At 35.3% G+C, this 68,728-nt stretch overlaps 4 protein-coding genes across 8 annotated transcripts; 2 read left to right on the plus strand and 2 right to left on the minus strand.

The window, feature by feature from the left end:
- Window positions 1-11,508: 11,508 nt before the first annotated feature.
- LOC104238141 (uncharacterized) lies at window positions 11,509-21,957 on the plus strand. 2 transcript variants are annotated; one of them, XM_009792439.2, is made up of 5 exons: window positions 11,634-11,715; window positions 11,795-11,856; window positions 13,877-14,013; window positions 20,821-20,925; window positions 21,165-21,957. In XM_009792439.2, exons 3-5 carry the CDS (start codon window positions 13,883-13,885, stop codon window positions 21,589-21,591), a joined length of 663 nt encoding a protein of 220 aa, XP_009790741.1. In that variant the 5' UTR covers window positions 11,634-11,715; window positions 11,795-11,856; window positions 13,877-13,882; the 3' UTR covers window positions 21,592-21,957. The 2 variants fall into 2 exon arrangements, with proteins under 2 accessions (XP_009790732.1, XP_009790741.1); XM_009792430.2 differs by having other exon boundaries at window positions 11,509-11,856.
- A 7,283-nt stretch (window positions 21,958-29,240) lies between these two features.
- Window positions 29,241-40,142, plus strand: LOC104238122 (mitochondrial arginine transporter BAC2). Of its 4 annotated transcripts, none has more exons than XM_070156644.1 (11): window positions 29,241-29,793; window positions 31,672-31,971; window positions 32,054-32,217; window positions 32,300-32,638; window positions 32,779-32,910; window positions 34,376-34,573; window positions 34,691-34,766; window positions 36,246-36,341; window positions 37,071-37,587; window positions 38,182-38,317; window positions 39,425-40,142. In XM_070156644.1, exons 6-11 carry the CDS (start codon window positions 34,457-34,459, stop codon window positions 39,617-39,619), a joined length of 1,137 nt encoding a protein of 378 aa, XP_070012745.1. In that variant the 5' UTR covers window positions 29,241-29,793; window positions 31,672-31,971; window positions 32,054-32,217; window positions 32,300-32,638; window positions 32,779-32,910; window positions 34,376-34,456; the 3' UTR covers window positions 39,620-40,142. The 4 variants fall into 4 exon arrangements, with proteins under 4 accessions (XP_070012745.1, XP_070012746.1, XP_070012747.1 ...); XM_070156645.1 differs by having other exon boundaries at window positions 32,099-32,217; XM_070156646.1 differs by lacking the exon at window positions 32,779-32,910.
- Window positions 40,100-50,827, minus strand: LOC104238134 (non-specific phospholipase C2). Its single transcript, XM_009792421.2, has 5 exons — window positions 50,273-50,827; window positions 48,342-48,672; window positions 47,244-47,564; window positions 41,340-41,519; window positions 40,100-40,490 (listed from the first exon to the last, which is right to left on the minus strand). Exons 1-5 carry the CDS (start codon window positions 50,711-50,713, stop codon window positions 40,186-40,188), a joined length of 1,578 nt encoding a protein of 525 aa, XP_009790723.1. The 5' UTR covers window positions 50,714-50,827; the 3' UTR covers window positions 40,100-40,185.
- A 7,179-nt stretch (window positions 50,828-58,006) lies between these two features.
- LOC104238114 (uncharacterized) lies at window positions 58,007-63,532 on the minus strand. The gene is made up of 3 exons (XM_009792397.2): window positions 63,468-63,532; window positions 58,706-59,366; window positions 58,007-58,414 (listed from the first exon to the last, which is right to left on the minus strand). Exons 2-3 carry the CDS (start codon window positions 59,298-59,300, stop codon window positions 58,272-58,274), a joined length of 738 nt encoding a protein of 245 aa, XP_009790699.1. The 5' UTR covers window positions 59,301-59,366; window positions 63,468-63,532; the 3' UTR covers window positions 58,007-58,271.
- Between the last annotated feature and the right edge of the window lie 5,196 nt (window positions 63,533-68,728).

The following is a 68,728-nucleotide window of genomic DNA, read 5'->3' on the forward strand; positions in this document are numbered from 1 at the left end:
GACTGTTTACCTATTAATGACTAATTCACATAACTAAGTTCGTTCGGGATCCACCGTTGTGGACCGCGAGGGATGCCTAATACCTTTCCCTCAAGGTTATTTCGAGCCCTTACCCTAATCTCTGGTAATACAAACTAGTTACATGAGTTAATTGCTCTAGGTGCCCTAACGCACCTTAATCCGTTAGGTGGCGACTCTTCAAATACCCAATTTCCAAAAGGAAACAAGTTGTTCCCAATGAATGTCGAAACTCAGACTCCGCGAAAGGAAAAAAGGGGGCACGACAATCATTCATCATTTTATTTCATGGAATTGCTTCATGTTGTACTCTTTTTAGGGGCAAAGAAAGGTTTAGAATTTTTTTATTGAAGCATATACATCATTTTTCTTTTTAGAGGGGATACATGTTCGCGTTCTTTTACGAAAGAGCACTCTGTATTGTATTGCAGGAATAATCTATTTTTTCCTTCTTTGTTTTCTTCTCTTAATCACTAGATCCATCACTAATTCTAAAAGAACTAAAGTTTTCTTTATTAATCTTCATTCAGAATTCTAAAACATAGAAAGTTAGCTTTTATAATCTTCCTTCTAATCTTTTTCCTTTCCTCGTTGACTTCAAAAATGGCAGCAACCATTAGTAAGTAGTGAGACATAAACGATTACATTGGCTAACCCAATATACTAATCTAACCTTACCTATTTATAAAAATTGCAATTTTAAGTCTTCTGATTTCAAAAACTCAGTAAATTGAAATTTAACATACTTGAAAAACTCTAGTATTTATAAGTAATGTTTGCCTCTAAACAGATGGTACCACAACTCCAAGATCAAGATACTAGAAAGATAGTTAAAATTACTCAAGCAAAGATATACCATGCAACAAAGTTCATACAATATGACTTGAGCTTACGTAAAACTATTCACAACTCTTCTTTTTATGTTTTTAGAGTCATTTTTTGTTTAAGCATACAAATTTTAGGGATAAGCTAAAAATAATCGGAAAAAACAATATTGAAGAATGGGGAAAACATGAAGTTTTGTATAAGTGTTGTATTTTCTGGCATCTCAACATTCAATTCACAAGGGGCATTGACGTATTAATTAAATCACGAAGAATGTGTTATTATAGTAATATGAGAAGAACTTGAGAGTACCATATAAAGATAATAAACAGATGAACTAACCTAGGTGAACTAACTTATTATCACATCACGAAAAAATTGACTTCAACCCCATCCAGAATATGGTTGAAAAATTGTCTTCAATTATCCGGAAAAAAAAACAACGGCAAAAATGGCTTCAATCGCATCCAGAAACAACAACAAATGGCTCCAACCACATATCACAAAAACAACAAAGGTATGTCTAATAACATCAAAGCATCAAAATAAGTGTCTTCAACTGCATCCAGAAATATCAACAAAAAGTGCCTCCAACCACATCCTCAAACAATAACAAAACTATTTTCTATAGTAAAATATCTTCAACATCAGCAAATGCCACAAGAAACTTCATAAATAAGAGCAACTGGTGAAAAATGACACATTTAAAGTTTAAAAGGCAAGCATGCTTTAAACATGAATGATCAACGCACATTGCTTTTATAACTCAGTATTTTGCAAAAACTAATTGCATTACGAATAATCACAGTAAAATACATATGGTGTCGATATCTTGCTACTAGCTCTTTATGGATAATGCTATATGGAGTATTGTATACGGGTAAAACCGAGCCTATTAAATACCTCGGTTTTTTGGTAAGACAAATGGAGTAGGGACATGATTGTAAGGAATCGGTATCCGGTCGAGGAGCCCCTCGTATCGGGGTTCCAGCAAAGTACCTATGTTCGGAGGCATCGGGACTATGTCCTCTGGGTCCGGTTCAAGTCTCAATACTTCGGGGAACACCATCAAAATGGGTACACACGATTAGTGAAGGGCCATGATATTCGTGTCCAACCGGGTATCACGGCATGAATCTCGACCCATATCGGCAAAAAATTAGTGATTAGCGAAACAGAAGATTTTTACCTTTCTTAGAATTGTACTTTGGGTAAAACTCTCCTACTATATAAAGGGAAAACTAACTATTCATCAGGGACATTGTAACACACATACCAAGGCAATTTATCTCTATTCTCTCTGCTATTCAAAGTTCTTATTTTTGTTCATCAGTCTTCATAAGGGTAAGTTCGGGATCGAAAGCAGGTTCTTCATTGAGCAATTAACTAAACTCGGGATCACTCTTACCACTGTTTTGACTATTTATTACGTCTTTCATTACTTAATCTAACACCATTAATTATTTGTATTGAATTAATCTGTATATCCTTAAAACCACATATAAATTCAACTGTTATTCATTTTTAGGGTAAATAGTTTGGCACATACCATGGGGCTAAAGATAATAGTGGCAATTTGAAACAATCTATAATGCACCCTGCTTTACGCTTGTTTTTTGAGAATTTAATTTCAGGTAAGTTTAAGAATGTCATACTCTCAATCCGCTCACTTAAACATTGATGCTGAGCCTGGGCGCCATAGAGAGAACAACAATATAGTGCCCAGCAATGAGGTTCCCCCTGCTAACCCCAACGAAGTCCCGATCACAGACCCAATCAATGCCAACTCCCACGTGGCCATCGACGCTAAACTTGCCTACCGACCCAGAGAAAAACGTTCGTAGAGGAGCCAGGTCGGTAGCCCGGGGTACGCACGACGATGAAGGCGATGAGATCAATTTGCGCGCGATCTTCGAAATGTTACAAGCTCAACAGGTGGTGATAGCTCAATTATAAAACCAAAACCACGCCCCCAGCAGAGTTGAGCCCTAACTATCCCAGGAGAACACCCAAAGAAATGAACAAACCTCGGAAAGGCCGGTGAAGTTGAAGCCAGGGCCAGACCCAAAATAATAAAGATGTTTGAGGAACTGATGAAGCGGGTGGAATCGGGGGAAAAGAAGATCGAAGCCAAGATAAAAAAAGTGGAGATCTATAACTCCAGGGTTGATCAGATCCCATGAGCACCCCCGATATTGAAAGGCCTGGATTCCAATAAATTTTTCCAAAAATCTTTCCCTCCGAGTGCAGCTCCGAAACCAATTCCAAAGAAGTTTCGTATGCCCGAAATTTCGAAATACAATGGAACAACTAATCCAAATGAACATGTGAGCTCCTACACGTGTGCCATCAAGGGGGACGACTTAGAAGATGACGAAATTAAATCCGTTCTGCTAAAAAATTTCGGAAAAACCTTATCAAAAGAATCTATGATATGGTATCACAACTTGCCCCTAATTCTATTGATTCGTTTGTTATGCTTGCAGATGACTTTGTAAAGGCACACGCCGGGGCCATCAAGGTCAAGACCAGGAAGTCCGATCTTTTCAAAGTAAAGCACAAGAGATAACGAGATGCTCAGGGAATTTGTGTCGAGGTTTCAAATAGAACGGATGGATCTGCCACCAGTCGTAGATGATTGGGCCGTTCAGACATTCACCCAAAGGACTTAACCCCCAAAGCTCATTGGCTTCGCAGTAGTGGAAACAAAATTTGATAGAATACCCAACGGTAACTTGGGTTGACGTCCAAAACAGGTACCAATCAAAAATCAGAGTCGAAGATGATCAGCTCGGGGCCCCTTCCAGATCTGTGTATCCCGTCATAACAAGTGATAGATCCAAAAGAGTCGTCGATGATGAACCAAGACTGAATAGAGATCGGTATCAACCATATAGCGGAGATCAAAGGGGTAATGGGTCTCGACGTAACCCTGCGATAAGTGAAAAAAGGATTGATCGAGGCCACAATAGTCGGGGACTCATGATTAAATGCGGTTTCAACCGGTCACTCGGGGCCAGGAGGCACCGAGATTATTGGAAAACAACTTCAGTGTCGATGCTACCGACATCGTATCTATCATCGGACGCATCAAAGATACCAAATGGCCTCGGCCATTGCAATCCGATCCTGCCTAAAGGGACCCCAACCTAATGTGTAAGTATCCTGGCACTCATGGCCACAGGATCGAAAACTACCGACAATTAAGAGAAGAAGTAGCTCGGTTATTCAATAACGGACACATCTGAAAATTTTTGAGTGATCGAGCCAATAATTATTTCAGGAATAGGGAGCAGACCAAGCAAAAGGAACCCTATCACGTCATTAACATGATCATTGGTGGAGTCGACATCTCCTAGGGGCCGATGCTAAAGCTCACTAAGGTGTCCATTACAAGGGAAAAATATACTCAAGATTATATACCGAAGGGGACCGTATCTTTCAACGACGAGGACACTGAAAGCATCATGCAACCACATAATGATGCACTGGTAATATATTTGTACTCATAAATAAATCTCAAGTTAAGCGTGTGTTAATTGATCCAGGTAGCTCGCCCAATATCAATAGATCGAAGGTCGTTGAATAGTTGGGTCTACAAGACCAAATAGTGCCTGCAATCCATGTTTTAAACTGATTCAATATGGCATGCGAAACTACTAAAGATGAGATAACCCTGCCGGTGAACACCACCAAGACCATTCAGGAAACAAAGTTCTATGTGATTGAAGGGGATATGAGATATAATTCTCTATTAGGAAGGACATGGATTCACAATATGAGGGCAATACCCTCAACACTATACCAGGCATTAAAGTTCCTTACATTGGGAGGGATCAGGATAGTTAACGTAGAACAGCTGGCCGCAAAAGAAATGTTCGTGGACGATGAGGAGACCCGATGTCCGCACTCTCGACATCAAAGAACCCCGAGTCGATTAGGAAGAAGAAACTAAATAGCAACCACTGATACCGGCCTCGACCGAACTGGAGAAGCAAGATGTAGGTGATGATGATAATTACAGAGTTCTTAGGTCGTTCATAGCCCCTGATGATTCAGATGCCACTAAGTTGACAGTCGAGGAGCTGGAGCAAGTCGTATTGATCGAACACTTGCCCGATCGGAAGGTATACATGGGCACATGGTTGACTCCCGAACTCAGGAAAAAACTCATTAAATTGCTTATAGCTAACATGGATTATTTTGCTTGGTCCTATTTAGATATGACAGGGATCCTACTAGAAGTAACCATTCATAAGCTAAGCTTGGACCCGAATTTCCACCAGGTTAAACAGAAAAGGAGACCACAGTGTGAAGTCAAGCATGCATTCATCAAAGACGAGGTATCCAAACTCCTTAAAATAGGTTCCATTCAGGAAGTTAAGTACCCGGATTGGTTGGATAACGTAGTAGTAGTGCCTAAAAAGGGAAATAAATTAAAAAATGTGTGCAAATTACAAAGACTTGAACAAGGCGTGCCCCAAGGAATCTTTTCCTTTGCCTAACATCGATTGCATGATCGCTGCAATGACCATACATGAGATACTTAATTTTCTCGACGTCTATTCCGGGTACAACCAAATCTAGGTGGACCCGGGCAATCAAGGAAAAACTTCCTTTATCACTCAATTCGACACTTATTGTTATAACGTAATGCCATTCGGACTAAAAAAATGCTGGTGCCACTTATCAGTGCCTACTAAATCGGATGTTCGAAGAACAAATAGGAAAATCAATGGAGGTTTCATGTTAGTTAAGTCCCCGCGAGTAGAGGACCATTTGAAACATTTGCAGAAAACCTTCAACATACTGAAGAAATACAATATGAAGTTGAACCCGGAGAAATGCGCATTTGAGGTCAGGTCTAGAAAGTTCCTTGGATTCATGGTGTCTAACCGGGGAATCAAGCTCAATCCCGATAAAGTCAAAGCATAGAAGATATCATCGTGGTGGATAGTGTCAAGGCCGTTCAGAGGCTAACCGGACATATAGCCACCCTTGGTCGATTCATATCGAGGTCCTCCAATAAGAGCCATCAGTTCTTCTCGTTATTGAAGAAAAAGAATAATTTTTCGGGGACCCCAAAATGCTAGAAGTTTTTGAAAGAACTCAAGTGGTACCTTTCGAGTCCACCCGTGCTCCATACTCCGATGACAAATGAGTAGTTGTACCTGTACTTAGCCGTATCTAAGATAGATGTAAATGGAGTCTTAGTCCGGGAAGAGGAAGGTATGCAATTTCCTATCTATTATGTTATTACACTCTAGGTGAGGCCAAAACAAGGTACCCTCACCTAGAAAAATTGGCGTTAGCTTTGCGAAGTGCCTCCAAAAAGTTGAGCCATACTTCCAATGCCATTCCATATGCGTTGTAACTTCTTAACCACTAAGGAACATAATGCACAAACCCGAGCTCTCGGGAGGATTGGCCAAATAGGCCGTAGAAATTAGCGGGTACGATATCGAGTATTGCCCCCGAACTGCCATCAAATCTCAAATTTTAGCAGATTTCATGGCCGACTTCACGCCGGCCTTAATACCCGAAGTCAAAAAGGAATTGTTGATAACCTCGGGGACTTCCTCGGGAATCTGGACCTTCTTTACGGACGGTGCAGCAAACGCAAAGGGGTCCGAACTCGGCATCGTACTGAAGCCGCATACGGGTAATGTAGTTATCCATTAGAACTGTAAAATTGAATAACAATGAGGCTGAGTATGAGGCCATGATTGCAGGTCTCGAACTGGCTAAAATCCTAGGGACCGAAGTGGTCGAGGCGAAGTTCGACTCCCTCCTTATGGTAAATCAAGTCAATGGAACGTCCGAACTGAAAGAAGAACGAATGTGAAGGTACTTGGACAAATTACAAGTAACTCTACATCGATTCAAGGAATAGACCCTACAACACGTACCCCAGGATCAAAATAGCAAAGCCGATGCTCTGGCTAACTTGGGGCTATCGGCTGACGATGGTGCTTTTAGCTCAATGGTTGTTTAGCTCATGAAATCAATTGTGGAGGAAGGTCATGTTGAAAGAAACTCAACAAGTTTGACTTGGTACTGGAGAAATAAGTACATAGACTACTTGAAGGCTGATAAGTTGCCCTCAGATCCTAAAGAATCAAGGGCTCTACGCATGAAGGCGGCCAGGTTCAGCTTGTCAGAAGACACTTTATATAGAAGAACATTTGACGAACCACTCACCGTATGCTTAGGGCCGGGAGACACCGAATACGTCTTGAGAGAAGTTCACGAGGGCACCTGTGGAAACCATTCAGGGGCAGAATCTTTGGTTCAGAAAATAATCAGGGTCGGCTATTACTAGACCGACATGGAGAAAGATGCAAGGGACTTTGTACGAAGATGCGACAGCTATTAGAGGCATGCACCGATGATCCATTAGCCTGGAGAGCTACTACACTCGGTCTTGTCACCTTGGTCATTCATGAAATGCGGAATGGACATTGTCGGTTCCCTGCCATTGACACCTAGTAAGGCTCAATTTATACTATTTATGACTGACTATTTTTCTAAATGGATCAAAGCTCAGGCGTTCGAGAAAGTCCGAGAAAAAGAAGTTATCGATATTATTTGGGACCATATAATATGTCAGTTCGAAATACCAGCCGAGATCGTATGTGATAACGAGAAGCAGTTCATCGGTGGCAAGGTAAGCAATTTTTTCGAGGACCATAAGATCAAAAAGATCTTGTCAAAACCCTTTCACCCTAGTGGGAAAGGAATGGCGGAATCTACAAACAAGACCATACTCCAAAACATTAAGAAAAGGTTGACCGATGCCAAAGGAAAATGAAAGAAAATTTTGCCTGAAGTCTTATGGGCATACCATATGACCACAAAATCTAGTGAGGCAAAATGAGAAGGGACATGATCGTAAGGAGTTGCTATTCGAGTGAGGAGCCCCTCATATCGGGGTTCAAGTAAAGCACATGTGTTCGGAGGCATCGGGACCACGTCCTCCGGGTCCGGTTCAAATCTCAAGACTTCGGGGAACACCATCAAAATGGCTACACATGACTAACGAAAGGCCGTGATATCCGGGTCCAATCGGGTATCACGGCGTGAATCTTGGACCGTATCTTCAGAAAATTAGTGATTAGCGAAACAAATTTTTTTACCTTTCTTAGAATTGTACTTAGGGTAAAACTCCCTAATGTGTGGCTATAATTCATGATTTTTGCACATTATATGTTTTGCATTTTACATGCTTTAATGTTAAAATACACTTTGTTTGAGCGTAATGGAGGCTATTTATGTGTAGGTGCATCAGAAATGAAAGTAGAGCTAAAGAGATGTTTAATGTCAAAAGGACGCTCGAGAACGGTGAAAAAGAGAAGTCGGGCAAAAGCCAACTCGACCAGGCTTTATCCAGGTGAGGCTAGCTTAAAGCCAAGCCTAACCAAGGTTTATCCAGGTGAGGCCAGCTTAAAGCTAGGCCTAACCAGGCTTTATTCAGGTGAGGCCAACTTAAAGCCAGGCCTAGGCAGTCTTTATCTAGGCGAGGCCAGCTTAAAGACAAGCCTAGGCAGGCTATATCTAGGCGACGCCAGGCATAAGGCCAGGCCCTGCCCGAGTTTTGAAGGTTTTTATTGTTTTCCGATTTGACTAGGAGTTGACCTACACATTTAGGGCTTGTCCGAAACATATAAATAGACCCAAAATGCCACTTATGAGAGATTGGAGAGAGACGGGGAAAGGGAGATCGAGTTTGGACACACTTGAGACCTTCGGAGGCAAGAACACACTAGGAGCAAGACGGAGAATTCTTCTACGAGTTTTTCACTTCTTTCTTCGTGTTTCCATTATTGGTTATGAATTCTAGTATTGTAGTTATGCATACTATTATTAATAGCTAATTTGTTTTCTAGGGTTTTGATAGAACCTTTTGAAGGATGATTTTCCTGTTACGTTAATATAGATTTGTTGTAGTATTTTCTCTATTTGTTCAACTATGTTATTATTGTGGTTGGTTGAAGAGCCATCAATCGACTGCACCTATTTAGTGGGTATTACTCGGGAGAGAGTGTATACTTAGCTTTGTTGAACAACATCACTCCTAATGTATATGAGAGATCAATACGGAGGGTTTAAAAGTGGGATTAGGGATAACGAAACCTTGGGTGCGATCCGAGTGAGCCGTACTTAATGCTAACTAGCGTAATTCGGGAGAAAATGTCTAGTAAATTGTGGTAATTACTCAGGAGAGATTTACGATAGTCAAAGCGCTCATGATCGGTAGAGAATACTTACACAAATTTATAAAAAACGTAGCGGGAAGGATTTCGACAATTGGGGAAATCATAACTCTAGACCTCCTTAATCTTTTCTCCAACCCGTAGTATCTTTAGTTGTTAATTTAATATTTTAATTTGTTAGTTAATTAGTTAAACACAAAAATCTTAATATTTATAATATAGGAATTGTTCGAGCTTGTCTACTTAGCAATATTGAACAGTTGTGGCTAAGCCTTAGTTCTTTGTGGGATTTGACTCCGCACTTGTAAACCGGATTATATTTGCAACGACCGCTTAGTCCTTTTTATAAGGCATAGTTGGGCGTGATCAAATTTTGGCGCCATTGTCGGGGACCAAATTTGGCGCTGTTGCCGGGGAACTAACGGTGTAGCTGTAGGTGTACATATTGCTAGGTTTCAAGTTTGAACTTTTATTTTATTTTTATATTTGATTTTTTAATTTTTTTTGTTTAACTTGTTGATTAGAGAACATGGCATCTTGGAATTATGAGAGTTTTGATATTAGTAATTCTACTTTGGATCCTCTTTATGCATATTGTGAAAGAAACCACCCATTGCAAAATTGTCAAAATATTTCCGAGAGCTAATTATATACACCAACTCAATCTTATGTGTGGAATGTGTGTGATATGTGTGGCGATCAAGATGGTCACTTTCATGGTTGTGATTATTTGTCTTATCCTCCCCCACCCCCTTACTATGATGGTTCTACTTTTTTTGGTGAAGTTAATAGGATCAAAGAATCCTGGGAAGTTGACCTGAAGAAAATCGAAGATACGTTAAAGCTGACCATGAATATGTTAAAGTGTCATGTGGAACAATATGTTGAGAAACCACGGCAGATACAAAAGCAAGAAGTAACTATTCACAACTTGGAGGCACAAACAAATAAATTAATTGAACCTTGTAATGCGCAACAAGTTGACACTGTGGATAGTAGCCAATATGAGCATGAATTGGTTGCAGAAATTGCCATTATACTGGAGGATGTTAAAAAATACGGGGATGAACTAGAGGAGAAGGCCATAGTAGAACACCAACAATCAATCGAACTAGATTTTGAGGATGCCGATATCGTAGAAGAGATACTAGAGTCAACCAAGGATACTGAGGATACATATTTAGTTGACTCTAGTGTCATTAGAGTTGAGGATGTTGACAATCCCAATGTTTATGTAGTTGAGCGCATTGGTCCACACTCCAAGCATTTTTTCACATTGTGTTTCAATGATGATATAGAAATAGAGTCGTCCGAGCCACTTGAGGAGTCAAGGAGTAAGGAACAAGGTGCCTACATTCTGGAATTTTTCTTGCCAGAAATTTGGGAATACACAATTTATCTAAAGGCCAAGAAATGCAGAATACTACATTGTTTTATTGGGCCAGTCAGATTCGTTCCACCACCCTTGAAGCATAGCCGAAAACTTGATGCCAAATTGGGGGTCCAATTCATAAGTTCAAAGTGAAGGCAAAAAGTAATTCGCATCGTGCCCCGACATTAAATCAAGCTCTTGTTGGGAGGCAACCCAGCTTACTATTTTTTTTTAAAATTATTGTGTTATTTTTGTCTAGTAAATTGTGGTAATTACTCAGAAGAGAGTTACGACAGTCAAAGCGCTCATGATCGGTAGAGAATACTTAGGCGAATTTATAAAAAACGTAGCGGGGAGGATTCCGACAATTGGGGAAATCATAACTCTAGACCTCCTTAATCTTTTCTCCAACCCGTAGTATCTTTAGTTGTTAATTTATTAGTTAATTAGTTAAATACAAGAATCTTAATATTTATAACATAGGAATTGTTCGAGCTTGTCTACTTAGCAATATTAAACAGTTGTGGCTAAGCCTTAGTTCTCTGTGGGATTCGACTCCGGACTTGTAAACCGGATTATATTTGCAACAACCACTTAGTCTTTTTTATAAGGCATAGTTGGGCGTGATCACTCCCCTATTATATAAAAGGAAAACTAACTATTCATCAGGGATATTGTAACACGCATACCAAGACAATTTATCTCTATTTTCTCTGTTATTCAAAGTTCTTATTTTTGTTCATCAATTCTTCATAAGGGTAAGCTCGGGATCGAAAGCAGGTTCTTCATTGAGCAATTAACCGAGCTCGGGATTACTCTTATTACTGGTTTGGCTATTTATTACGTCTTTTATTTGCTTAATCTAACGCCATTATTCATTTGTATTGAATTAATCCGCATATCCTTAAAATCACATATAAATTCAATTATTATCCATTTTTTAGGGTAGACGAGTATTAATGCTGAACTTTAGCCACATGTTATAATACCCTGCATCAAACCAAAAGTGAACGGATTTTTCAAAAAAAAAAAAAAAAAAAAAAGAGAAAGAGAAAAAGAATAGATTTCTTGTTTTGTTCTATTTTTATTTTTGTTTTCCTTTTTAATTTATATTTATATCTTAAGGCGGCAAGGTAAGGGGGGTAGGTGGGGGTGGTGGTAGGTGGGGGGCATCTATAATAAGATTGTTGTACGTATTCCGCATCGGCTTCGTTCCCCGGTTCGTTTGAGGCCTCTCGCTGGAATCAGCATAATTCTCCAGAATATATTTACAGTATAGTATATTAGGTGAGAAACTAGCTAGTAGAGTATATTCTCCTTTTTCTTTCCCTTTTTTTGTGCTATCTTTATTAGGCGATGGCTGCAGTTGTGGAGTTTGAGGGTCAGCAACTCGTGAACGACATCTTAGATCTATCCATTCAAGACCAGGTAATTAGGGGTTTTTTAATATGTTCGATATGTTTATCTCTATGTTTTTACATTTTTACGTTTTTTTTTACATTATTGGTCTTATTTGATTATAAATTTATGATCCAAAATACATTTCAATTTGAAAATATTATGTGAGTACAATGTTTTGAAGTAATAGGTTCCTAAAATGTGTTGCTGAATAACATAGAACTTTATGTGTTGCTGAATTCGAAATTCTATCACGACCCATTTGATTTACTGGGTTCGAAATGTATTGTTTGTACTTGTTTAGTGAAATTTTTAACACATACAGAGTCAGGGCCAATAGGGGCACGAGTTCAATATTTAAGGTTCTTAGCATTACACCAGTTATATTTTTAAAGTTACGAGTTTGTATCTATTATTTGTTGTAATTTTAGTAGATGCACCCCTGTGAGTCAAAGTTACGAGGTGAAACCAATAACATGTATGCTATGTCCGCCCTTGTTAAATAAGCTAGATATTTGATTAATAGAATTTTACCATTATCTTATGATAGGGTGTTACTCATAGAAATATGGTCCTACTCCAAATCATTATTGAACGACAACGATGACAAACTTAGTATAATCCCATAAATGTGGTCGGGCAAGGTAGCGTATATATAGACCTTACCCCTACCTCTACCCGGTGAAGGTCTCTGAGTCATTGTTGAGGAGTTTTGCCAAATTTTGAAAATAGTTCATGCTTTAATTTTTAGTCAGTCGGAATTTCTTGGGTCTAGGTATAATTAGATATTCTTGATGTAACTTTCTTTTGGCGCCCATAAAATAGATTTATTGCTTGCACTCAAGGATGTGACTTAGTGGTCAATGAAGTGGGTTGAGAAACATGAGGTCTCAGGTTCAAATCCCATTGGAGACAAAATCACTAGGCGATTTCTTTTCATATGTCTAAGCCTTGGTTGGAGGTATCTCATGGAATTAGTCGAGTCGAGGTGCGTGTAAGTTGGCCTGGAAACCACGGTTATTAAAAAAAGGATTTATTGGTTAATCCTAGTAATGGGAGCTAAGGATTTGGTGGATATAATTGCTTGAAGCCTGTTAATGTGATTAAATCTTTCAACCTGTGTCTACATATAGAATAAATTCTATTACTTCTGGTTTAGTTTTATGTAGCGAGATGGCTTAAAGGAACATTTAGAAATGTCAAGAAGATAAAAACCAAATAAAGAAGAAGCAAAAGAAAATATGAAATTCAAAACTGAAATTGAGAAAAGAATGTTTGAGACAAGGCTTATAATTTCCAGTCACTACTTCGAAAGGGTACAAATGGATTTATTTATGAAAGCGGATGCATAGGGGCGTGCAATTCTGAAGCTGGAAAGAAATCCGAAATTCGAACCGATCCATTCAATTTTGGATTTCGGATTGGATCGGATTTCGGATTGTGTTTATTAAAATTTCGGATTTTGGATCGGATTCGGATTGGTATACTTTAATCCGATCCGATCCGAAACCCGAAATTATTAGGTAATGTATAAATACTACACTTTAATTTCGGATAGTCAGTACTTCCTTTACATCTTCTTCCAAGTTATTACCTTTACAATTGCTAAATTTAGCTATATTGATACCGTAGTTCTCTCATAATTGCATAAACATGAATTTTTCTTAATGTCTTGCCTCTTTTACAATGAAAATATACATATTAATTTGCAACTTTGAGGCATAATAATATCCGAAATCCGATCTGACCCAATCTTTAAAATCCGATTCGATATAATTCGGATCGGATTCGGATTGCATTTTCTAGAATCCGAAATCCGAATCCGAAATGTACTAAATCCGATCCATGCACAGCCCTAGTTACAAGCATACCTTGAACCTCATGGTACCACATTATATCATTCTGTGTTAGTTTCTGCATCGTGGAGTTGCAGTGGCTTGGAATTATTTAATTTGTTCTGTTTATCATATGGCTGGAGTTTCAGGCTTACAGCAGTGTTGTTCGAATACACGATACACGTAATCTGATTGATATGGATTTTGATTTTCAGACTAACATGAAGAGCATATCTGAGGAAAAGCACGAAGTTGATTTTGAGAGTAATCATCACGGGGTGTGTGCTATCTGTTTGAATAGGATAGTGCTTCAAGAAACTGCTCTTGTTAAAGGTTGCGAGCATGCCTACTGGTTTGTATATACAACCAATCTCTTCCATCTATTTACTGCCATTTTAATCACCAGATGCTCCTGATAGGATTCTTTACAATTTACTGTTTTAAATAAATTGATCATAAAATTGTCCACAGCTAATTGTTCTACACCTTTTGTTAAATCTACCGCAATTAATCGGCTAGTCTTTTTTTTTTTGATGAAGTAAGTTGTATATTAATTAAAAGGCATCCAGAAGATGCAATGATTACAAAAGAAAAGGAGATATCAGCTCCTAGGGAGGACAAAAACCTATTACAATACTATGGAGCTGATAAAGTCCAAGAAAAGGTCAGGGTTATACACTAACCCAGGGGTGTGGTTCACCCAGCAAAAAAGTAAAACTAAACATCTAGCCTTAAGTTTGTGTCTGGCAGTTGAGATGTCATCAAAGCATCTTTGCTTCCCCTCTGTCCATATGCACCACAAAATAACAGCAGGAACCATAGACCAGATTCTCTGATGGACTTCTCAACTTTCCAGGAGCTCCAGCTCACAAAGGCATCCCTGACATCCCTAGGCATAGTCCAATGTAGACCAAAAAGTGAAATAAACATTGACCAAATGTCTGCTGCAACTGTATAGTGGAGGAACAGGTGATTGATTGTTTCATGATTGCTAAGGCACATATGGCATCTGTTGGCTAGTTGAAAACCCCTTCTGAGAAGGTTATCCTGAGTTAGACAAGCACCCTGTAAAGTTATCCAACAGAATCCACTGACCTTAGGGGGAATTTTTGTCTTCCAGATCACTTTCCATGGCCACTGGTCAATCAAAGCTTTGTTAGAGCTCAAGTTGTAATAGCTTCCTTTGACTGAATAGGAACCCCCTCTACTGTTGGCCCATTTAAGTTTGTCTCTGTCTTGGTCGTTGATGGAGATGTTCTGGAGGCTGCCAAGAAGAGCTAGCAAATCCTCTATTTCCCAATCATTCAGGTTTCTCCTTAATCTTGGGCTCCAAGTGTTCTCCTCCTAGTTTTGGGCAACTGTAGAGTTTGGGTTAGTTGCAACTGAAAAAAGTGTTGGGTAAGAGTCCTTCAAAGTACTTTGACCATACCAAGGATCCTTCCAAAATAGGATGTGTTCCCCACTGCCAACCTGGAGAGTTGTATTAAGAGTGAAAGTGTTCCACGGCTTCCTGATACCCTTCCATAGACCACAACCATAAGGTGTGTTAACCATATTGGAGCACCATTGACTATCACTGCCATACTTAGCTTGTACTACATCCTTCCATAAACTTGTTCCTTCTTGATTGTACCTCCAAAGCCATTTCATCAACATGCTCTTACTGTGCAGTGACAGATCTTTAACTCCTAGGCCCCCAAGGGATTTGGGAAGTATTACCTTATCCCATTTCACAAGGTGGAATTTGTGGTCTTTGGAATTGTCCTTCCCAAAGAAAGGAGCACCTAAGTTTATCAAGCTGTTTTCGAACTTTAACTGGTAGGGGAAATAGAGACATCATATAGGTTGGTAAGCTATCCAGAACACTGTTGATAAGAGTTAGTCTGCCACCAAAGGAGAGATATTGTTGCTGCCAGGAAGCCAACCTTTTTTCAAATTTTTCAATAACCCCATTCCACACCTCAGTTGATCTATGTCCAGCCCCCAATGGAAAGCCTAGGTAAGTGGTTGGGAATGCGTGTATTGCAACTCATGATCTCAGCCAACACCTCCATGCTTGGCACACAATTAACAGGATACATGACACTTTTTGACATATTTATGTGTAGCCCAGACAAGGCTTCAAAGATCATCAAGGTGATGTTTAGATGTTGCACTTGGGACTCCTCTGCACCACAGAAAATGAGAGTGTCACCTGAAGGTGGGACACAGAGATTGAAAACTCTGGTCTACTGCCAATGTCAAATCCCTTCAACCAAAGTAGTTGTTTGGCCTTCTCCAACATAATGCTCAGACCCTTCGTTGCTGGGATAAAAAGAAAGGGGGATAAAAGATCCCCTGCCTTATTCCTCTCTTAGGAGAGAGAAAAACCAACCAGGCTTCTATTCACTAAGATAGAGTACTTGACAGTTGAGAAAGAGAATTTGATCCATTTGTCTCCAAATCCCATCTGTCTCAGGATTGAAATGAGATATTGCCAGTTGATTTTGTCAAATGCCTTCTCAATATCAAGCTTGAATATCAGTCCAGACTCTCCAGTTCTTTGTCTCCATTCTAAGGCTTCATTTGCAATAAGTGCAGCATCTGAAATCTGTCTCCCCTTTAAAAAGGCATTTTGAAATCCTGAGATCAGGTTTCCCATTATCCTTCTAAGTCTTTCTGACAGAACTTTGGCCACAATCTTGTAGACACTTCCAATGAGGCTGATGGGTCGGAAGTCTTTGAGTTGAATTGCTCCTTTCCTTTTAGGAATAAGTGCTATGAATGAGGCATTAAAAGACTTGACCATGTGACAGTGATTGTGAAAGTGATTAAGAGTCCCTATGACATCCTGCCTTATAGTATCCCAGCATTTTTTATATAAGGCCATAGTCATTCCATAAGGTCCAGGGCTTTTGTCAGGTGCACAGCTATTGATTGCATTTATTACTTCCTCTTCTTCAAAGGCAACTTCCAGAGTTTCCTTCTGTTCAGATGTCAATCTTTCCAGTCCTTCAAAAGTAGCACTAGGCCTCCAGCTTTCATTCTCAAGAGTAAAGTTCCTTGTAGAAATCCAGAATTCCACTTTTGATTTGTTCCTTGTCTTCAATTATATCATCTCCTATTTGCAACCTGTCAATACAATTGTATCTCCTGTTAGCTTTGGCCATTTTTTGAAAGTATTTGGTATTCCTGTCTCCCTCCTTCAACCATAAGCATCTAGACTTTTGTCTCCATGAAATCTCTTCAGCTTTTGCTAACTGTTGTAGCTCCATCTTCAACCGCAAGATGTTGGCAGATTCAGCTTGCGTTGGTAGCCTTCCTTCGGTTGCCTGCTCCATTTGTAGCAATTCTTCCAGGGCTTTATGAGTTCTTGTGCTAACTTTTCCAAATACTTCCTTGTTCCATGTAACTAAATCCTTCTTCACTAGCTTTAATTTTTGAGATAAAATAAAATCTGGAGAGCTGTTCACCGCATATCCCTGCCACCATTGTTTGATCAAATCGCCAAACCCTTCATGCTGGAGCCACATGTTTTCAAACTTGAAGTAGGAGGGTTCAGCAGTCCAATCACCACATTCCTGAACTAAAGGCCTGTGATCTGATATTACTTTGGGAAGAGCTCTCTGATGTACCAAGCCAAATGAGTCGTTCCACTCAGAAGAGATTAGGAACCTATCAATTCTAGAAGCCTGCAAAGAGTTTTCTCCCCTAGCCCAAGTGTAGAAGGCTCCTTGCAAAGGAAGGTCCACCAGCTCCATGTCTTGAATGAAATCAGAGAAAACCTTCATAGCCTTGATCTCCTGATGCAATTTAGTCCTTCATTTTCAAAGCAGCATACATTAAAATCTCCACCTATTACCCAGCTATCATTCCATAATCCTCTAACTGCTGCTAGTTCTTCCCATAATTCTACCATCTCCCAATTTGAGTGAGGGCCATATACCCCTGTAAAACAGAATCTGAAATCAACTTGTACCCCCTCCATCATTGTAGAAATAGAGTATTTCCCTTGTTGAGATTCAATGCAAAGACCATTGCCTTTTGTCCCATATAATAATAATTCCTCCACTTCTGCCACTAGCCTTCAATTCTGCCCACCCTACCCATCTTGAACCCCAAAGATCTCTAACTACAACTACAGTGCAATTTTCTGTTTTTGTTTCCTGTAGACACAACAAATCTGGTTTCCATTTTTTGATTAGAGACTTCATAGTGCTTCTCTTGCTCGTATCATTGAGCCCACAAATGTTCCAGCTGATTAGTTTTTCTTTCATTCTGAGAAAGCCTTGTGATACCTGCCCCTAACTGATCCTTCACCCTTTTCATATGTGACAGTGCATAACAGCTTCTTGGCTTCGTTTACCCCCTTCTTCTTGGATTTCTTCACCCCATTTTCCTCCACCCTTTGAAGTCGCTTTTGGGCTTGCCTTTTATGCTCCATTCTAATAATCATATCAAAAATTTCGTGCTCGAAGCCTGTAGAGTGGACTCCGAAAGCCTTACATGCTTTGGTCATAGCTACCTTGGTCCAGTGAGAAGTCTCAATAACCTGAGGTGTGTTGATTGAAAGCTGTCCTTGAGAATTCCCCTCAGACCATGGCAGGGGTAATAGCTCGCTACCCGAAAGAGAAGACACTCAGAGTCATTAAATCTGACCATGGAGAAATTTGGATAAGAAGAGAGAGATTTGGTGAGAGGAGGAGATTGCGTGGGTTCAGAGTCATTAAATCTGTCCATGGAGAAATTTGGATAAGAACAGATAAATTTGGTGAGAGAAGGAGATTGCATGGGTTCAGCTTGATCATCAGCATCTTCATCACCTTGTTCTGAGTCTTCAGAATTGCACCTTATGACGCGTAACTGCTGCTTTGAATCGTCCTTTTGAGAAGGCATAATTGGGGCTTTTGGGGGCTGTTGAGGTTGGGCCGGCCCAGTTGCTCTCCATGCCATCAGCTTCTTCTTATTAGTGAAAGAGTTGGGCCTCTTTCCCTTCTTTTCCTTTGAGTAGTAGTGGTGGCCCATTAAAAAAGGGAAACTGACCTGTTTTATGTCATTAGAGTGGGCCGGTTTGAGAGAAGGCCCAGCTTGGGCATTTGATTCAAAATTTAAATCCACAGGCGTGGGTTTCCAAGCGTATAATTCCTTGGACCTTTGGTCTCTCAAGTGAGACCTTCTGTCCTTTCCATCGCCGGCTATCTTAACGTGCCCGTCGGAAATAATGGAGATTTCAAACTTCATATCACCCATAGCCAAATCGATCTTGCAAGGAGGTTCTGAGTCTGAATCCTTGATGCATATGCGAGCCCAGAGTAGATTACTTTTTTTCTTCGTATCTTCATCGGCACCTATATAGCCACCACACTCATCTCCTATGAACCTTAGGGTTTTCTCAGACCACACATGCAATGGAATACCAAAAGCCCTTATCCATCTATGACCTGATATTTTCTCTGAAATTTTAAGATTCAAAGCCGGCGATCACCAATCTAAAGAGAGACGTCTGCCATTCCAGAACCACTCACCAAATTTGACCCTCTCTGCCTCCTTCGAAGAAGGAAGCTCAAAAAGAAAAAGGTTATGAGCAAGAGAAGAAACTCTCAAGCCAGACGTCACCGGCCACCTATTGGTGAACCATTTTTGCAGTATCTCCGTAGATGGGTTATGACAGAAGGAATCGTTGAATGACCCACTAGGCAGCAAGAGAGGTACTGCAGATTTGCTTCTTCTGTATTGATCTGGGCTTCCATTGCCGGCCATTTCTGTAATTTTGCAGCTTGGATGAAGGATTTCTCCGGCGAAGTGAATCTATGAAGGTCTGGGTTATAGTTCCCCAGAAATCTGGTGATTTATCAGCAACATCGCACCAGCCCAAGTTGTATTCTGCTTCCGGAATAATAACTGCTGATTTCCTATCACCAACCTATTTCTCGATTCGAATGTAACGCCCATAAATGTTGAAATTTTGGTAGACCCTATGTAATAAATTCTGTTGTTTTCGACCCCACCTTCTGTATAGATCTCCTGAACCTCTGGAAGCCTGTCTTAAATTGTCGCATATCCATCGTAGATTATCCTCATCGATCTTAATTTTGCTGACAAAACGAGCGCTCTTTTCTGTAAAAAGGAACCACCTGTAATGACCACGGCTAATATCTGTGAGTTCAAAAGATTTAATCCCTGCTTTAAATGAAACCTTTTCCCCCATATTAATCAAGAACTGTTAGGCCGGGACCGGAAAAGGAGTTGACATGTCAGAAAAGTCACTTTAGAGGAGTTAGAAAAGATGGATTCCGGTCATGTAGGACGCCGGAAGTGGGCTCTGCTAACCTAGAAAGTAGGAGAGAGAGGGTACTTTGGGAACTGTGCCTGAGCATTTTTTCGGAATGTTTGTGATGCATCTATAATTAATTGGCTAGTCTTTGATAGGATCATATTCAATTTACTCTTGCATTTACATTTCACCTAACTATATATCTTGAAAGATAAAATTGCTGTTTTCTGTTATTATGGTTATCAAATTGGCAGTTAATGGATGGTGAATGAACTGCGTAAGAAAGAAAGTTACGTGCAAGGGAGAAATTTGTTTGCATTTTTGGTCAGCTTCTGCGTGAAAAACTTTTGCCTTTTATATTTCTGAGGAAAGGAAGGAAAATGAGGATATATTTTCCATTCTCATTCATCCAAAATTTGAATTTTTTTTTTGGGAGGGGGGGGGGGGAGGGGCTAATGATTTTCTGGCACTTTTCTCTTACTCCTTGGTAGTCAGCAGAAAACTCTCCTACTCTGAACCACAATATATTCTGTTTCACTGGCGTATTAACAATCCTTTTGTTGATGTTGGTGGATTTGGTCTAACTTGTGATTATTTTTGTACATCAAATTGGATGGTTCTCTATTTTAGTCTGTGTTAAGTTCTTCTATAAGCTTGCTTGTTAAAAGAACAAAGGATTAAATCAGTTGGATTTTAGTGTGAATGTGACGAACTTCATTAGTGTCTCCTTATCTTGTTATGACCTGATCTGTTATTTTTATGACATAATAATGATCTTATAGGGTTTGAATTAGTCTCTAAGCTTTGGTATCTTTTGCAAGTCTTTTCTTTTTTCAGAGCAAGTCCATTCTTGTAATAGGGGAAATGTCTCGACATTAATATTTATCTCCTTACTTTGGTGTTCAGTGTGACATGCATCCTTCGGTGGGCAACCTACAAAAAGCAACCAACATGCCCTCAGTGTAAACATCCATTTGAGTTTCTCCACATTCATCGCTCACTTGATGGAAGGTAATTGATTAGTTTTGGCTAAAGTCCTTATGTAAAATATTTGTGTTACATGATAATGCTAATAATATGCTAGTGTGGTAGTTGATATACATTTTTCTTGAACTTGATTGTTTATCTCTGAGATGGTTTAGTCGCTCGTCAAATTCACGGGATTTATTTTTTTAATTTTGTTTTGGATGTCCCATAGTTGTGGTTGGTGATTTTTAACCTAAGAAAAGAATTTTTTTTTTTTTCAACAGCATTCAGGATTACATGTTTGAGGAGAGTGTGTGCCTTCTCCTCAGAGCATCATGGTTCAGGCCCTTGATTGTGGAGGAAAAACAAGAAGTCGATGATAACATGGATTATCTTTATGCATATGAAGATGAAGACGAAGAGCTAGCAGACTTCTATTTTAATAGTTCATCCCATCTCCGAATAGGCAACCGGAGATGGGGAGACAATGGATATGTCAGGGCAGGAAGGCAAGAAGCAATGCCTGTTCCTCGACCAAATTCCCAGGACGTAGGTGCTGGCTCGTCACGCCGGACTAAGAAGAAAGAGGCTGATGCTGCTCCTAAAGAAGCTGTAGGCCGGCGTGCAAAGAGGGCACTCAAGCGTGAAGCTGCTGATAAGGCGGCTGCTGAAAAGCACCAGCAGCATTTGGTGAGGTTGGGTCGGACGTGAGTTCTGCTCCATCTCTAACCTAAAGACCAGACCATGACTTAATGTATCGCCACTGTACAGTTTCTCTTTTCTCTCGATTGTAAGATAATGACACAGTTTAGATGCTGCATTAACTAAATGGGATGAACCATGTTCGTGCCATGTTATGTCCTTCAGAGATATAGATTTATGACAATAGGAAAGCAAGCTTCTTATTTCCTAGTGAGCAAGAGGGTACCTGTACCCGCAACCAACACAGGTGGGTAGGTAGAGAATACCTAGGGGCAGACTTACATCTCCAAGTTTAACTGAGACGTAGCTCCCATTAATGTACATTGTTCGGTGATTTTTTTTTTAAATAATTTTTTTAATGTTTTATCTCGCAAACTGATTGTTTTCAATCCAGTTGTTCTATGGTCCTAACATTGTGATAGCATACCTGGAGGATTTCACAAAGAGTTGTAATTTGCACTCTTTTGATTTTTCTGATCCAAAACGGTGTGCAAAGTTTATAGCCCGTTTGGCCAAGCTGCAAAAATTAGCTTATTTTGAGAAGTGTTTTTTTTCAAAAGTACTTTTGGTGGGAAGCAGTTTGTGTTTGACTAATTAGTTTGAAAAGCACTTCTGAGCAGCAATAAGTGTTTGGCCAAGCTTTAAAAAGCTGCTTCTAAGTGTATTTTTCTCAAAAGTGCTTATCAAAAAAGTGTTTTGGAGATAAACTACTTTTTTCTGCTTCTCCTCAAAAGCACTTTTTTTCCTTCCAAAAGCTTGGTCAAACACCTCAATTTTTGGCCCAAAAGTGCTTGGCCAAACAGGCTATTAGTCTGGTTGGAGGCTAAGGCCCAACCGTCCTGTCCCATTTGCCATCCCTAACTGACATAATAATATAGTACCAATTAAATTAGCTTTTTATGTCTTTGAATCATAAATCTTGAATTCATCCCTCAAAAACAACATATCTCCATCCTTCACAAATCCCAAAACCATATGTTGAATACAAAATCTGTCATCCGAAGTATGTGGAACTATAATTGCCAAAACTTTACTCCTTGAACAGTTACTCATTCCATTATTATTCATACATCAAACATCCAAATTGACCATCTTATTATAACGCAGAGGCGGACCTATTTATAGAGAAGAGGGATCATCGGATCCTGTTAACCTCGGTAATTTTTTTAAATATATATATATGTGCATATATGTTGAAAATGGTTTTACATTTTGCTTGGAACCCTTAAGATCAAAAGTTCAACTGGGTACTAGTTGAGTAGTCCGCTCATATGCCCTTGCCACCTTATATCCTGAGTCTGCCTCTGATTATCAGAGGTCGAAGATTTTGCCAAGAAAATGCATTCTCCTATAGTAAACAAAGTTGGATTGTCCATCATTAGAGTCTGATCATATAGCAGCAATATTTCCTTAAAAAATTGATTTTTTAAACACAGACAGAGAATAAAAATCTTTTGTCCGGTTGCCTTATAAATATAATCATATAAACAACTACATATGATACAACCATGCCCCAAACGCACAAGTGATTTCACGGGAATTTGTTTGAATATATGGATGATGATATCATGGGGAAAGTTATCAGACATTCTGATATCAATCTGGTTTTTTGGCTTGAGTTGCTGCTTTTGATGTGGATGATATATATTACATTAGGGTTTAATATTAATGAGGAAAATAATTTATGACTTTGATTTTGTTTTTGGAAATAGGATTTTAAAGACAGAATAGCCTAAATTACACCTATATTTGTGTCACTTTGTCATCCCCGTCCCTGTATTCAATGAAGTTTCATCCAGACACCCGAACTCAGTTAAAACATGTACTATTTTCAACATCTCTGACCGTTGACTGAGCTTATGTGTCATTCATTTTGCTTAGTTGGAAAAATGAGTGGTTACACGCTTTAAAAAGGAGAGTGGATATATTTATTTTGATTTAAAAATATTAAAAATAATAAAGAATAACCATAAAAAAGAAAAAGAGTAAATTAATTTCTCAACCCAAGTATCTCTACCCGTTTCCCAACCCTTCGGACTTATTTTACCCTGCTTCTCCCCGTCTTCTTCTCCCCCCCTCTTTCCTATCGTAACCCTCCACCCCATCCCACCCCCACCCCTCTGCCCTTTGTGGATAGTAAGCAACAAAATTAATAGTATAAAAAGGAGAAGAATTTTCTTTTAGGGAAGCTAAATAAACAGATATGTTATGTGGTTAACGTTTTTAAAGATATTAAGAAGCTATGACCAAGTAATTTTCGTGTTCATCAGTCCATTGTGATCATAGGTTTTCCAAAAGAGTCTGGTGAGTGGAGAAATAGGTGGTGGAGTCCGCTAGTGATTATTTTCCAACAAGGCGTGCGACGCTTCGCTAATTAATGGATGCTAAAACAGATGATAACTAATTACAATACCTAGCCGAACCTAATGATGAAAATCATTTTGGAGGCAATCAGGGACGACGATGGTCTTTAGATTTGGAGATTTGTTGTTGTAATTGGCACAAATTCACTAGAGTCGGAGTGACATGTGTAAACATATAATTCCCAGCAAAAAGATTCCTAAAATGCGACTGACTTTCCTTCAATCTCTTCAATGCAGGGCGGATCTATATAGAGCCGAGGGGGTGCACCTCCACCCGCAGCCCTCGGTCAAAACTCTGTGTATATATCTATATATGTAGATGAAATATCTTATCTATATATATATTAAAGCAAGAAAATTACCATATATAATTGACATTATGGTTAAGCCAAGTGGCAAGCTAATAAATGTTAATAGTATATGGTTACTTTATTCTATATTTGACTATTTTAGTTAAATACAAATATATATATATATATATATATATATATATATATAATTAAAAGATAATTTTGAATTTATAGATAAAGTTCTAAAATTCGAATTTAAATCTATATCTATATATATATATATATATATATATATATATATATATATATATATATATTAAAGCAAGAAAGTTACCATATATAATTGACATTATGGTTAAGCAAAGTGGCAAGCTAATAAATGTCAATAGTATATGGTAACTTTATTCTATATTTGACTTTTTTAGTTAAATACAAATATTATATTTATATATACGGAATTTAAATTAAAAGATAATTTTGAATTTATAGATAAAGTTCTAAAATTCCATTTAAATTAAAAATAAAATTTATCTTTTTTTTTATCATGTTATCATACTTAATTTGGTTAATGATCATATACAATTCTGTAGGAACTTTTGTTATTTTTTCTAATTATTTAAATACTACTTTGCCTCTAGCAAAAAAAAAAACTACTCCATATAGTTATACAACTCTTTCACATTTAAAATCCTATAAGTATAGTTCAAACAATGTAGCTAGATTTGAATAAAACGAAATTCTTTTAAAATAAATGTAATATATAGGTTAAACGTCTATGTTTATCTAAATAACAAAAAAGAGTTTACAAAACCAAATAAAAATTTACTTACATATATAATAAAGTAAACATACATGTTGGAGAAAGAAAAATCACAAAATCAGTCAATATTAAAAAAAAAGTTGTTTCTTTTTTCTTCTTGAAGCATATTTGTTTGAAAAGTCAATTTGCATAAATGAATTTCAAACAAATAATAAAACTTTAGCTATACAATTGTTATCATTAATTTCAATTTAGCACATTCAAGGAATTGAAGGGTATAAGCTGAAACCCCTTCATTTAGCTGTCGTCAAGCCAATATTGCAAGGGTATTAAAAAAAATTCGTCAAAGAATATTAGTTTTGAATTATTAGATTATGTGAAAGGTTTTTTTTCTTTTTCAAACTCAACAAGAGATAAATTGGTTTCTAATTGATAGTTTCTATAGTGACTTTTAAATTTAACAAAGAGTATATATAAAGAAAAAATTGGTATGACGTGGAATATTTTTTTTAAATATAAACAAATTATTTCGAAAAAACTCTTTACTTTTTTTAATTCAAGATAATAAAAAAAATAAGATATTTCTGAACATTAGTAGAGAGTTTTAAAATTATTATAATAGAAGTTATATAATGGATAAACTCAAAAATCAAAATCTTATGGAATATTTATATAATATATGGTAATATTTATTGTTTACTTTTTATAGCTAATATAAATAGATGATATACCAACAACACAAGATTATACACATATTATATATTGATTATATATAAATTATACATCATTCAATTTTTTAATTTAAGTGGTCGGGTGAGCACCTATTTAGGCTGATTAGATAAAGCCAAAAGAAAATATGAAATAATTTTAACCAAAGACTAAAAATATAATTAAAGTTTATTAAAACTCATCCTTTTATAGTGAAATAAATTAATTTTTTGTAACAAAAGAAATAATGACATAAAAATAAGATAAAAGAAAATATGTATTGAAAAAATTGTTAGAAAAATCTAAAAACGAGAAATAAAAGATGACAACAAATTTCTTCTTATGTTTCATCTTTGTTGAGTATAAAGATTTTGAAAGTTAATCTCATCGATTTCAAATATTTTTTTTTCAATTCAAATACTTAGATTATAATATAAGGATATCTTAGAATATTTTTTTAATTTACATTATGTGTCGTTTTAAAAAAATCTCTATTGCTAACAAACTGATATGATATTTGAATTTAAATTGGAATGCAATTTGAGTAGTTTGCATTGAGGTTCAGCCAAGTATGGTGTCGAAAAATAAACTACTTGACAATTTTAAGACAATATATGCAATATTTTATAATAATAATAATAATCAACTAATTTAACGTTTAATGATTCAAAGAACAAATTTTTTGTATATATAGGGTATTAAAAATTCAAATTCTGGGGCTAGAGATATCGATAACTTAAAGTGGAGTCATACTGAAACTAATCCGACCAAAGAATCATTTAAATTTTTAGATATCTGATTAAAGTGAATTTTAAATTAAGGATAATATCTTCACCTGCCTCATTATAAAGATAATCATTATTATAATATATAAAGTTTTATTAATTGAAATTTCAAAATAGTAATATTTTTTGAAAGATAAAATCATACCAAATAAGAGTTCAAGTCGTAGTATAAGAGTCACGTCATAATCAAAGAATCGTTTATATCGTGTCAACCTTTGTGCTTTACCATTAATATGAGTTATTATTTCACTTTGTATTTTTAGGTTCTAATGGCACCTATGAGAATATTGCAAAAATAAAATTATCACTACGAGAATTGAGAAAATATTAGTCTTTTTTCATGTAGTGTTTCTTAAATAATCTCTGACGATTATTTATAATTATTTAGAAGGTTTAAATGTTAAAGTTATTTACATATAATTCAAATAACTCAGATATTTAACATGGTTAATATCATATATCAAAATGGAGTAAAAAGAATTCACTAGCTAAAGAATTTTTTATATTTCTAGATAGCCAACTAAAATGAGTTTTGAATTAAGAATAATGTTTTCAATCATATTATTATAAAAATAATATTTTAGAAACTGAAATTTTAAGAAAGAAATATTTTTTAAGAGATATCAACACACCAATTAAGAGTTTAATTAGTAGTAAAAGAGTTAAGTCTTATCCAAAGAGTCATTCATTGTCTCAACATTTGATTATTTTGCCATAAATATGAGTTATTATTTTGTTTCCTCACTATTTTTAGGATCCAATGATACCGGCAAGAATGGTATCAAAAAAGAAAAATAGAAGAAATGATTAATTTTTTTCATGTAGTTAATATTCAATGATTATCTATATTTACTAAAAAAGTGTAGATTTTAAGATTATTTACATACAATCCAAATAGTTTAATATTTGACATGATTAGTATCCGCGCATCTGCGCGAGTACTACTACTAGTATATAATAAAATGACACCCTAAAGAACAAAACTGCCACTCAGTGCCAATGGTAAATGTTTGAAAAATTTTCCAAGGTGGTGGGACTCTGGCCTAACACTATGTATATGTTTTGGAACTTTGGTTAGTACTTCTGGACAATTAATGTGAGTTGTTTGATGTTTACTTATTTTGTTTTTCACTTATTCTTTGTTTACTTTATTAATTCTTTTTTACCTTTTTATTTATTTAATCTCGTTTGACTTATTTATTGTGCTTTCCTTTGAGTACATTAAAATAACAAAGCTCCCTTATTTCTCCAAAATCGTTTCCCACCAAAAACCCTCCCCAACTACAGTGTTGCTGTCCCAAACTAATTATGGTAGTATTTTGTTAATTGGAAGATATTTTCAAGTGCCAATAGCTGAAAGAAGTGGTTGCCTTTTATTTATTTTTTCATGTAGAAAAAACTTTATATTTATCTGTATAAACTGAAACGATGAATAACCTGAATCAAAACCTAAAGTTGATCAAACTGAACAGTTACCCTTTTTGGACCATATAAATAATAATACGTCTACGTACAAAATAATATGCACCCGCAACCTTCAAATCCTAGATCTGCCTTAATGTTTTAGCTAATGCAACAACAATGAACCTAGCTTTTCTTCTTAAGAATTTCTTCAAGCTCGGAACTTTTATCTTTAATCCTTTTTTCAGTTGCACTTTTCTGAACTTTATATTCCAGAAAGAAGAGGGTTTTTTCCTGATCTTCCAATTACTTTTTCCCTTAGGTGTACTAAGTGGATGATGTGGCATTGATTTATTCGATGTGGACATAATATTTCCTCCACGCCAGGTGAGTGACCAGCACGTAATGTCGAAGGGGTTTAAAATACATGTTTTGATTGAGTTCATGTGTCTGGATGGAACTTCATTGAATACAAGGACCGGGATAACAAAGTGGTACAATTATAGGTGCCATTTAGGCTATTCTGCCATATTAAACTTAAAATCTAAAATTAGTCGTTTGTGATTTGAGCCTAACATCGATATATTACTACTATAGAAAGGGCTAACAACTTGTTTGGATGATTGTTACGCATCGTTTCATAATGTATCGTATCGTACTGTATTGTATTGTACTGTATCGTTTGATAAATATAATGTTTGGATAGATTGTGTCATTTGTCATCGTTTCATGATATCACGCACCAGCAATATGAAGAATAAACTTGCAATATTATAAAGAAAAGCTATGATACAAGGTAAAATTACTATATAAAAAATTAGAATAAATGATAAAATAAAATAATTTAATAATAATAAAGGGTGGGATTCAGAGAAAAAGACAAGGTAACGACGCGACCACACCAAATCGGTCGTTACATATGTGAGCATGTGATTTTTGCCCTACATGAAAATAACTCCTAAAAATAGACCAAAAATAATTTTCATTAATTTTAGGATTTTTATTTCTTTATTTGCATTTCATGCAATTTTAACATTTTTAAATCATAGAAAAATCCTAAAAAAATTATCATTTTTACATATTTATTTTTAGTCTTTAAAATTAGCATTTTTTTTAGTTTTAAGTTAATTAGTTATTTTAATGTTAATAAATAAATAATTTTAATTTTTACAAAATAGATAATTTAGGATTTTAATTAGAAAAAAAGGAAAAGGAAAAGAAAATGAAAAGCCTGATCTTTGGGCCATTTTAATTTGATTTTACCCAAGCCCAAATCAATTTCACTCACTATTTGGCTGAACCCAACCCAACCAAGCCCAATACCATACGAGGAAAAGGGGGTTCAGATTTTGGAGACCCAAAAGAAAAACGGCGCATCTGAGTAGGGGTTTTTCTCCATTTTTTTTCTTCTTCTCCATTCTCACTTTGGTTCTCATACACACTCTTCCTTGACACACACACACACACACACACACACACGTTGAAGACTCTAGCAGCAAGTGGAAATTACAAAGTTTAGAGCTAAAATTCAAAGATTGCAAAGCTGATTTTCAGTTTCAAATCCTTGTCTTCTCTCACATTTTCTGGAGATTTCAGAGCTTGGTGGAGCTTTAGAACTTGTTTCGGAGCTGAGAGTTTGATTTAAATTCAAATCTCTGTTCGATTCCGCTGATTTTACTATTTCCGGAGCTGCTGAGTTTCAATCGCCTGCTGCGACTGCTGTTATTCCTGTCCAAATGGCTGCTGAGCTTTCTAACTTCTTTACTCTGCCTTGTTTGTAAAGAACTACTAAAGAAGTGGAGAAATCTGTTGTAGAGCTTATAAATTTGGTTGAGGAAAAGAAGAGGAAAGAAGGGCATGTTGCTCTCGGATTTGACATTGAATGAAAGCCCAGTTTTAGAAAGGTCAGTTTTGAAATCTTTGGAATTAATATATTGATGATTATCAACCTGTTTACCTGAAATGAATACTAAGTGGTGCCAGATTAAGCCACAATTTGCTCTATTTTGTTCTTTATTTTTCCCTTTCCTAGCAGATTAACTATCTTTATCTAAAATGCATTTTTTTAATTTGGTCAAAATACAGCATCAACTTTGTTCAATTCAACTCATAAGATATAAACGATGTGTTATCAAATCTTATGCCTGTAGCCGTATGTTATTACCGTATTATGGCTGCCATTTTTATTTAGTAGTTTAAAAATTGTTGAGAATGAAATATTCATATCTTAATGACATCAATTTGTCTAGAAGGGGAATATTAAATGTCAAGTTATAGTTGACTTAACAGAAGCTTGTGATGCATTTGCTTAAATTGAAAGTGTTTTGCTTTGTCAAGGTTAAATCAATTTATGTTGAATATTTACCTTCCACATGGAATGAAGAGAAAGTGCGTGACTACTTTGTCAAATTTGGTGAAATTGAGAGTATCGTTCTTGCAAAAGATATCTTTTCCAATGTTATATCTATAATTTATGGCCTCTCAATAATCTCAAATCAACTTAGAAAAATGAATAATCAATGAACCGCGCAGTTGCTTTAGGCGCGTTATTTTAATAATTTACCTTCTTAAACTCGGGTGCGCATTTATGTGACCCAAATCCAAATCTCAACAACGTTATATAAAATGTGTTGCGGACTACGGGTGCATTTATGTGACATGGTTCAAGACATATTTTAAATGACGTTGCAATCTTCCTAAAAATGAATAAAAGCGACTATAAAGTTACATTCAAACCATAGGCTAAAATATGTACTAAAATCAGATAATGAGCCAATAATAACAGTTGAGCGACCGTGCTAGAACCACGGAACTTGGGAATGCCTAGCACCTTCTCCAGGGTTAACAGAATTCCTTACCCGGATTTCTGTGTTCGCAGACTGTAATACAGAGTCAATCTTTCCTCGATGCGGGATTTAAAACCGGTGACTTGGGACACCATAATTATCCCAAGTGGAGACTCTGAATTTTTAATAAAATAATCCCGTTTCGATTGTCACTTTAAGTTGGAAAAAACTCCCTTATACTCTCCCTTCCGGGGGTGTAGTAAAAAAGGTGTGACAGCTCTGGAGACTCTCCTATGAGCGCGATTTTTCCCCCGTTTGAATACTCCGTGGGAAACATTTTTTGAAAGATTTGACCGCACCCTGCTTCCGAGGTTGCCTACATATCGTTGGCTATAAAGGAATCAGGTCAGTGTAGTTCGGGAAGTTTCGGTAGCTGGGACTACCATGAAGCTGTGATTTCACTGTTGCTGCTGCTGCTACTGCTTACTGAACTCCTTATTACACCATGCCAAAATAAAAAAAGCTAGATTAAACTATGATCTATGCATTACAACAATCTTATCTAGGTCATCAAACTTGATCTTGTAACTCATGTTGCCTTGTTTGACTTGTATTTTATAGATGAAGTCCCTTTGTTGCGGACTTGAATTGTGATCTGAGACACTTTCCTTTTTCTTCGGGTGGACGCCTGATTGCTGAACCCGAATTATAATTTGAGATGCTTTCCTTTTCTCCAGGTGGATGCCTGATTACCGAAACTTGAACTGTTTCCCTTCCTTAAACTGGTGTTGTTCTCCCTTGCTCTCTAAGTGATCACCTTATTGCCAAAATTTTATCTGGATTCCTCTGTTTTCCAAGTGGACGCCTAATTTCTGAACTTGAACTGTATTTCCGTGCTCTCTAGGTGGGCGTCTGATTGCTTAACTTGAACTATATTCCCATGCTTTCCAAGCGGGCTCCTGATTGCTAAACTTGAATGTATTCCTTGCTCTCCAGGCGGGCTCCTGATTGCTTACTTGAAATGTATTCCCTGCTCTCCAGGCGGGCTCCTAATTGCTGAACTTGAAATGTATTCCCTGCTCTCCAGGCGGGCTCCTAACTATTGAACTTGAAATGTATTCCCTGCTCTCCAAGCGGGCTTCTGACTGCTGAACTTGAAATGTCCCTGCTCTCCAGGCGGGCTCCTGACTGCTGAACTTGAAATGTATTCCCTGCTCTCCAGGCGGGCTCCTGACTTCGCAAAATAGACATAACAAAGAAATTTTTTTGCCCCCGTTTGGGTATCTGGGCACACAGGTAAGTGTAAAACGGATCATATTACCAAATATCAATAAGAACTTGAAAGCTAAAACTTGAATTGTACTCCCTTGTTCTCCAGACGGGCTCCTGATTGCTGACTTGAAATACATTCCCTGCTCTTCAGGCGGGCTCCTGACTGCCGACTTGAAATGTTTTCCCTGCTCTCCAGGCGGGCTCCTACTTCAACAAAATAGACAAACAAAGAAATTTTTTCTGCCCCAGTTTGGGTATCTTGGCACATATGTAAGTGTAAAACGAACCACATTACCAAATATCAATAAAAACTTGAAAACTAAAACTTGAGTTATACTCCCTTGTTCTCCAGGTGGGCTCCTGATTGCTGACTTGAAATGTATTCCCTGCTCTCCAGGCGGACTTCTGACTGCTAAACTTGAATGTATTCCCTGCTCTCCATGCGGGCTCCTGACTGCTGACTTGAATGTATTCCCTGCTCTCCAGGCGGGCTCCTGACTGCTGACTTGAAATGTATTCCCTACTCTCCATGCGGGCTCCTGATTGCTGAACTGAATGTATTCCCTGCTCTCCAGGCAGACTCCTGATTGCTGAACTGAATGTATTCCCTGCTCTCAAGGCGGGCTCCTGATTGCTGAACTTGAATGTATTCTCTGCTCTCCAGGCGGGCTCTTGACTGCTGACTTGAAATGTATTCCCTGCTCTCCAGGCGCGCTCCTGATTTCTAACTTGAAATGTATTCCCCGCTCTCCAGGCGGGCTCCTGACTTCAAGATAGACAAAACAAAGAATTTGAAAGCTAAAATTTAAATTGTACTCCCTTGTTCTCTAGGCGGGCTCCTGACTGCTGCGCTCGAAAGTATTCCTTCTCTCCAGGCAACCTCCTGACTTCAACTTGAAATGTATTCCCTGCTCTCCAGGCGGGCTCCTGACTTCAACTTGAAATGTATTCCCTGCTCTCCAGGTGGGCTCCTGACTTCAAAATAAACAAAAGGAACAGAGTAAAGGACAAGGGAAATAGATGATTCCTAACAAGAAAACTACAGAGTAGAAACCTATCACATGTGGATACCAACTCTAATGACCATGACATGCACATGTTGATTAAGTGGCCTAATCTGCCAAACAAATCTGATGTTTAACTCTTGTTATACCCTTGAACCGTGAAACTGGGCTTCAATGCTCTGATTATCCAATCTGATTCCAATCCTTATTCGACTTGTAGTGCCCGAAGGGTTTTCACCATCAAGCCTCTCTCATTTTGTTCTTTCTCTCAACTTACCGTCGCCTTACGGTACCCACGAGGGTTTTCACCAATAAGACTCTCATTTTTGGATTTCTATCCGCTCCCGTCGCCCTATGGTGCCTGTGAGGGTTTTCACCGATAAGACTCTCATTTTCATTATTATTATTTTTTTCTGCTTGGACCATAGTGTTGCCCCTGATATGAATTAACTCTCCTTGCTTGACTTGGCATCTCTCGAAGACTGATCGGAAGGTCTTTCTTTGGACCGTAACGTGGGCTTTTGGATGGGGTTAGAAAGAAAGGGTATCAAAACAATAAAAGAAGAAGAAGAGTATTGCAGAGCAAAGTAAAGAGAGAATTCTTATTGATATTGGGATTAATTACAATGAAATAGAACCCTCTATTTATAGGGAGAGAGTGACTTAGCCACCAAGTAATAAACCCTAGAATCTCTAAATATGGACATTCACCATAAATAAAATTCTATTTATAACATGATTATTTATTTATTAATTTTCTGAATAAACGGTGTGACTCAAAGCCTGCTTTATTTCGCTCTAGCCATAATGGCCACATTATGCAGTTGAGACATCGTGCATATTATTATAAGCTGTAAATGTAAAATATTTTTCGGAGGAAGCTCCAATAGATCTGAGGTTACATTTGCTTCCATTTGAACTACATATGCTCCAAGCTGGTTAAGACTTTATTAGATTTTTTGGTTGAGTTACTTGTTTATTCATCGCGGTCTACGTCTTGTGAGCACTGTTGTTTATGTGCTAGCTGAGTACTTAGTTTATTTCATTTGAGCTTAATAAAACTATTATGGTTGCTGGGAATCGTTGTAGGTTGATTTGAGATAGTACAAAAAATGGAGTTAGTTTCATGTACAGAGGAGACAACCAAAATTTCTTTACACTTAAGAGGCTCGCTAGGATGGGTGAAACCCCCCGTCACAACCCCTATCTGGGTCCTGACAATAAGACTGCGAATCTCTAAATTTAGAAATCAATATATGGTTCTCGAAAGTTAAGATTAATAATTTGCAAGTCGTTTTAGAGATGAAATACTGAGACATGTATTATGAAATGAGGAAGATGGACTTCAACGGGTTTGTGGTAGGACCTATTGGAGAAAACATATGAAGTACTAACTCTTGGTCTCACTCTAATGGGAATTGCAGGGAATTGTGAATCCCTGAATGTATTGATTGAGACTCGAGGAGAGGAGCAGTTGCACACTGATATCTACGTTAATCTATCAAATGAATGAACTTTTGAAGAATCCAATATTTGCAACCCATGCAGTTGTTGCTGCAGGATCTGCTACATTAGCCACAGCTATCACTTATCCTCTCGATAGCCTTAAGGTCCTTATGCAGGTGTTGAAATTGATGATAACTCTGAGCAATCACTTAAATTTGTTATCTTTCACTGAGGGCAGTATTTTTAATGTCTCCTTGTAATTTGGTTATATGTTCCGGTGGAATGAAATGCAGGTGGGTTCAGGTGTCAATAAACAACTCACTGCTGCTGACGCCCTCAATAGGATTAAAGCTTTGTCAGGAACTTCAGGTGACTCAATCAACTTTTTTTTTTTGTCGTGTGGTAACTATAAGTGATGCTTGTCCGCTCTCTCATTTTACTTCATGGGCAAAATTATTTGCTTTAAGAGAAAGGCGAAACGATATCCTGGCTACTTAAACTTGCACCAATTTGTCATCCCGATAGATAAACTTACAATTTTCCCATTTTAATACTTCTACTTTATAAAAATACAAGTAATAAACACCTTCTGCTAAGCGTGTTACTCAATCACTGTGACATGTCTGACACATCATATTTTTTTCTATTATTATTTAACATGTGTAATTTGTGGGTCCCAATCTAATTTTACCAACTTATTAAAAAATCTAAAATCTTTTCCTTTTCTCTTCATCTTCACAAGGGTGGCGACCACCACTACAAATTTAATCCACCATAAACACCACCATTCTTCACCCTCTTCAGCTGGACTCCCTTCCTCTTGATAGCACTAAACGCTAGAAAGGACGATCATTTTCCAATTCACAGAAAAAATTTCACATTCCTCTGGCCCCTACTCTTCATCATTTCTTGGGTATGATTTTTTGGGACAAACACACCAGCAGTAATTATTCAACGCCATCTCACAATATCACCATGGCACTAAAGATGCGAAAGAGTACCCTCCACCCCTATATTCTCCTGTCTCCAAACACCACTGTCGGAATTAGTAAAATGTTTAGAACTCGCCGGAATTCCTTTGTCAATGAACATTGGTTTGAAAGTGAAAAAAAAATCATTTTAAAGCAAAATAACAACCCATTAAAGTTTTGGCTCCATCATTGGTTTGAATGTCACCAGTATCAAAAGAATGACCTGAAAAGGTCAATTTTTTATTTTTTTCCTTTCTCTTCCTTTTCGCCATAGCTCGTGCTCTTCCTTACTTCACATAAAAGGGGATCCATCTTTTTATCTTCATTAATGGAGGAGAAAAGGGGGAGAAGGGAAGGAAAGAAGAACAAGAAAGTGAGAATCGAAATTAAAGAAGAGCGAACAAGAGAAAGGGGGAATTGGGGGAGAAGATGGGACGGAAATAATGGGGGACAAAGTTGGAAGAGGAGGAGGAGGGGGTGGAGGACGTGATAGGTTTTTTTTAAAAAAATTCTTTCTATTTTGTATTTTCTCTGATTTAACTGTTTTTTAAATGAAAATCAACATATGGACGCGCCATATAACCGTGACTTGCACGCATTTTGCCCACATAAGCTATGTTTCAGCCACATACGCATAGTCAACGGTCAAAGGTGTTTATTAATACTTTCTGTCAAGTAAAAGTGTTAAAATGGGATATACCGGGATGACAAACTGGTGCAAGTTTAAGTGGCCACAAAGCCGTTTTGCCCAAGAGAAATGCTTTATAGGCCTAATAAAATTTCTGACCAGTGCAAAAAAGTTCATTTATCGTAGTGACAGCTGTTTATATGGATATCTTGCTTATATATTTTTTTTAATCTTTTATGAACATTGGAGGCTTGTATAGTGGTGTGGGGTGGTTGACACTTGGAAGATCATTGGGTTTGGGAGCTCGCTTTGGTGTTTATGAAATGTTGACTGCATTCTACAAAGGTATGATATTCTTCTGTTGCTTAACTTATTACAATTCATTGCCAGTCTTCTGACCAGAGAATCCAAACCTAGAGAATGTAGGATTTTTGCATGAATCTGTTGGTTTAGATGCTTATCTTACAATGGAAGTTCTAGAATGTTCACTCCATTAGAGAAAACATATAGGAAAGGATCACCCAAAAATCAAAATATATTCCAAAGGAATAGTTCCCCAGCTAGGAGCTACTTTACCATATTCCAAAACAAATGGTTTTAATAAATGCCGAACTCAGTTCGTCTTGGGGAATATCTTAAACTTTTTTCACTAGTTTCTCTGGGTCAACAAGTAATAAGAAAACACCATTACTTTTGGAGTAATATAAGATTTCTTTAACTATCATTTTCTCAACTCTATGATTAGAATTGTGAAATTTAAAGTTTTTCCTATCACTAATATATTCACATAGTTTCTATGTTATAAATATTATAAAAGAAAAGGTTGAATAATGATCGAAATTGGACAAAAAATTGGTCAAATTGGCCATCGATAGCTGAACAAGCTTAATTGGGACGAGAGAAGAATGTCTTGTTCACTGAAACTATTTATAGCAGTGGAAAAAAGGAAATATTGGAAGTGATGCACTACGGTGTTATATGAATGAATTGAATAGTTCTGACTTTTGAGTATCGTTTGCTTCGTTCCTCGTTATATAACATATTGTGTCTTCATCTGCAACCCTTCTTAATCAGATGGTCGAGAAGACAACTATGTCCATGTCTCTGAGGCCCTGTTGGCCGGAATTGCTTCTGGAGCAGTGGAATCACTAATAAGTTCTCCATTTGAACTTGTTAAACTCCGTGCTCAGGTTACTTCTGCCTCCCGAATTCCCAGCTCCATGTCAGTTGTTGAAAAGACTGCTGTTTCGCCTTTAATGGCAAAGTTGTTGCCTAGACATTCCCCAGATATTAGGGGATTGAACAACACAGTTGGTCTTTTAACCACTCTTCCCACCAAGCATCCCAATTTGGTCACTGCGTTAAAAGATTATCCATGGATGATGACAGGGTCTGGGAGACCCCCATCTATATCTGATGTTAAGAGGCCGTTAGACATCATCTCTTTGGAAGGATGGGGTGCTTTATGGAGAGGGATGAGATCTGGACTTGCTCGGGATTGTGTGTTTGGCGGGATATTCTTTTCAACGTGGCAATTCCTGCATCAAGCAATGCTTGAATGGAAAGCAGTTGGGATGAATCCCCCACCTAGGTATTGCTTCAATTCTTATGTTAACGCGTTTAATACTTTTGTTCTTGTCCTGGTTTTAAATTCTGGTGTTTGATGTTTTCTGGAGATGTTCTTTGAAGAAAAATTAATATTTCTCCAAAAACAAGTTATTTGGAAAAAAGTGCGTGCTTGGATGACTATCTTTTTCCAGAAATGGTTTGGATATGATGTTGTCTAAGAAACAAAAAGCTAGATTGTTACCTATTACTTTATGGAAGTTTCAATCAAACCCCATATTAAGAAATCTACCCCATGTTATAAATTTGAAGAATATCCATAAATCAATGTGCATTAGACTATTAAGGTTTTTGTGCATTAGACTATTAAGGTTTTTGCAGCATTGTAATACAGGGAAAAAGTGAAAAAGAAAAGAAATGAAGTTAATACATATGTAATATGCTGGAAAAAATAGCATAAATTGAAATGAATTAGAGACTATTTTGAACAATTCAATAGGGAGGAAAGTAGGTGAAGGGATAACAGTTTTGTTTCCAGGTCAGTTGCCAAGTGTCTATCTTGTCACTTGCCCAATTCAGTTTTAAATAACTTTGATCATCGAGACTTGTTTTCATTCAGATCTGATGAAGAAATTGGCCCATTGTCTCCTTTAGCTGTTAGTCTTGCGGCTGGATTCTCTGGTTCACTTGCTGCTGCTGCTTCTCACGGTTTTGATACTGCTAAATCTCGTTCGCAATGCATTGTTCTGCCCAAGGTATGTTGCCTGACCAGGTTTCAATCATCTGTATTTGATCACCTGCATGATATTCTGCTATATGAAATATCTACCCAAATACCTTAATGCTCAAAGATGATCTTGGGTGGTCAGTTCATTTGGCAGAATATGTTACAAGTATTTGATAGCTTACTAATTGCTAGTATATTACATATTTGTAAAGTTAAGCATCATAAAAAATCCTTGAGTTGGGCATATCCATGCTGTGGGATGAGTTGGTGTGTCGGGCAAGCTTCTATGGTCAATTCAACCTATTGGCCTTAGAGTTGGTTGAAGTACTTTTAAAACTGGTCAATTCCATTTGGGGGGGTGGGGAGGTTGTACAATGCCAACAGTAGTCAATCAGTTACAACTTAATCCACAACTAGATGAAGGTTGGCTATATGAATGCCCTGTATTCGTTTCGCTCTATTCAGGCCTGAAGTAATTTCTAAGTCATCTGTATTTGGTGGGTGTATAGTTTTTCTCAAATATTATCTCTTTTCGTCTTATTGAGCCGAGGGTCTATCGGAAACAACCTCTCTACTCCTCCGGGTAGGGGTAAGCTCTGCGTACACACTGCCCTCCCAAGACCCCACTTGTGGGAGTTATTGTTGTATAGTTTTTCTCAAATGCTGCTACTCTGCCAGGATTTGTGGTTTGTGCATGAATTCATTAGTTAGTGATGAACATTTTTGTTCATTATGTGGCAATTACGGCCCCGGTGCAAAATCATGAGACTTTGATAGGTCTTTTGCAAATTATATCTCTTGTTGGTGAGCTTTTTGTACCCATTCCCCCCTTAGGATAACATGCATTGTGTATGGGGTTAGTATTGGTGGTTGTTGGTTTGGGGGTAGAGTAGATGAGAATGTGTATGTGCAACCATATAATTGGAGCATCTGTTACATGTAGAGGCTATAATCGTACCAAGTAAATGCTTCAGCAACTTTTGACCTGTTGTCCTCGGGTTTTCAATGTTATTAGATGTATAAAACATGTGTTTCTTGGTTGTTATTATGGTATTTGTGAGAACATTTGGTGTTCTCTTTTTCCCAATAGGTGCAGGCCTTGTGGATTATCCTCTTCCTTACTCTTTATGTGCAGTTTGTATCCATGGAGAGAAGGTTTCTTAAATGGCAACTACCTGGGAAGAGATTTGAGAGATGGACCGGGATCCACCCTGCGGATAGGAATATCTTATTTCGTGGCTTGGGATTGAGGATGGCACGCAGTGGACTCGCGTCCTTTGTGGTTGTAGGTGGGTATCTTTTTGCAATCAATCAGCTGCTCCCTAAGTGAGGGTAACAAGATTGCGGAGGAATTGAGGAACTAATGAAAGGATAGAAATGATGAACCGTGTGTTATCAAGTGCAGAAGTTTCCCTAAGCGGCTACCAAAGAAGCGTGTTTTCCTCTAGGAACAAACAGTTTGGAGACGACTATTCACACATTAATGTTGGTTATACGTTTGGTGTCTGCATTTCTGGAGGCTCTGTATTCGTCTTTATACATTCATTCTATTAACCAAATGGCCTTGTTTTTGGCTTCAATATTCAGATATTTTGTACACAATTTGGCTGTTGAAGATGTTAGTAAATAGCAATAAACAGAAGCGTTGCTTCTCCTATGATTCCAGCATTAGTTGGAACTTGAAGTAGGCACTTTCATCCTATGTTGCGGGGACTGCTATACCCGTGTTGGATCTTTAAAATATTGGTGGATCCGACACGCACCTAGTGATATTTTCAAAGAGTCCGAGTAACATAAGCTTCAACACTCATAATTGTAACAGGATTTATATAATGCAGCTTTTTACCATATAATTACCATGTCTTAGTGTATTTGTACATTTCGTTTGTTACATCTTTAAGGGTGCAAATTAGTAGATGATCTTGTAGTGAGAGAAGGCCTCATTTGCACAATCTGCTCTTCATCAACACCAAATTTCTTGGCAGAAAATCCAGCTTCAAAGAAGCGTTTTACGGCGTCTTCCATATAAGCTTTCCCTTCTCTTACAGTCATTTTCTTGCCTATCTTTTCTGGGTAACTTGTTAGGAGATGATCACCTTTTAGAACCGCTGCGAGTTGCACTAATTCTTGTTGGAATTCACTAATGTTTGCATCTTCATTTGCTTCTGCTTTTCTGATCTTTGTTGGAGTTGGAAGTTTATCTGTGGAAAATTTCAAAGAGAACACAAAGTTAGGTTATATAATGTTGAGGAACCAAGATTTTTGTTATAAGACAAGGCAAAGGTTATATGAAAGGTGCTTTGGAAAGGGCAAACGAGTAAGGAAGCTATTTGGGAGACCGAGTTAGATATGCGGAGCAGATATTCACTCCTTTTTAATAGTCCATGTATATTTCTAAACCCGTTCGAAGATAGGCAATCATTATTACAATAAATTTTGAACCTCTTTGACATTATACGAAGACCTTCTCTTCTCTTATGTAAGGAGATTCAACAATTTATATATAAATAAACAAATTTGACATTTCCTATTTGCTTTCACAATATGATCTTCCCACGAAGGGGATTCAAGTGAACCCCCTTTAGCATCCACCTAGTTTCACACAATGGCAGAGCTATCTTATAGCAAGGGTTGTCAACTGACACCCCATTGTCGGAAAAATATACTGTGTAGGTAGGTAATTTTTTTTTATATGCATATATACTATATATTGACTCTCCTTAATCGATATGGTTACTATTATACATTTTGACGCCCCTTAATAAAAATCCTAGCTCCACCACTAGTTTTATAATTAGTGGTTGGTGATAAGTACTTGTCCCTCTTCCCTCCTCCCAACTTAAGTACCATACTTTGTCAGCAACAAGATTCGAACAAGTGACGTACGCTTAACACACACATCATGTGGTGCTGACATACTATATCCACCACAGAATTAAATACTTCTCTCTTGTACACAATCTATCTTATCTTAATGTTGTTATTTTTTTTTTATTTTTTTTTTGGAAATTAAATGTCAATGTAAAGTATTTGAAGTTGAGATGACTAACCAGGGCAATCAGTTCTGGGCTCCTTCCTAGTTTGTAGAATGTGTTCAAAAGTGGCAGCCCATTCATCCCTTTTAGTAAGAAAAGGTGATGGCAAATCAAATATCTTCTTCACCGTCGCCGGAATCGATGAATGTTCATATTCCGACGTCGGAAACGGCGATCCATTAGGACCATGAACAACTGCAAAGCAAAACAAAAAATAGATAATGTCATTTCAATATTCAATAAATTGCTTAGTTTTGTTTCTAATAACACAAATTTTTTACTATTATTAAAATGTCGAAAATATTTGTTCCGTTTTGACATTATAAATTCACCTCCCTTAATCAAGTTCCAATGTTTGGATGAAAGTCGGGTAATAGGGGAGCGTGATGTCAAAACGGAACAAGTACAAGTGTTATTTGGCTATTAACCTTATGAAAATTACAAGTAACTAATGAATATGCAAATCATACACCCCCCTCCCCCTCCCCCCTCCCCCCAAATACAAATCGTAAACTTTATGCTAATACTGTAATGCATATCTTTTAAGATATACCAATGACAAGAAAAAGGAAGAAAAGGTAGAAATTATAACACCCTTCAATGACAAAATAAAAATTTTCGTAGTTACATATAAGAATTGTGTGTATATTGTTAGGTTATAGCAATGTAAATTAATAAATTATGACATTAAAAGAAATTGATTGGACAAGAAAATTAAAATGATAAAAAAAAAAAAGGAACATAAATGTCCTTCTCGTGTGAAAAGGACCACTTTTGCACATATCTTTTTCAGAAAAATTCAGTAAACTTATATTTATATTCACATGTTACATGCACATAAAAAGTAGGATGAATGGGCAGCAATTAGTTGAGATTTAAAAGCATTTCACACAATTAATTAAAGTAGTTGTGAAATGAGGGATCCAACAAGTGAGATGTGACTTGTTGACACATAGATAAGCATTCACTTGTCAACAGCAAATTCAATTATTAATATAAATCTATATTATGGGTGTACAAATGAAACCGACAAACCGCATCAACCCGATAATCCGAGTCAAACCGAGAAAAAAACCCGACTATGATTTGGTTTGGTGTTAGAAATAAAAACCCGACCATAATTGGTTTTGTTTAGTTTTAACTAAAGAAAGTCAAACCGAAACCAAACCAATCCGACATTACATATATAGAAATGTTAGATATATTTTATGTATAAATATACTTATTGTGATGTAATTTATAAATATTTCTTAAAAGATTTCATAATTTTATCTTTTGATGTATTATTTCAAGGTTAGACTTAGAACTTTTGAATGTTCCAATAAGTTTTATAGTCATTAATATTAGTAAATTAAATAGTACTAATAAAAGCCCAAACCAAAATCAAATCAATACTAATGCTAACAAAATACATTCAATTCAATACTACGAACGGGAATGTATTAAATATCTATTTTTTGTTTTGCAATAATTTAAATAAAAATGCTTAACCTATTTTTCTTTTTTCTTTAGCGTTTAGTCATATAATTAACACTCTCTTATTAGTTTACTTATTTTAGCATGACTTAGTATTTTTAAATTAAGTTTATTTTTATTATGACTTTTTAATTAGAAATATTTATATTGCATAATTTTATTGTCTTTATTGTTGAATATTTTAGGATAATGCCATGACATATCTCATATTTTGTATTATTTTCTTGGAAAATACTTTATATAGTTGTATCTTACTAGGACTAAAGAAATATTTTGAGCACAATTTATATATTTTGTTCTATGAAGATTTTACCGGAAAAAAAAATCCGAAGAACCCGAGAAAACCCGAAAGCGAAAAACCCGAGTTTTATTGGTTTAGTTTAGTCTTTAGATTTAATAATCCGACACAATTGGTTTAGTTTGATAATTGTAAAATCCGAACCAACCAGGCCTATGTACGCCTCTAATCTATATAGTGATGTGTTAGAGTACATTTATGTGTATCTCGATTAATTTCACAAAATATTTGCTACCAACACAAGTATTGGGAAACTCTGTCCGTCAAAGCTTAGACAGATGAGAAGAGATCACCTAGCGTTTTTGTCTTCGTTGGGCTTCGAATATGCGATTTGTGGTTCTTAACCCACTTTATTGACTACTAGATCATACTCTTAAGTACGTTAGAGAATAATTTTTATATATCAGCAGGGGAGAAGTCACATGTCTTAAAAGATGGTCAATTGATCACCGTTCGTCGAAAATTTATACTGTGTATACAGGTAAAATATTAGGTTTTGAAGATATATAATATATTTTGAACACCCTTTGTCAGAAATATTTTTTTACTTCTTTTAAGTTTGAACACCCTTTGTCAGAAATATTTTTTTACTTCTTTTAAGTTTGAACACCCTTGAAAAAAATTCTGACTTCGACACTATATATCAGATCTTTCAAAAAATAACTAAAGCTAACAACCTATAAAAGGTGGAATCAATAACTTAAAAAATAAGTAGGTTAAAGGTAAAAATGCAATTATAATATTAAAAAGTTTCGTACTGTATATTATTTCTTCAATTATTCAAGGTACTTACATGATGCAAATGGGAACTAAGTGACTTCAAATGTCATACAATTCGGCGGTATTATGCACTTTTGACCAATTATTCTCTTTTTTAGTGGAAATTAATTCAATCTAATTGTCGTCTTTTTTTTTTTTTTAAATTTTATATTTAAGTCGACAGTACTTGAAATGACTATAAATTATGTCTAACTAGGAAATTATATTTTAATATAGTGCATGCGACAAATTATGTTAATTTATTATAATTAAGTGATAAAATTATATTAAAAAATACATATCATGCAATTATTAATTTTGATACAACATCATATTTAGGTAAGTGCTAAGCATCTAATAATTGTCATTAGACTCTTTACAACTAAATTAATTAATTTTAAGAATGAAAATTATGATATATATCTTTATTTTATCTTATGTCGTTTAGTTTGAATCAACACAAAATTTAAGAACATAATAATTTTTTTGAATCTTATGGTCTTATGCTAAAGGTATGTCTAACATACCAAAAATTACTCTTTGAATATATGATTTTAAGCATGTCATGTCATCCCTATAAGAGAAACCATTGAGAATATAACAAAATATTGAAATTAAAAAATTTACTAGAAGATGTTAATTTTTTCAACAAATTAAAGTGAAAGTAAGACACAAATTAAAAACAAGGGAGTATTTTATTTACAAAAATAAGAAATTAGCAATAGAATTCACATTGAAAACTAAATCAATCCATTAACGTTCTTTGAATCCTATCATTTTCTTCATATTTAACTTATATACGAGACAACTTAAATAACATTTACACTATCTGTGTAATTTAACTTTTCAAACATATTATTTGTGTTTTTTGCTTTTTTACAAATTTCACTTATTAAGAATATAGTTATTTATTGTTATATTCTAACCTATCTACATCTATATCTTCTATACTAAATTAAAAGCACGAACGCCCTTAGCGAAATATTGTTTGCCTTTTTTACCCTTTATAATTTGACTTCACACTGGACAAAATAGACATTTAACTATTTTCCTAATATTTAGGATTTCCTACGTAGGGGAAGATCTAATAACCAAAGTTAATTTTTTCCTAAATATTAGGAAAATAATTATTGCCTAATAACTAAAATTTTGAATTCAAGTTATTCAATTATGATTTTGTTCCTTTAAAACTTGAATTCAAGTACATACATTATTATTCAGTAAAAAACGACAATCTAATAGAAAATTCAAAAAGCTATGTTTTCTGATTCAAATTGTTTGGATGAACTCATGAAGATCATCAAGTGCAAAAATCAACGAAAGAAAATTGTCATAGGGTTTTGTAAGTTACTATCTAATCCTTATGCTTCTTCTGTATTTTAGATTATGGTGTTCTGAGTTGTTAGAAACTTTGGGATTTCATCGAAGCGAACACAGCAACACTGCATTGGCGAAGCCAGGAATTTACTCAAGGGTGTTCAAACTTGAAAGAAGTGAAAAAAATCTCCGAGAAAGAGTGTTCAATATATATTATATACCTCTAAAATGTAATATTATACTTATATACGCAGTGTAATTTTCCGACGAAGGTGGTCAGTTGACCACCCTTTACAACACGTAGCTTCGCCCATGGCATGGCAACACATAGTTTTAATAAATTTTTATTTTTAATTTTATTTTGTGTTCCTCACTCCTCAGAATCTAAGTTTTGCAGCAATATATATGCCTTTTTTTTCAATTTACAATGTGAAATATACCAGATTTTGTTTATTAAAACGACTTAAAATTACATAGTAGAATGACAGTAGCACATAATTGCCAGACATAGTTACTTGATATTTAGTCAATTTTATATACTCCTCTTTGTTTAGTAGGATCATCACCTTTAAGCACAATAAATTAAGTTAAATCTTAATTTCAAAAGTTTAATTCTACTTATATAAATATTTGAAACATTGATAAATTGAAGTATGTCAAAGCACAAAGTCCCTATCGAAATGTCGTTCACTTTTTTTACACTTTTAAAATAAATTTCACATTGGACAAAAGTAACTTTTAATTATTTTTCTAATATTTAAAAGCTTAAAATCTATTAAAATTTTGCTTATTACATTATTTCTTATTTGAATTAGTTCCTAATATTTAGGATTATAACATCAATAAATATTTACCTCATATAAATCGCTAAACATGAATTATTTAGAATGTTAAGGTCTTCAAGTTAGACATCAATTAGAACTCGAATAAAATTACGTCACAATTTTCCTCTTCGTTCGAAAACAAAACCCATAACTATCTTGTAAATGTAACACAGTAGAAATTTTTTACTAAATGATTTTAGGTATTAATCACAACTCTATTTGTTCTTATTTAAATTTTCATAATTTTTTCTCTCTCTTTGCATTCACTTCCAAAAAGTGATAATTTTCTATATTTTTTTATTTATAAATATTAAGTTATTTATCGCACAATATTAACTGATATTAGTCACTTTTAAGAGTTGAAGAATTAACCCAAATAGTCACTCACCCTATCACTTAAACTAAAAATAGTCGGTAAATATATAATATATGTATAATATATGCATAATTTATGCATTATATGTGTAATCAACATATAATCTATATATATATATATATAACTAAAAAAAAGTAAATAATTAATATAGCCGGCTATAAGATCCCTTTAGCTTGCATTGTCACTCAACAATTTCTTTCTAGGAACTACATAGCCAACTTCTTCCTTCAAATCTCTAAAGGGCCGAAATTAATGCTGGATAAAAAAGATTTCGGTTATAGTTTTCCGTGTGATGGCCTACTTGTAATATTTCGGCACGGAAATGATTCAATCCTTTTTTTGTGTGTGTGTTATTTGACAAATTTATGAAGAATTGTGATAAAAATATTTTTGTGTTACTTTTTTATTTTTAGTATTAAATCATACAAATAATAATTTTCACAAGATACTCTCATAAAAGTTTTCGCAAATCATAATAAAGTATCAGAGAACCTTTGCGGGACATAATTTCTTCCTTCGTTAAACTAGCTAAGGACCAACATTCATTTTTAGGAACTTTAACTTTTTTCATAATACAAATATAACAACAACAACGACCCAGTATACTCCCACAAGTGGGGTCTGGGGAGGGTAATATGTACGCAGACCTTACCCCTACCCCGAAGAGTAGAGAGACTGTTTCCAGGAGACCCTCGGCTCATAATACAAATATATTATTTAATAATATTGATCTAATTTTTATAATTATGTATTAATTGATATAGGTATACGCGCAATTCGCGAAGCGCGTATCCTAAGACTAGTTCTTTTAAATTATCAGTGCGTAAAAATTAGACAAATATATGGGAACAGGTTAAAGGTGTTCATACCTGTGCCCTTTTCGATCCAAGGAGAGATCATAATAGTAGGAACTCTAACACCCAATCTATCAAACTTGAAATCGAACGGTTCTCCTATGATTCCATCAGGGTTAGGGACCCCACTGACAGGTGTAGGGACATGATCGAAGAACCCTCCGTGCTCGTCGTACGTGATCACGAGAAGGGTTTGGTTCCACTGTGGGCTCGCCCTTAGGGTTTCGTACACCTCCTTCACGAATATTTGTCCTTGATATACATCATGTGATGGATGATCATCGTTCGCTGGCTGTAGCTTTGAGTCCATGTACCTCTGCTCCACCACAACATATCCTGGTAATATAGGTGTCAAATTTAGCTCGTAGAAATTAATTTTATTTAATAATGCTGAAAAATTATTTATATGATTATTAAGGTTTAACTTGCACGCATCTTAATTAATTTTGCAGGATGTTTACTATCTCCTACGAATAAAGTATCAAATAACTTTATATATCAAGTAATCAACCAATGAAAAATATTATAAAAATATAGTGAATTCTTTAAGATAATTTTGTTTTTATTTATTCAGTTTCTCTCTATAAAGAACAAAGTTCTTTTCATTTGATTAGATTACTAAACAAATTTTGAAAAATAACAAATAAATGACAAAATAATTTTAAGCTAGCGTCTGCATATAAATTTGGTTGAAATTTGCGAAAAGAGTTTTTGAAGTTATGTTAAAAAATAATTGTGTTTGGACATACATTTTATTTGAAAAAAAACTTAAAATTATGTGAGCAGAAGAAAAAATTTCACCCAAAAATTGCTCTCTTCTTGAAAAATAAATAAATTATTTTTTAAAAACTCAGTGTTTTCAAAATATGTATCCAAAATTTATGGCCAAACGGGTGCCAGTTTTTTTTTTTCGTTTTTTTCAAAAAAAAAAAAAAAATGTTTCAGTCAGGTAATTAAGTTGAGTTATGAATTTTGTTTAATCCAAGTTAATTCAAACCATTTAATTAAAACAAAATTTAAAACGAATTAATCATGCAATTTTAATTGACTAATTCAACCCGCTTTAAAAAAATAATTTTTTTTAACATAAACCGTAAATTTGACATCCTTTACCTGGCAACTTTCCTGATTTAGCATCATTTTTGAATGTGAGATCATAGGGATGAAACTTCCCAATGTACTTGAGCTTACGCAAATTCCGGTAGAATAGAGTCGCCGGAATATTCTGGTAGTATATTCCGAAGTTAATTCCGGCGTCGTCGAGGTTCTCGAAGATCGTTCTTTGCGGGTAACCTTTGGCTAACAACGACGCGTTGTTTGAGGTGGCGCCGTGAGATGTGGCGGAGTGAACGTAGAGCCGGTTCGGTTGAGTCGACGCCGGCACCGACGCGAACCACCGGTCGAACACCGCAAATTCCGATACAAGGGTCTTATAGACCGCCACCTGAACAATAACTAATTTTTTTTTTATGCATTAACTAGGTAAAAAAAAATATTTACATGCACTATCAATTATTACCCTCAAATCAAATGATAAATAATATATTATAACACATTACATTTTTATTAATTTTATAAAAAAATATTATACTGATGATATATATAACTTTAATTAATTATAGATTTAAATTATATATTGATTGCATAGAAGAGTTTTGCACAATCAATTTAATTTAACAGTTATACCTGAAATTTGGAAGTATAGTTGAATTGGACTCACTGGTAAGAATGGAAGGCAAAAGTATAGTTCAAGTGGACTCACTAGTAAGAATAGAAGTTTATATAGCCTCTTTATAATACACATTCACTATAAAAATTAATTTTTTTCGGAATTCATTTTTATATTTTGTTATAATATATGTCCTCTATAACAACACTTCACTATATTAATCAAAAAATATCGGAACAAACGAGACTGTTATTGAGAAGTTTGACCGTATATATGTGTGTGAGATGGATGAATAGGATCCTTCCACCCTTAACTAAAGGTCTCAAGTACGAACCCTGAGTATGAAAAAAATTCTGCTAGAGAGCGCTTCTCCCTTAAATGGGTCTTACGTAATGCGTATCCAGATGTAATTAGGTTTCAATGCGGGAATCGAATACCGAGAGAGTAAACCAACCAACAAAAAAAAGAGGAAGGTGTATCCATATCGGATGAAAACTTGAAATAAAAATAGGAAAATTTAATATTACTATTTAATGTGTCGTAGTTAGTTATAGGAAGCAATACAAAAACATCTACTTTTGTTACGTATTTAATAGCTAAGTGTTATACACAACATATTTTTTAGATTCAATAAATTGGAAAGAAGAAACAGATATTATAAACGTCATATCCTAGAGAATGTGTTCATATCTACCTAAATTTTTAGAAAATTCTTATCCACAATTGATAATTATACCAAATCAAATCATTTTGAACCTTAAAAATCACATATTAGTGATTATATACGTAACTAAGAGATAAAAAGCTCATATGCAAGATACATGTTCTGCATTCATTGATTTGGAGCAAATACCGAGCGCTGATAAATTATTACTATTATTTTTTTTTTCAAAATTTTGCTCCCTAGTTCCTTCAAAATACAAGAACTAATGTACCTCATTTTCGGTGTGAACTTAACTACTTAAGTATGTTATTTCTTATTTTCTTTTAAATGTTAAAAAATACTCCTTTAAATTACAAATGTGGTTTAAACTATTTTTAAAAGTACTTAAAATTTTAGAAAAAAATCATTTATTTCCTCAAATAGTAAGACTCAACTTTTTCATGCCAAAACATTCAATATTTAATGAAGCTCCCCCCTACTCGTAGTAGTAATTACACCAACAAGGGTTGGGGTGGAGTGATAAGTACTCGTTCATCCTTAACCAGATGTCTCGAGTTTGAGCTTCTGGGTATAGAGTCACCTTTGTTAGGGAGTGCTTTACCCCCATGCGAGACTTTCCGGCGTGAATCCGGATTTAGTCGGACCCTTATATGAGTATCGGACACCGGGTGGGAAACCCAAAAAAAAAAAAAAAAAGATAGTAGTAATTACCATATCAGGTTGGAATCCATTCATGACTTGTTCAGGCATATTAGAATCCATAGAAAGAGCTTGTTGAGCAAATCCATTCATAGGTGCTGGATTTTTCGAACTATCATTAGACCCAAATATCTGTTCACGTATAGCTTGAAATGAATGTCCTGGATCAGGATCAACATAATGAGACTGATCACCAAATAAAATCCGACGGGCTTTCGGATCCGTCGTCGAAATCGGGTTGGATTCGGACCCGTCGACGCCATTGATTTCCGGGTTGAGCTTCTTCATCCATCCTAACATGTGGTCGAATGACCTGTTCTCCATTACGAGAACTACTACTGTCTTTATTGGACTGTCAGCGACAGCCCAATAATAATAGTGATTACCTATTAGAATTAGAAAAATTAATTGTCCGACGACGTTCGTCGGACTATTAATATTTTTGGATGACATTGTGGTGGTGGTGGAATATTTTTTTTTTTTTTGGCAGTGGTTGTTAGTATGGTCCGTGAACTGACTGAAAGTTGGAATTTATAGAGTTGTGGGCATTGAGTGGAGTGTTGGGTGGTGAGGAATGGACACTTCCATAATTTGTATGTATGTGTTTTGTTGCTTTATTGGTTGGGAATGGAAAATATCTTCTTTAATAAATGCTTTTACATGTAGATGTAATGCTTTATTATTGTCACGTAAAATCTTTTTATAATAACTTCGTTTGTTTCGAATATTTTTGAATGTTATAGCGAAGTGCTGTTATATAGAACAAATATTATAACATAAGATGAAGATGAGTTCCGAAAAAACTTGGCTTTTATAGTGAAGCGTTGATATATGGGGATACTATTATAGAGAGGTCTAACCGTATATAACATAGAAGGTTGTAGTAAAATGATAAGTATTCTTTTATTCTTAATTAAAGGTCTTGGTTTACAGAGGCGGAGTCAGGATTTAAAGTTTATGCGTTCAGGCTTATAGTCTGTTTAAGTTACTAGGTTTTAAATTGATAATTTATACATATTTAATTGATTTCTTAAGATAAATATAAGGTTTAGACTAAAGCTCTTCGGTTCGCCGGAACCTGTATCCCGCATGCTAGCTCCGGCCCTGTCGGTTTGAGCCATATGTATAAAAGCATCTTTGTTAAAAAACATTTTACTTGTAGGATTTCCCAGTATGAATCCAAATTTAATTAAATGCCAATAAAAGTATCAAATACTGGATGAAAAATTAAAAAAATTAAAAAAAATAAATATTTACCATATGAAAAAGAGGAAATTAGGCCATTATATAGGAAAAGGGAATGGAAAGTCTGGTGATAATCAGGGAGGTTCTAGCTTTCCGGCAAAGGATACGGCTACATTTATGGTTTTTTACTCAAATTTTATAAATGAAAGTTTGATACTTTAACATTATAAAATATATTTGAACGAAAATTTCCAGTATATTAGGATTAGTGTTTGGCCAAGCTTTAAAAAACTGCTTTTAAGTGTATTTTTCTCAAAAATGCTTTTCAAAAAAAAGCTTTGGAGAGAAGCTATTTTTTTCTGCTTTTCCAAAACTGCTTATGCTTCTCCTCAAAAATACTTTTTTTCCTTCCAAGAACTTGGCCAAACACCTCAATTTTTGGCCAAAAGTGCTTTTGGCCCAAAAAAGCACTTTTGGCCAAAAAAAAAAAAAACTTGGCCAAACAGACTATAAATCTGGTCAATCGAAACAAAATGGCATGTACTTTATATGGCAGTCACTTTTCATTCATCGCTTGAGAAAATTTCGCTGAAATTTTTATAAAGTACTATCTTTTAGTGGTATTTAGCTATCTATAGATATCATTTGCTATATTACGGATTGTAGATACGTTTTCTATTGTTATAAAATGTATTAGATGTATTTAAGTTAATGTATTCATGAATACAATAGCAAAAATAGGCGTGAATCAGGGAAGTCCAACTAATCAGTTGTTGTATTCGAGTATATTCGACTGTATTCATGGCGTGAAACATGGGATTACAGCTGGACAGATTATTGTATTCGACTGTATTTACGACATGAAACAAGGGATTACACTGTTTTTAAACGGAAAATGTATCAATTAACATAATAGACTCCTAATATAACTCAACAAACTCAATTATAACACACAAACTTTGTATTTTCGGTTGTAAAAAAGATTCTCAACCGAAAAATACCTCAAAAACATGGCAATCTTCAGAGAAATTATATAATACATCTGAATACATAAATTATATTAATTAAAAAATATATGAATACATTCATGGTATATAGCGAGACAATGAATACAATGAAATACATAAAATACAGCGGGATACATTGAAATATAATGAAAAAAAGATAGTGAATACAATGAAATACATGGAATATAGCGAGATACATTGAATTACAATGAAAAAAAGACAATGAATACAATGAAATATATGAAAATACAGCGTGATACGTTGAAAATACATTGAAATATATTAACAGAAAATCAAGTTGCTCAGCTCCAAACTCTGTCGTCTTTGTTCAAGAACAAACCCTAATTTTCGGCAAATCCACCGTCGAGCAATGGTGGCAGAATAAGGAGCTGTTAATCACCATTAACGAGCAGATGATTAAAACTTTTGAAGCAGCAACAACATAATCTTCATATAAATCAAACCTGATGAGTTGCCTTCTCGCTAACCACCCAATCAAGCTACGACCTTGAGTTCCAAGCAATTTTGGCAAGAACTTTCGAAGTTCATTCATCTGTAATCTCTCAAACGAAAATTTTAATACTAGAGCCTGATGTAGGCCTTCTTCAACAGTGAACTTTCCAAATTCCTCCATAGTAAATACAACAGTAGGTTCCATAAACTATTGCAATAGGTGTAAGAATTGTTTTTGATGGATTTTGAGCATGTTTGTTTGTGAGCACTCTCGTAGCGTATGTAGTGGCTGGGTTAGGGTTTAAATTCGCATCTCCCACAACAGCATGTATCAAAGTAGAGAGAGAAAGAAAATAGTGTAACTGAATAGCGTATTTAGTGGCTTAGAGGTAGGAGGTAACCAAAATTAGATATTTTGCTATAAACATTAAAAGGTATCTATAGAATATAATTTTTTTAAATGATATTTATTTAAAATAAATAAGGTGTTAACCTTTGATATAGGAGGTAAAAATTCCTTTAAACAAAAAGATCCAAAACCCAACAAAGAAATGCATTCTATTTCTTTCCATCCCAGAAATAAAAGAAACAGAAACATAATTGCAGTAAACGCTAAATAGAGGTTATGAAGCATTAATTTTTTTTCTTTTTAGATATTCTAATAATCAGCTCCAAACAACTCATTGACCAAGCTCCAGCAAAAATAAAAGCTAAAAATAATGGATAGAATCCTACTACAAATGATACTTTAAATTTATATATTCTTCCTTAACGCTTTAAATAATTTTCTGGCGTCCACACTTCCACTCGGTGAAGTGCAAACTGCAAATTAACATGCATGCAAGCAATCAACAAAAAACTTCCCAAAAGATGGAGGGGTCATAAATTTTATTCAAAATAGTAGATATGAAAACCAAATTTGTAGGTAATCGCTACAAATTAACTTTCACTTTTCATCCCAAGACATAGCTAACACATGCAAGACATAGGATAACTCGGTCAAAATCAGGAAAGGCCACATCATAAAATTAGAAGATGAAAATTGGAAAACATAAAGCATGAATAAAGCCACAAAAAAGAGGAAGACGAAGAACAATCCTACAAAAATTGAAATAAACAAATGCTGGAGAAAAATTTAAGAGAACAACCCATTATTCCAACAAAATTACTGGAAGAAAGAAAGAGGAGGAGGAAGAAAGATTTTTAACAAGAATCAGAAATACCCTTCGTTAGCAAAAACTAGCAGTCCAAAATACAACACAAAATTACAACACACATCTACATCTTAATTTTCGTTGTTTAATTGAAGTTGTAAGAAACACAGCAGCACACAAAATAGCTTGATAGAAACCAAAGAAGATTAGACCTAGAATTTTATATTAAAACAGGATTAAAACACATGCATAATTGAAAACACGGAGGAATAAGCAAAGCAGATGTCCATTTCTCTTCTTAATACTAAGGAAACTGAAATTCACCAAATTGTTCCAAAAAGAATACATAACGTTAGTAACAAACACAAAAAATAAAGGATAGAAATTAAAAAAAGAAGAATGAAAGAAGAAGTAAGACAACAACAACGGCCCAGTATAATCCCACAAGTGGGGTTTGGGAAGGCTAATATGTACGCAGACCTTACCCCTACCCCGAGGAGCAGAGAGGTTGTTTCCAGGAGACCCTCGGCTCAAAAAAGCAACAAGAGACGATATATTAGTACTATTAATAGACTCATAATAAAATAACATAACATAGCACAAAATAACATAAAATAATAAAATAACAGCAATATAAGAAATATAGGAAATACGAGAAAGATGGAAGGTATAATAATATCCAGCAGATAAAGCCTGCATCAGTAGCTGACCAGTAGCATCCTAAGACTAACTCCTAACTGGCTAGTCTCACTCTAGTGCGCTGTAGAAATATTCACAACTTCCCCCTACCGTATAACCTTAATGCTCGACCTCCACAACTCCCTGTCAAGGGCCATGTCCTCAGTAATCCTAAGTCGTGTCATGTCTTGCCTGATCACATCTCCCTAATACTTCTTAGGTCTCCCTCTACCTCTCCTCATGCCCACCACAATCAGTCGCTCACACCTCCTCACCGGTGCATCAATGCTCCTCCTCTGAACGAAGAGCTCACCAAAAGGGGAGAAAGAGCAAGCAAAACTATAGAAAATAGGGGAGAGAAATTAGCAAGGCAAATGATAAGTTGCTTAGATCCATGCTATTTACTATTTAGGCGAAATACATAAACAACCCCTCCAAGTTGTCCACAACGGTCATTTGAACACCTTAACTTGTTATGTGACCAGATAGACACCTATATATTCTCTTAAACCCCTTACGCTGACATAGAAAATTTTGTGTGTTATACTTACATCTAAGCGCATGAAATTTTTTAAAATTAGGCTTATCTTTTTTGAGGGGTTTGGATAAAAAACAACAACTGAATTGGGATTTGAATTTTCATTCAACCTCTGCAAGATGTGATTTTCAGTAGCAGTTCAATAACTTTCCGATTGATGAGACTATCATCGACAGCAAGAACATGAACTTCATCAGAATCAAAAAACGGGCACAAATTATCAAACTCCTCCATCTTCTCCGCCATCCACTGCCGCGAAAATACTCCATTCCTCGCCATGACTAAAATATACTTCAGAAGAAGTGAAAAACAGAATTTTCTAGGGAGAAGAAGTGAGAAAACAATGATATTTGTTCATATTATACAAAAGGGGTGTTGGAATGTTAGTAAAATGTCTTCTTCATATACGAATTACGATATCTTTTACTTTCTCTCTCTATATATGAAAAAGAACGGTGTTCAAAATCAAATCTGGTGAATCCAATTTTCACTCAATTTCATGGGTGAAAATTGCTGGAAATCACTAACCACCACTCAGTTTCATTCAATTTTATGTGGGTTTTTGTCATCTAATTTCTTGGAAGGTGCTAGAAAATCAGTGTGAGGGGTTATTTGGGGGAAGGGGAGTGGGGAACGAGAGGGGGAGTGTGAAGGTTAAAATAATAAAAAGATTTTTTTAATGTATTTAGTTTATATTTATTAAAATTTTATTATAAATTACACATGTCATTCTTTAATTGGTTTATTTGACATGTCACTGGCGAGTGCAACTTATACATATAGTCTGCCAGACTCGGGTGTTCACGAGATACATTTAATATTCACTTGAAATATTAAAATGAAAAAGGGATCAGTTAAGATGTTCAAATGACCGTTGTGAACAACTTAAAAGAATTATTTATGTATTTTGCCTACTATTTATCATAATACCCACACTGATTTTCAATTAAGAGTATTGAACAGGGGACGTAATAGGAAGTGCAACAAAAAGAGATTAATTACCACGGTGACTGCTTTACTTTTCCAAGAAAGACCAAAATAAAGTGACGCGTGTTATGCACATGTTTAGTACTTAAATCAGCATGGAGTCTTTGAAAAAGGTGTCAATGTTGTCGTCATTTTAGAACAAATGTACACACAAAGGTATCGTCTGGCAGGAGGTATTAAAAAAATAATGAAAGCATTAGTTTTATGTATTACTAATATCTTATTTGGTATATTTTTTTAATTTGTGTTTAACTAATACAAGTATTAATTATACAACATATTTGGTATTATATTGTATATACGTAATGCATAGAAAACCATGACATTAATAATACCAAGATTAATGCATGCATTAGTATAATTAAAGACAAAAATATCCTTAAAGTTTCTTAAAGCTAGAGAATATGGAGAGCATTTTTGTAAACAATTACTCCCTCCGGTCCAAAATAAGTAATTTTTTGGCTTTTTTCTTGTGGTTCAAAATAAGTAATTTTTCCAGATTTCAAGAATGAATTAATTATTTTTTTTCTATATTGTCCCAGGAGTAAATGGTGTTGGAATATCTGTTAGGAGTATTTATGTGAGATAATAAAGGTTAATATGGTCAATTCTATTGGTAATTAATGCTAAAAGGTGGATTTCTTAATCTGTGTGAAAATATCCAAAAAATCACTTATTTTGGACCGGAGGGAGTAATTTTCTTAAAAATTATGCAATGCATTATAATTTTAATACACCACACCAAACAATAGATAAGAAATAATATCTGCATAACTAATGTTTGCATTACTAACTCATGCATTACTAATCCATACATTACTAATACACTTTATTCCGTATTATTCTTGTACACCCTACCAAACGACCCCAAATAATGTTGTATGTACAATGCAAAGCAATTTAGAATTACCAAAAAGCCCTTCGTAGTACCATCAACCTTCACTTATTATATAGTTAAAAAACTAGCGAGGTTTTGCCCGGGGCCAACGGAAACAAAAATATATTGTTTTGTTATTCACTGTGTTATCCTTTTGATTCTAATTGTAACATCGTATGAACTCTACCTGTGAGGATGATTACTAATTTTTCAGATTCTTGGTCATTGTTTGTAAGTATTAAAGTGAGACATAATGCAGTACTTGATATGTTGGCGTGTAATGAGCATAGATCACTGTAATAATCATTCAATCTTCAGCAAATCATATAATATGTGACATACTTAAAAATATATACGTTTGATCAAATGAAGGTTTTTTACTAACGATTCTAGTATACTGACATCAACGAATATTTTTCACAATTAAAAAAATAAAGTATCTTTTGGATATGTTATTTCTTATAAAGAGTGAACAACCCTAATTTTTCACTTCCAAAAATAGGGTTGAGTTATTCCAAACGTATGAAATTGTTTTGATATCTACTTAGTGGTACAAAACCGAGATTATTACATTATAAGAATTTGTAAAAATACCTTAACCGTCAATATATATTTCTTATAAAATATAATATAAGCGTTAGTAAGGTTGAGTTATCCAGTGGTAGGAGTTAGCGGTAACCGAGTGAATGATCAAGATACGTACAAAAACAAAAACAAAAACAAAATTATGTGACAAATGTGTTCTTTTTAAATTTGAAGGCATTCTAAAGTCTTCCACTTTACTTGGAGATGTACCTTTTTTACATTTAAAGTTCAGAATGAATACTAAATAAACACTAGTTCCAAACATCTTTTCTAACCATAATCTAGCTCAAAAAATCCATAACAATAACATAGAAAATACTTTACACTTGATATACTGTAAATTGAGAATAATGTACAAGCACTGGAATAGTGAAACAACTAATTACATCATTATGCAGTTCAACAGTTATATTATCCCAGGCATTGATGAAATGGAATTTGCAGAAATTGTCTTGTTTGGCAAGTGCAATCTTCAACTTTCAACATTCAGATCGCAGCTGCTTCAGCTTCCATGACTAATATAGGATCCCGCGATTTATTCACATGGCTACTTCTGTAACCATATGAAACGGTCTTTCAAGCATTTTGCAGGTTCCATGATACCGCTGAGCCATCCAAATCCGAAAGATAATTGATTTGCTTGCAAGCTAATGAGGCGTTGTCTGTAAGGTATCAATATGTTCCTGAGGCCTGCATTTAGCACAAACAGCATTACCAAATCAGTCATCGATACATGAGTATAACTTAAATATAGAATAAATCTGGGAGCCTGGTGCATGGATCATCCCACATTCACGCAGGGTACGGAGAAGGACCACACCCTAAGGGGTGTTTTGTAGGCAGCCTCCTTGATGCAAGTATCGTGGCTGATTCCACGGCTTGAACCCATGACCTATAGGTCACATGGAGACAACTTTACCATTGCTCCAAGGATCCCCTTCAAAAATATAGAATAAATCTACGATAGCAAATTCTTTGCACCTGAAATGCACATAGTCTTGTAAAGCAGAGCTGTATGAGGATCCCCTCGCGTACTCATGTGAGGCTTCTCCAAACACTCAAGGAATGCGAGGTCTGCCTTGAGAAGCTCAGCTTGGTCATGAGTATCATAGCCCATGTCATGACAATAACAGCAAAAATCCAACCAATCAATCGGTCTTCTATCCCAAACTAAAGACCCTCCATCTTTCCCACTTGACCAGTTTGGTCCACAGTAATGACCATATCGAGGGAAAAACTGTGAAAGGAAAGCTCTTGGACCTGTATGCCAAGGAACTTTCGAGACATATGGTCTAAAGCGTATGGTTGACGTCCGAGCTAGAGAGTTTACACTTTCACGAGATTGCCTGCGCCTTTTCAACTTCTTGTTGACAGTTGTTGGCATCTGAATATTACCCTCGGATCCTTTGGCCCAAGGAACAAATGAAAACAGGGTCCATTTCCAAAACTTAGCATCAAACTGAGCCTTTTGTTTAGGTACTTCCATTAGGGTACTAGTAGATACAACAGTTGAAGCCATATCCTTTGCAGATTGGGGTTTCAATGACATGAAATTACTGAGAAACGAAAAATCCATTGCTAGATAGTGGAAGACGCTACCAATGCACAACTTCAGCCACCAGAACTTGTACGATCGGAGTACCTATATCCATACATAGTTGCATCAGATGCAGCAACAATTTCCAGTTGCAATTTTCAAAAACAATGGACATGGTTGCTAAGTACCAGATATAATAACAAACTAGAAGAAAGTATCTTTCGACCAATTCATAGAAAAGGGGAGGTTGTTCCATTCATATGGAAAAGAGACCTCGTTTTCCTCTTTCTTCCTTCTCTCTCTTTGGTTGGAGAGAGACGAAAGTTACTATTGTATAAAGGAAGATATTTTGCCGTTGCATTGACTAAGGAAATTCGTAAAATCAAAAGCATTAGGTAACTACTAGTACAGTCCATTTCAGTACAAACAATTTACCAAAATAATATGTGCACTCAAATCACACTATAATAGCACTTGCACATAGCACATATACAGTGTAATCCTCCCTTTATGGGTCATGCTCGAGTCACAGAATTTGGAGATGAAACATCAAAAGTTCTATACTTGTTTATATTCAAGTTGACCAAATAATAACATTATGGATTCAGCAATCCAAGTGAATCATTTCTTCATAAATACACACAGCTAATCTTATACACAATTTTTCATTAATGATCTTTTAGATGAGTGATATGAAGAATAGCAAAACTAAGGCATTTACCAATAGCTGTACAGTCATAATAAAAAGATTAGCTGCTCAGAGCATAGTGCTTTTCAATAAAAGAGTTTGTTTAGAAATCATGCTTTCCTTTTTCTTTTTTTGCTTTTTATTTTTAAGGGTAAAACTGCAAAGAAATTGTACTAAAGATGCAACAAGGGGATGCCAACACTGTACATGGACTGTAAAAAGGAAGCACAGTGTAGTTGCTCAATAGCTTCAAGCTCCTTCAGACAACCAGGAAAACTAAAGTTTTCCGCAGGTTTTCATTCTTGACCCACCAAAACATTTTAGTCAAATAAAGGGTTAATAAATTGGTGAATACTCATATAAGCTTCTGTAGAACTCAAGGAAACAGGGATAGAGTCTATAGAACAGATTCTGTTCAAGTAAGGTTGTTAGGTTAATACAAGATTCTAGAAACATTCTTATGTTCCTTTCCTTCCGATTTCACCAAAATAAGCAAACAAGGACCATGCACCACATACCTATCCCCAAATTCCAGCATAGCAGTAGTTTCTCTACTTCATGCTTTCCTTTATTTTCTTTACATTTTCAAAATCTATTTCTTCTCAACCAAAATTATTTTATATTCTTTAGATTTTCACCATCGACAATAATTCCGAAACTAAAATGCATTCTAAATATAGCTTCTTGGCTCTTGTAGATACAATGGTACTATCTAAAACTCTAAATATCTTTAGAAGAAGAGAGTGCACAAAATTGGGAGGTTGAAAGTGAGTCCAGGTACTACATAATGCGTTGGCCGCTGGTAACCAGTCAAAGGGCAAAAAGGAGCCAAGGGGAGGGGGGCTCAGCATAAGTTGTGTAACTGCTTCACCTTATTAAAAAAAAGGAAGTGTAACCACCTCTTGAAGTGGACTACAGATTTCCAGAAGATCGAGGTTTTGCTTAATTTGTCTTTTCTAGGTAACGTATAGATAATTGCTATACTTTATGAAAGTGCATTCTATATACAAGAGCATGGATCACGGATCTTGCAAGTTTTGTATCACATCTTCCCGCAGAAAGGGATATATATCTTGCTACAAGCGGATGATGAATACTAACCCACTAGGTCATTCCATCTTATATTTGATGTTGATTCATCCCTATAGTATGAGTGACAAGGTGTATAGCAACGAATGAAGGAGTAAATCCATCAAGTTAAAGCTTGAACGTAGCCACAAATTAATGTTCCATCAAACTTTTGGTGGACAATAGGCGTCTACATGATTTTTTTTATATGAGGCCCTTACAAGATCAGAAAACTACCGGTTGAAGATTTTCCAAAAGATATGCATAAATTTTGTTAAGGGTATGCCTCATTCAATAACATGGAGAAGCTCCAAACGTGCATATTTTCAGATCTTACTAAGATTGTATCAACTGCTATTCAGACAGACAAAATCCGTCAAGGAATTCCAGGTCTTACACGGGCTTCTCTTCAACATTTCTCACTATTTACATTTAACGAAAAGGCAGAGAATGCTTGATGAAAAGACTCAACTACTCGCTTTTGCATTGTGAAATTGATGCTTCAAAGTGGGGAATTACGTCCCTTCATCTGGATGCAAGATGAATGCGTTTGATTATACCTAACTTGGTCCGATCCTTACTATCACCATTCCACAGATACGTTTTCAATGACTTTGAGAAATATTCAGTTATTGCAGAAAAAATGAGGTCTTATCCATTGGGAGACTTTAAACTTCTAATGAACTTACTTTTGGTTAGACCCCACTGCATTGTTTCAACAGCAAGGTGGTAGATGTTATAGGCATAGCCACCTTGAGGTCGAATGAACCAAGTCTGATATTTAAGTGAAGAATGGTAGAGGGGTGAACCTATTAGCCACCAAGTTACAAGGCTAGAAGCACACTTCTTGGTTATCTAAGGGAAAAAGGGGAACTTACTTTTCGTTATGTAAACAGATCAACGAATCAACTAGTCTTAAATCCCAATATGAATCCTCGACAACATTACACACAACTGCCTTGATAGGCACGTCCAGAGTTCACCATTCAAAGAATTCATCATAGTTATACTATTTTTAAGCTGGCCGCCGATCTACTACAGCCCTCCTCTTTTATCCATGCTTGAAACTGGCTATACTTTGAGAAATTCAAGTAGACGGATGTTGGTTGTGTAAAAAAATAATATGACAAAAATTTTAACCCTTCCCCTAACATAAATGTCTAAGTATCTTTCATATTCCATATGTTACATGGATTTCAATTAGTAGTACTATATAATGTATGATTCATGTGAGTACTGATTAAAACAAAATATGATTCATGTCAGTTAAAGATCCCGGAGCAGACAACTAGCAAGTTCATACAATAGTCAAGATATGCATAGCTATCAAGTTGGGGGTGATCCTGCACAGTTGCAGATGTGGTTATAAATTCGAAATAACCACCTAACAAAAGGGTGGTTCCCCCTCTCTTAACCAGAAGTTCGAATTCGAATATAGGAATGAATTCATCCCCCATTTGACAGGGAGCACCTTACCCCGATATTAGTTGGTTTCAGATACTAGATGCTAAACAAAAATAAAAAAGATGCCAAGTACTAATAAAAATATCTCATTCTCTAGGACAGTGAAAGAGGAACAGAACACACTACATAGAGTCATAGACGAAATATAAATATTCTTGAAGGGTCTCTGTCTTATTTTCTCCAGATTTTCATATGATTAGCTTAAAGATTTTTCATTACGGGACAAGTACAATTAATTTTTTGGATTTAAATTATATGCACTGACAGGGTAAAGATATTTTTACAATATCACTGAATTTTAATCTATGATAGCAGGTTAGTAGCCATTTTTACCATATTATCAAATTAATACTTATCAAGAAATTTATCTGATATTACCTAATAAGTGACCTAATTGTGTAAATTTTTCATACACTATCAGTGCATAGTGCATAGAACTTAAGCTCTTATAAATATGGGTCTCTATATTCTTTTATTTCCAACAACAACAATAAAAAACCCCATTGTAATCCCATAAAGTGGGGTATGGGCAGAGTGGAGCGTACGCAGACCTTACCCTGCCTTATGAATGTAAATAGGTTGTTTCCGAAAGATGCCGGCTCATATTTCCATTACCCAAAATATGGGTCTCTATATTCTTTTATGTCCATTACCCAACAACAACAACGACTCAGTGAAATCCCACTAGTGGGGATTTCCATTACCCAAAATTGACCACAAAAACAAGTTTCTTTTTCCATTTCTCTTCTTCTTCTTCTCCTCTCCTACTACCCACCGCCTCACCATAAATCAAGAACCAGTGAAACCAACATGCTAAAAGAGAATACAAATTCAATAACAGAATCACAATAGAAACATATAAGTTGAATATTATAAAAAGACAAGACTTTGCACTCTAACCATAAAGCTAATACAGTTTAATAACCAAAAAAAAGAATGTTAAACTAAAGAAAACAAGAATCAGTCCAGTTGAGAGGACAAAGTACCTGAGAACCTTCATTGATTAGCAGTTCAGCACAAAAAATGGGTTCATCTGGTGTGTGTGGGGGGGGGGGGGAGAGAGAGGATTTCTTTAAGGAGTCTGTGTTTGGTTGGAGATTATTGTTGGTCTGCTTCTAATTATTTGTTTGGCTGTGGGAAAATGTGACGCTGAGATGGAATTTCGAAGGTTCTAGCTGCTTAACACGTGTGGTGGGTCCCACTAGTTTTTTATTTTTATATTACACTACCTTTTTTAATTAATTTTTAGGCTATTTTCACAGGGTTAATTCAAAAATAGCCTGATTTACAAGAGTTAATTGAAAAATAGTCACAGTTTCAAAAGTAATCGAAATTTTGTCACTTTTCATATAAAGATAAATCTGAACGAAAATATTGTTCAAAATCCAAAAAATATTCTAGCATTATACACTGGAGTTTGAATTTTTTACATGTGAACTTCCAGCATAATATACCGGAGTTCCAGCATAATATATTGGTCCAGCATAATATGTTGGAAGTTCATACAGAGGTGCTCCAGTTTCCAGTATATTAAGCTGGAACTTTCCATGTGCTGGAGTTCCAGCATAATATGCTGGAAGCTCATATACAGGTACACCAATCTCGAGTATATTATACTGGAACTTTCCGTGTTGCAGCAAAATAGTGGCTATTTTTCAATGCCTTTACAAACGGGCTATTTTTTAATGCATTTACAAATGCTGGCTATTTTTTGATTACCAGTCCGAAAACTGGCTAGCCCGTGCTATTTTTACATTTTCACACATATTAAATAATTCATCTTTTTAGCATTAATTAACAATGAAATTGATCATATTAACTTTAATTTGTTCGTTGGAAATATAACAAATATTGCTAGGCTCTTTATTCTAGAGGCAGCTTTGAAAAAAAGAAGTTAATTCTTTCTTGATATCTAAAGAAATCAAATATTGTGGACAACAAAAAAATACCAAAATATTAATTAAAGTGGACCGGAAAGAGTAGTTATCTTGTATTGTGTTGAATATTGATTGATGCAATTAATTTGAATGCACGGTAGAAATGCACAGGGTATTTGCATCTATACCCTCTTTTTGTGTCACGTTTTAACTTGTGCCCGCTTTGCAAAAAAAATTGCAAGCGTACCCATTTTTTCGCATAACTTCAGCATACGGGGCTGATGTAGCAAAGACAATCACGCAAAACTTCAACATTCTAGTAGCTGGGTCTGAAGTTCAGCTCTAGAGCTGAAGTTTTTGTTTTGTAAGCTTCAGCTCTACAGCTGAAGTTTTTGTTTGTAACTGGCGAAGTTTTTGTTTGTAAGCTTCAGCTCTAGAGCTGAAGTTTTTGTTTTGTAACTGTCGAACTTCAGCTCTAGAGCTGAAGTTTTTGTTTGTAACTGGCGAAGTTTTTGTTTGTAAGCTTCAGCTCTAGAGCTGAAGTTTTTGTTTTGTAACTGGGGAACTTGAGCTATACAGCTGAAGTTTTTTTTTGTAACTGGCGAACTTTACCCTTCCTAGAGTTAAACTTCAGCCTACTACATTATGAATACTCCATATATCTTTTCAGCTTGTTGGAAGGTTTGTCTCTTATTTATGTCTTTTTCTTTTTCAGTATACTCTTTTATCAAATATTTCTCATTTTCCCCTTGATTTTCTTGGTTTGAGGGAGAACTTGATGTAAACTTTTAGAAACCTACATATGTAATCTGTTTTTTCCTTCTTCTTTTTTTGGTTTCGATATCTTTTTCTGGGTGAAGATACGATTTTACACTTACAGTAACAGAAAAAAAAGAGCCAACAGGAGTTTAGAGCAATTTACTTTTACCCATTAGGTCATAAAGCCTTGCTGCAAGAGAAGATAAGAAAAAGGCTGAAAAGCTTTGAATTTCTTCTAATGGAACTATCAGATTGAGGGCGGATATAACTTTGAGGAGGAGGAGGAGAGAGAGAGCTGAAGTTGTTTAAAAAATGGGTACAAGTTAAAACTTTTTTAAAAAATAGGTATAAGTTAAATGGGGGCGACCAAATAGGGTGCCCCGTGCAATTTTTACGAAATGCACAAATAACCTTTTTTTAGGATCTTTATTTAAAGAACAACTTAAATTTACAAAATTCTACAGTTTTAAGTATTTAAGGAAGTTGAGCAGATATTTGTCAAAACTGGTTAAACTTTATATAATATTTAAAATTGAATATATTTTATATAAAAGTGCTCAAAATGGCTACCTAATGTCATTTTTATTTGCATTGTTGAAAAATTTTCATTTCAAAAGTAGAAATCGTATCACGTCTCAGATGAATACTTAACACTTTTATTTGTTTCAAAAGGCTAAATAATTTTTTTCATTGACTATTTTTATTCAGTTTGAAAATATGTATGAAAATTTAATATTTGTATATGATTTTGAATATAAAATATTTATCTTAAAAAAGAATTATAAGTTGATGTCCTGATCGGCTATGTTACATAGTACTTGCTATTAATTTCGAGAAAGAAAATATTATTTATTCTAAACTTTAAAAAATACGTGTTCATCCTAATTAACGATGGAATGTAGGTCAAATTTTGAGTCAAATTCCTATGCTGAAGCTAATTGTGAGTTAATTTAGTTTAAGATTAGCCATAGGAAATTGACTCAACCACCTCCAAAATAAATAGGTTAATTAATGAGAACCAAGTTGCTCATCAGATAAGTTATTTTATATGTTTTACCGTCTGATACCCTTGTTAAATTTTGCTTTAATCTTTTTTTAGATGAAAGTATAGATAAAAAATATGGGTATTCATAATATTTGTTATTCGGTCAATTTGTTACGTATCAAAGGACAGGCTCGAGTTTATCTATTTTTTGTCTAATTTATTTTTTACCTGTCTATATTCGATACGTCCGGCACTACTCACAATGGCAAAATAAAATTAGTATTTCAAAAGATTTGAAATATATATATATATATATATAAAGTCAATCATTTTTACCTATAAATAGCCTAGTGATAAGCAACCATTGTTATCTAATTTTAATCAAGAAATAATCATCTTCTTATTCATTAATCACTACTATCACTAGCTAGCCACCTAAAAATAGTCTAATCATTCTTCTTCTTCTGCCATCATTTTTTATTATAAATTATTTATTTGAATTTTATTGTTCGTGCTCCATCTATTATGAGGAAGACTTTTTAAATATTAATTGGGGAAACTTTTATTCTATGAAATAAATTTTTAGTATAATAGATAAACAAAATCTAAATTAAGGAGTTTGAATTCTAATTTTGGGATGATTTGAAATTAGAATTTATTCGAGTTAATGTTGTTGAAATAGATCTATATCTTTAGGGGGTTGAATCCCAATTTTGGGACGATTTATTGGAAATTTGAGGTGTTTTGAATTGAAATTTCAGCCAAATTCGAAATAGACGATGAACATTAAAAGAAGACGGTTTGCGTATTCCCTGAGTACCCTCCGTCTTCTCCTATATATCTGTCTATTCCTATGTATCCGTGTATATTTGTGTGTGATATACGTGGATATATAGTGAGGTACATGTGTCGCAAAAATACTTTTCCAATTCGATTTCAACTTCGAATTTTGACTCCAAACCTCCAAATCACCTCCAATCTTTCTCGAATTTTGTATATTCCCTTGTTTATGTGTTTTTAACGCATTTAACTATACCCGTTGAAAAAAAAATTGAAAAACAAATTCTTATGTATTTTGAATGATGTATATCGTTAATAACTTTTTATTGGCCAAAAATGATTAAATGATATGTTGTAGCTAAGTGACCATAAACGTTTTATTTTTTTGGTACATGTCTGTAAATCTGTCAAAAATAAATCTAATGGACGTTTTGCACCGAATGAAGACCAAATGTAGAAGAAACTTAAAAAAATGCGAAAATGAGAATTATTTAATATTTTGGGTTGATCAGGAGTGAAAAGAAAGGAAAGAATGATTTTTAGGGGTGATTGGGACGAATAAACATGAAGTAAAAGAATGAAATTGATAAGAAAATCTGAATATTTAAGTTAAATATACTGTTATAAATATTGTTTGTTTTCGAATGATCTCCTTTCCATCCCAATGACCCGTTAGTTAAGGATTTATATCATGAATAAAAGGATCTTTACATAAATAATCGGACACATTCGTTGTTTACTTTTCCTAGTATGTATACATAAATTATACACAGTTATACATATATTATAGCTGAATTAAATTTATGTTACATATTTGCCAACTATTTTTAGTTTAAGTGATTGAATGAACGACTATTTAGGCTAATTCTTGATAAATAAATGCAATCTTTTTTGGTAATCCAACAAATTTCAAGAAAATACGACTCATATCTCTCTGCCATCCTCTTTTGAACCAAAACAAAAACTTATCTTTTTGTTTATGACCTTATCCTCTTCTTTCTCTCCCCCTCTTTTAATCCCTAAAATCCCAAGAAGAATAGTTCTTTTTTTTTGGTTTCCCATTCGATATTTGGTATCCGCATTGAAACTCGACTATATCTGAATTCGCGCAGCGTAGGATAGACCATTACAAGCACTCCATGCAAATTCTACCCTTGCCCAAATTAAAAACCAATCGGAAGAGAAAACCAAAAAATTACAAAGCCAAAATTGTGATTCAAAATTCAGTTGCAGATCCAATTTTCTCTAAATTATTAAATGTGACACAACAAAAGAAGCTTGGGAAAAGCGTAAAAAAGAGTATCGAGAAAGCGATCGAGTCAGACAAATGCAGATTTTAAATTTGAAAAAAAAAATTGAATCGCTTAGAATGCAAGAAGACGAGACTATCACTTGGTATTCTAATAGGATTTCTTCTACTATTAATAGAATCAGGTTGCTTGGCGAGGATTTCAAAGATGATATAATAGTTGAAAAAATTCTTGTGACGGTTACAAGAGATTCGAGTCCAAAATTTCCTCACTAGAAGAGTCTAAAGATCCCTCTACCATCTCTATTGCAGAATTAATAAGTGTTCTTCAAGCACAAGAATAAAACAGAGAATTTAGACAAGAAATAGCTAATGAACGTGCTTTTTATGCGCAAAACAAAAAAGAAAAGATCAATTATCCTCTTTGCAAATACTTCAAAAAGAAAACACACCTTAAAAAAAATTGTTGGTGGAGACTAATGCAATATGTGTGTGGTATTTGCAAACAAACAGGTCATGTTATAAAAGTGTGCAAGTTCAAAGATACTCAACACAATCCTCAAGCATAAACAGCAGAAGCAGTAATTGAGAAGGAGC

Source organism: Nicotiana sylvestris, chromosome 9 (genome assembly GCF_000393655.2).
Source record: "Nicotiana sylvestris chromosome 9, ASM39365v2, whole genome shotgun sequence".
In the NCBI taxonomy this organism is placed as follows: domain Eukaryota; kingdom Viridiplantae; phylum Streptophyta; class Magnoliopsida; order Solanales; family Solanaceae; genus Nicotiana; species Nicotiana sylvestris.

Excerpts from the sequence above, each read along its gene's own strand:
- LOC104238134 (XM_009792421.2), bottom strand. The coding sequence starts at position 50,713 with ATGTCATCCAAAAATATTAATAGTCCGACGAACGTCGTCGGACAATTA. Across the intron at positions 48,673-50,272 it reads ATGGATTCCAACCTGATATG|GTGGCGGTCTATAAGACCCT; the intron begins GTAATTACTACT and ends GTTATTGTTCAG. Across the intron at positions 47,565-48,341 it reads TAAATCAGGAAAGTTGCCAG|GATATGTTGTGGTGGAGCAG; the intron begins GTAAAGGATGTC and ends CTATATTACCAG.
- LOC104238122 (XM_070156644.1), top strand. The coding sequence starts at position 34,457 with ATGAATGAACTTTTGAAGAATCCAATATTTGCAACCCATGCAGTTGTT. Across the intron at positions 34,574-34,690 it reads GCCTTAAGGTCCTTATGCAG|GTGGGTTCAGGTGTCAATAA; the intron begins GTGTTGAAATTG and ends AATGAAATGCAG. Across the intron at positions 36,342-37,070 it reads GTTGACTGCATTCTACAAAG|ATGGTCGAGAAGACAACTAT; the intron begins GTATGATATTCT and ends CTTCTTAATCAG.
- LOC104238141 (XM_009792430.2), top strand. The coding sequence starts at position 11,785 with ATGGCTGCAGTTGTGGAGTTTGAGGGTCAGCAACTCGTGAACGACATC. Across the intron at positions 14,014-20,820 it reads GGTTGCGAGCATGCCTACTG|TGTGACATGCATCCTTCGGT; the intron begins GTTTGTATATAC and ends TTTGGTGTTCAG. Across the intron at positions 20,926-21,164 it reads CATCGCTCACTTGATGGAAG|CATTCAGGATTACATGTTTG; the intron begins GTAATTGATTAG and ends TTTTTTCAACAG.
- LOC104238114 (XM_009792397.2), bottom strand. The coding sequence starts at position 59,300 with ATGGATTTTTCGTTTCTCAGTAATTTCATGTCATTGAAACCCCAATCT. Across the intron at positions 58,415-58,705 it reads CAAGACTATGTGCATTTCAG|GCCTCAGGAACATATTGATA; the intron begins GTGCAAAGAATT and ends TGCTAAATGCAG.